The following is a 55095-nucleotide window of genomic DNA, read 5'->3' on the forward strand; positions in this document are numbered from 1 at the left end:
AAACTTGCGCATTGGCTCTGAGTGTCTTCCTCCATATCGAATGAGTTTGTTTGTGGATCACTAGATCAAACTTCCATTTTTGGATGACTATAGGAAATTAATTAGGAGCGTGTGATCTTCCCCATCGGAAGGGGCACAATCTTATTTAATGGACTAAGTGTCAAGTAATGGTATACACTTAGGCACGTCTAATAGTATCTTCCCCATCGGAGTCACTGCTATTATTTGTGTGACCGAAGGAAAACCAACTATTAATTATTTGTCATAGGTTGACAAGATAATTAATGGGTAAAACCCTCCTCTTACAAATGCTTAATTTTGTATACGTCCACACTATCGTGGCATGCAAAATTCACAGTGTTTGAGGTGTTGGTTAATTTAAATAGTATTGTTTGAGGAATCAGTATTATTTTAAATTTAGAGTCTTGACCAAAGTTTATTTTGTGATTCTTAGGATGACTTTCAACCCACTGGACATCATACTGAAAGAGAACAAACTTACTGGTCCCAATTATATAGATTGGAAAAGAAACCTGGACATTGTCCTAACTGCTGAGGGCTATAAGTTTGTACTGTCAGAGGAGTGCCCTAATGCGCCTAATGGTGAGTCTACCCAATAGGAGATTGAGAATCATAAGAAATGGGTAAAGGTAAATGAGATAGCGCGGTGTTACATTTTGGCTTCAATGTCAAATGTGATACAACATCAGCATCAGGATTTACCAACAGCATATGATATAATGAACAATCTCAAGGATCTCTTTGGTCACCAGGATCGAGCCGCTAGGCAAGAAGCTATGAGAAAGTTAATGACAGCCACCATGACAGAGGGGACTCCTGTAAGGGATCATATCCTAAATATGATGACTTATTTAAACGAAATACAAATTCTTGGAGGAGAAATTGATGGGGAAACCTAGATCAATATGATTCTCCAAACGCTACCCAGAAGTTTTGAGCATTTTCGCCTGAACTATAATATTAATAAAAGGATGTATTCATTGGCGGAACTACTGACAGAACTTCAGGCAGTAGAAGAGCTATTTCATCATAATTTTCATATTCACTATGTTGAAAATGGTTCTACTTCTAAGTTGAAAAGCAAGAAGAAGAAGAAATAGGCTGTTTCAGTAAAGAAGGTGAATAAACCACAAGGTACAGGACAAAAATCTGGAATGAAAAAGTCGAAGGGCAAGTGCTTCATCTGCAAGCAGACTGGACATTGGAAGACGGACTGCCCTCGTAGGAAAGTGAACAATAAAGGTATATCTCATGCTCTAGTAGTTGAAACATGTTTAGCAATAGTATCTACCAGCACCTGGTGTGTAGATACGAGAGCCATTGATCATGTCTGCAACTCTTTGCAGGGGTTCCAGGAAACCCGACGACTATTTGAAGGAGAAATAACCGTTTACATGGGTAATGCTACTAAGGTGGTGGTTGTTGCAGTGGCAGACGTCTACTTATCTTTTGATAGAAATATAATTTTGGTTTTAAGAAATTGTCTTTATGTACCCAGTTTTAGAAAGAATTTAATTTTAGTTTTTAAACTGTATTTATATGGATATTCTGTTTCTTTTAATGACAATGTGGTTATAAAGAGAAAAAGGATTATTATCTATTCTGGTGCATTAGTTGACAATTTATATACTTTAAATCCAATTTCTCTCACAATGCAAAATATGAAAATTAATAACACATCTTCTAACTCTAATAAGAGAAAGGAACCTTCGGAAATGAACCAGACATATTTTTGGCATCTAAGGCTTGGACATATTAATTTAAGTAGGATTCAAAGGCTTATAGCTGATGGACTCTTGGGTTCATTAGTGTTGGAAAACTTTTCAACTTGTGAATCTTGCTTAGAAGGTAAAATAACCAAGAGACCTTTTAAGACCAAGGGATATAGAGCAAAAGATGTGTTAAAACTGGTTCATTCTGATTTGTGTGGTCCTATGTCTATCCAGGTAAGAGGTGGTTTCAAATACTTTGTCTCCTTTATAGACGATTATTCGAGATACTGATACATTTATTTAATGCACCGCAAGTCTGAGTGCTTTGATAAGTTCAAAGAGTACAAGGCTAATGTGGAGAACCGTCTTGGTAAAAGTATCAAGACACTACGGTCTGATCGTGGTGGCGAATACCTCTTAGGAGAGTTTAGGAATTACTTATCAGAAGCTGGGATTCAATCCCAGTTGTCCGCACCAGGTACACCTCAACAGAATGGTGTGGCAGAACGAAGGAATAGGACTCTTATGGAGATGGTTAGATCATTGATGAGTTATTCAGAATTACCAAATTCATTTTGGGGATATACTCTGGAAACAGCAGCGCACATTCTAAACTTGGTACCTTCTAAATCAGTATCCTCTACTCCCACAGAATTGTGGAATGGGCGAAAGCCCAGTCTAAGACATATTCAGATTTGGGGGAGTCCAGCACATGTGCTGAAAGCATATGCTGATAAGTTAGAATCTCGTACAGAAATTCGCGTGTTTGTGGGTTATCCTAGAGGAATGAAAGGTGGTTCATTTTATAGTCCTAAAGATCATAAGGTCATTGTTAGCACCAATGCCTAGTTTTTAGAAGAATACTATATAATAGACCACAAACCCAGAAGTAAAATTGTTTTAGAAGAAATTAGAGAGGACACGTCTACTTTATTACCAACAGTACAAGATGAAGTACCACAAGAGACTACAACACGTGTCACACATGATACACAACCACAGACAGTGTCTCGTCGTAGTGGGAGGGTTGTGAGGCAACCTGAGAGATTCATGTTTTTAGGGGAGTCTTTGGACTTGATCTTGGGTAAACATGAACATGATCCCCGGACATATGACGAAGCACTCCAAGATAAAAATGCAGTATCTTGGCAAAAGGCAATGAATTCTGAAATAGAATCAATGTATTCTAATAATGTTTGGGAGCTTGTAGAACCACCAAAAGATGTAAAAGCCGTTGGGTGCAAGTGGATCTACAAAAGGAAAAGAATGATAGACGGGAAGGTAGAAATCTTCAAAGTATGGCTTGTTGCAAAAGGGTATACTCAGAAAGAGAGAATCGATTATAAGGAGACATTTTCGTCGGTAGCTATGTTTAAGTCTATCCGGATACTCTTATCCATTGCTGCTCATATGGATTATGAGATTTGACAAATGGATGTCAAGACAGTTTTCCTTAATGGAAGTTTTGAAGAAAACATCCATATGAAGCAACCAGAGGGGTTCATTGAAAAAGACAAAGAGCATGTAATGTGCAAGCTCAATCGGTCCATTTATGGACTGAAACAAGCTTCAAGATCTTGGAACATTCGGTTTGATGAAGTAATCCAGTCATATGGATTTATTCAGTGTTTGGATGAGTCTTGTGTATACAAGAAGTGTAACGAAAATGTGGTGGTATTTCTTGTACTATACGTAGATGATATTTTGTTAATTGGCAACAATGTCAAAGTGTTATCGGACGTAAGGGTATGGTTGTCCAAACAATTCGATATGAAGGACTTAGGAGAATATGCACACATCCTTGGGATTAAAGTCATAAGGGATCACAAGAAAAGGATGTTGTGTCTATCTCAAGCTTCATATATAGATACAATCCTTGCTCGCTTTAGCATGCAAAACTCCAAGAAAGGTTTCTTACCTTTTCGGCATAGAGTAACTTTATCTAAAGAGATGTCTCCGAAGACATCAAAGGAGATAGAGGACATGAAGGCAGTTCCTTATGCTTCGGCTGTGGGAAGCCTAATGTATGTAATGTTGTGTACGAGACCAGATATTTGCTTTGTCATGGGCATGGTTAACAGATATCAAAGTAACCCAGGACAAGGACATTGGACTGCTGTAATGTTAGCAATTCGAGCCTCAAAAATCACTTTTTACGTTGCGGAACCCCCGAAGCTAGCCACGGATCCGTGCGAAGATAAATAAAAATTCATGTACATGTTTGTCTATACTAGATCTACCTTAGATCTACATGAAAGAAGTGTTACCCTTGTAGCGATGCTCTTCGCTTATCCCGCTCATCCAAATGGTTGCCGGATCTCGTAGAGTGTCGAGTGTACACTCCTATACACGTATCCACACGAACAAAAGGTGGAGAAAAACCACTTAGAGTGTGCTAGCACCCTTGAGAGGTTTCGGCAATGGAGGAGAAGGAGAGAAGAAGAAGAGAGGAGGAAGAAGACTTGAATTCACACCCCATGAATTCACTCAATGTGGTCGGCCACTCTTGAGAGGTTTTAAACCTCCATGTAATACCAAGAATCATGGCTCTTGGTCTCCCTCATGAGGTGACACACAATGATGTAGCCTTGATGATGTGGAACATCATCATTGGTCGGCCCATGCCAAGTCACAATGAAGTAGCATTTGGTCAAGTCAAACTTGACCCTTCATCTTCCCTCTCAAGTCAAGTCAAACTTGACTTCTTATCTCTCATGGTTGATCAAATCTAACATTTGATTCAAGTCAATTTAATTTAATGAATCTCTATTCATTGAATTAAATTGACTCAATGAATCATAGTCTAAATTAGACTTATTCGACACATGAATCAAATTGAGTCCAACTCAATTAGTCTAATTTGGATTACTCTTAATCCAATTTGGTTCATCACATGAACCTAATCCTCTTGGTCCATCATATGAACCTAATCTCCATCTAACTGCCCTTTATGTGTGACCCTATAGGTTCTTGTAACGTTGGCAATGCTCCTAAACCCATTTAGAAACATAAGTAATGAGCAGTTTCTAGCAACACATAATTACTACCCAAGTTACAAGAATGTTGAGATCCAACATCACCATTGTGACTATTAATTATGACTCTCACAATATGTGTAAATGTCCTTCTATTCTTGACATCTAAATTGATCAATTGAGGCATAGACCGTGTCATCCTCTAATCAATTTATGTCTTGAACTCCAAGTAGACTCACTCTAATCAAATAAGCTCAATATCTCATATTGACTTATTTGGGCATGACCATGCACTTAGTGGTCTCACTCTATCAAGAATCATGATGTCACTCTCGTCATATAGGAGGGATAGATCTCATCTACATCACTCACATCCCTCCGCATAATTTGTTACATACCCAGTAATCGTCTTTATAGTCCACTCATTTACGGGTGACGTTTAACGAAACCAAAGTATGTAACTCCTTATGTAGGGAACCATGGTGACTTCAGGTCCAAGGACTGATAGTCATACTAATAGTCACATGAGAAAGTATATGACACTCATATAACGATCCATGATATTTTCTCATGGCGGGTCATTCAGTATACATTCTCCAATGCATACCCATGTGTCAACTTGATATCTAATATCCATGACTTGTGAGATCAAGTCATCGAGTTGACCTACATGCTAGTCTCATCGCATTAACATTGTCCCTGAATATTAATACTTGACTAGGAATGATTAAGAGTAGTGTTCTCTATATCATCTCACTATCAATTCAACCAATCGATTGATATAGATAAGAACCTTCTACTCAATGACGCTATTATACTCAGTTATTTGGCACCAATACAAGTAAGTATAATAACCATAAACAAATGTCTTATAGATATATATAGGAATATGATACATCGAGTCCATACAACAATCATCACATGATCGGCTCTAGGGCTCTCACTAACATGTAAAGCATATATTGAAGTACCTGAGAAAGACTAGAGATTATATGCTAGTTTACCAAGCAGATGATATGCTCCCCTTGGGTTACACGGATTCAGACTTCCAATCATATAGGGACAATAGTAAGTATACATTAGGCTATGTGTTTACTCTAAGAGGAGGAGTCATTGCATCGAGGAGTGTTAAGCAGAAATACATTTCAGACTCAACCATGGAAGTTGAGTATGTGCCAGCCTCTGAGGCAGTCAAAGAAGTTGTATGGCTCAGGAACTTCCTAATGGACTTAGATATGATTTCTGGTTTGCCCAAAATCATCACAATTTATTATGATAATAGCGGTTCAGTTGCAAACTCGAAGGAACCACGAGCTCATAAGGCAAGTAAGCATATAGAGCGTAAGTACCACCTGATACGAGACATCGTCAAGCGAGGAGAAGTTGTCGTCGCCAAGATTGCATCAGTAGATAACCTGACAGATCCTTTCACTAAGGCCCTTCCGGCAAAAGCTTTTTGTACTATCTCCCGATATTTTGTAAAAATCTTCTAAGTGTTAATGCATGATCGCCCGTTCAACGCATCTTTCTTCTGTTAATTTTTACAAACATTCCTTCATGCATCGTCGTTCGGTATTTCTTCGCTTTGATGCATTTGCTATTTCTTCTTTCTGTCAGAATTTACAAGTGTTAACAAATGCATCGCCGTTCGGCTCAAGTGAGGCTTTGTACTACTTAGTGTTTCACAAAATTTTTCTAAGTGTAACTCCCCACATTCCCGATCGTTAGTGTAGCTAGTCTCCAGGACGTCCAAGTGCTCATCCCGACCTAGCCGAACGACCATATTTTAGTTGAAAATTGTTACTTCTAGAAGCATCTCATCTTCTTATCAGCCTTATTCTTGGCTTATATATTCGTTGATCGATTTTATTTATCGTAAATTTAGATTTATGGTCGCTGCTTAGCTGTTGATGAATACTAGGATTTATAGTCGTTGCTCAACTGTCGACGAAGACTAGGGTTTATAGTCGCTGCTCGACTGTTAACGTAGACTAAGATTTATAGTCGAAGCTCGACTGTTGATGAAGACTCGAGTTTATAGTCGCTGCTAAACTGTTGACGAAGATAAAGGTTTATTGTTGCCACTCGATTGTTGACGAAGATTAGGGTTTATAGTCGTTGCTCGACTATTGTCATAGACTAGGGTTTATAGTCGTCACTCAACTGTTGACGAAGAATAGGGTTTATAGTCGCCGCTCGACTGTTGTCGTAGACTAGGATTTATAGTCGCCGCTCGACTGTTATCGTAAACTAGGATTTATAGTCGTCGATCGACTGTTGATGAGGATTAGGGTTTATAGTCACCGCTCGACTGTTGATGAAGACAAGGATTTATAGTCGCCGCTTGACTTTTAACTTGGTCGAACACCACAAAAGTCTGGAACACTTGGGATTATTATTCATTGTCTTCCTGCATTCACAACACATACACTTATACAAGTACATATGGATGTAACCATACACCTCTTACCCCGCCCTATAGGGTTGGAGATGGTTCGCGCTCCAGGGCCGGTCGATCCTTCTGCCGTTTTAGTCCTGTAGGTAGTAGGCTTCCGAATGGAGCTTCTGAATAACTTTAAAAGGTCCTCTCCATGGAAGCTCCAACTTGGCGACGTCGCCGACTAACTTTATGCTTTTTCACACCAGGTCGCTGACCTGTAATCACCTTGGGATCACCCTCCGATTGTAGTTTTGCTTCATTCGCTGCCTATACCCCATGAGTCGGACGCCGGCCTTATCCAGCGGTTTATCCACCAGGTCAAACTCCATGAGTCTCCGGTTTGTGTTCCATCATCGTAGAGCTGCACCCGATCGGACTCTACTCCAACTTCCACTGGAACCACTGCTTCACCTCCGTACACCAAATGAAATAATGTGACGTCGGTCGCCTCTCTTGATGTGGTGTGATGAGCCCACAATACACTAGGGAGTTCATCGACCCAGCTGCCTCCAGCATGGTCGAGCCGAGTTCGCAACCCTCTGAGGATTTCCCAATTGGTGACTTTCGCCTGTCCTTTGCTCTGGGGGTAGGCCACCAAGGTGAAAGTCTGCGCAATGTCATAGCCTTCGCACCACTCCCTGAGCATCCATCCTACAAAATGTCGTCCGTTGTTCGAGACGAGCCGACAAGCGATGTCGAACCAGCACAAGATATTCTGCCATATAAATTTGATGACCCTGTGTTCGATTATCTTGGCTAGCAGCTTGGCCTCCACCACTTTAAGAAATAATCTACTGTGACAAGTAGAAATCTACACTGACTAGTCGCCATTGAAAATGGTCCAACGATATCCATGCCCATTGGTCGAACGGACAAAACACCATGATGCATTCATCTCCTCAGTCGGTCGGTGCAAGATGTTGTGATATTTTTTACATGACAGGCAGGTGGCCACTGTTCAAGTGATATCATCTTGTAGTGTGGGCCAAAAATATCCCGCTAATAGGATCTTTCGGGCCAGCGATCTGCCATCTGGATGACTTCCGCAGGACCCCTGATGCACTTCTTGAAGGATGTATTCCACTTCCTCAGATCCGACACACTTAAGCAGTGGCCTTGAGAAAGCTCTTTTATATAGCTGATCCCTGATCAAGGTGAACCACCCCGCCCTCTTTTTCAACAGGCGAGTTTCTTCCTGATCGGCTGGAGTGCTACCCGATTGGAGGAACTCTATCAATAGGGTCCTCCAGTCACTCGGAAAGGTTATTCCATCCATCCTATCGATGTGTACCACCAATAAGACCTGCTCGATCGGCTGACTTATCACGACCGACGATAATGAACTGGCTAGCTTTGTCAACTCATCCACGGCTTAGTTGTCTGATCGAGGGATCTTCTGTATAATAACTTCTTAGAAGTTTTCCTTCAACTTCTTGAATGCTTCAATATATAGCTTGAGTGGGGAATTGCTTATTTGAACGCCCCCAATAGCTGCTGAGCCACCAGCTAGGAATTCGAGTGGATGAGCACTCTAGTGGCTCCTACATGCCAAGCTGCCTGTAAGCCGATTATTAAGGCTTCATACTCGGCTTCATTATTTGTAGCCCGATAATCTAGCTGCACGGATAACTGCATCATGTCCTCCCGTGGTGAAATCAAGAGAATACTGATCCTGCTGCCTTGCTAAGTAAATGAACCATGTACATATATTTTCTAAGTCGCATCTGGCTCAGCATTTTGGATCTCAATCACAAAATCAACTAAGGTCTGGGCTTTGATCGTCGTTCGGGATTGATATTGAATATCGAATTCGCTCAGCTCGGTTGTCCATTTGATTAGCCATCCGGATGCCTCTGGGTTAAGTAGGACCTAGGGATGGCAATGGGTCGAGTTTGGGTCAGATTTTATATCCTCCGTCCCCATACCCATCGGGTATAGGATCTCCGATGGGTATACCCATACCCATTAAATGATTGGATATCTTCTATAGTTATAATTTTTCTTCTTTCTATTCAACTATTATCATTCAACAAAAATATATTAAAATTAACCACCTATTGAAAAATATATATATATAATTAAAAAACAGATTAAACATCTTTATAGTCTCCTCTTAATATCAACAAAAATAGAAAGTTGATTTTGGAAAAAGAAAATTTTCTTTAATATATGTATATATATTATTTAATTGAGTATTCGGGTCAAGTATCGGGTATTGATAGTCCCTCCGTACCCTCCTCCATTCGGGTCAGATGTCGGATCCTCCATCGAGTTCGGGTGAAATTGTCATCCCTAGTAGGACCCTTCCCAAGGCAATATTCGTCATCACGACGATCGAATAAGAAAGGAAGTACGGACGGAGTCTCCGAGCGACGAGTACTAGTGCGTATGCAAATTTTTCAAGACTGGTGTAACGAGACTCTGCATCTTTTAATATATGACTTGGGAAATATACAAGCTGTTTCTTATGGTCGTTCTGCCTTACCAACGCTGAGCCAACCACATACTCAGTGGACGACAAGTAGATCCAGAGCGGCTCGCCAGCGCTTGGCTTGGCCAATACAGGTAAGAAGTTAAGGTACTTTTTGAGCTCCTCCAGCGCCTTGTTGCACTCTGTGTCCCATTGGAATTTCGTTGCTTTGCATAGCACCTTGAAGAAAAGGTGACTCAAGTCAGATGATTTGGAGATGAACCTTGATAGCGCAGTGATTAGTCCGGTCAGCCGTTGTATCTCCTTCAAGTTGCGAGGCGGGGGCATGTCCTGTAACACCTTCACCTTTCTCGGATTCACCTTGATCCCTCATTTGGTGACGATATATCCAAGGAAGCAACCACTCTTTACTCCGAACAAGCACTTGTTCGAATGCAGCTTGATCTCATATGCCCTTAAAGTTCAACAAGTTTCTTTGATGTTTGCATAAAGGTCAGCAGCTCAGAGGGATTTTATTAATATATCGTTGACAAATATCTTCATGTTGCGGTCGATCTATCGTCAGAACACCTTGTTCATCAGTCTCTGGTAGGTGGCGCCGATATTTTTCAATCCGAATGGCATGACATTATAGCAATAAGTTCCATCGGCAGTGATGAAGCTGACCTTCTCTTGATCCTCTCGAGCGAGCAACACTTGGTGGTAACCTTGATATGCGTCGAGCATGAAGATTAGCTCGCAACCTGCAGTGGAGTCTACCATCTAGTCTATCCTAGGCAGAGGATAGAAGTCCTTCGGGCAACCCTTGTTCAAATCATGAAAGTCAATGCAGACTCGCAGTTGTTACCTGGCTTCGAGACCAGCACGATGTTGCCGAGCCAGCTCGGTAATTGAACCTCGCGGATGTGACCAACCTCCAGTAATTTTCTATCTCTGCTCGAATGATTTGGTTCTCCTCCACACTAAAGTCTCTCTTCTGTTGTTTCACCAGGCGAGTATCCGGTCAGACGTGAAGCTCGTGCCGAGCTACACTTAGCAAGATGCCTAGGAGCTCATGGATCAACTAGGCAAGCACATTGTGATTTTATATGAGGCAGGTGACCAACTCTGCATTCTTCTCCTCTGTCAGGTCGGCGGCGATGAAGGTGGTGGCCTCCGACTGGCAGGGGTGGATCTGGATTTCCTCCTTTTCCTCATAGACCAGCATGGGAGGTTTCTCTATGATGGTGTTCACCTCCAAACGCTAAATCTTCCATGCTGCCCTTGCCTCTGTCTTGACCATTTCGACGTAACATCGTCGAGCGGCCAACTGTCAACTTTGACTTCGCCTACCTCATTATCCACCGGAAACTTTATTTTCTAGCAAAAGGTGAACACCATCGCTTGAAACTCACTGAGGGTCGGTTGGCCCAATAAGACATTGTAGGCGGACTGTGTGTCTACCACAATGAAATTTATGGTCCTTCTCCTCTTGAGAGGCTCCTCATCGAGCGATATAGCCAGCCGAGCCTGGCCGATCGGCAATACTTTGTTGTTTGTGAACCCATAGAGTAGGGTCGTCATTGGCTGCAACTCGCTTCAGTCAATTTACAGCTAGTCAAACGCCTTCTTGAATATAATATTCACCGAGTTTCCTATATCAACAAAGGTTAGGTGAATAATATAATTAGTTATTACCGCTCGAATGATCAAGGTATCGTCGTGAGAGATTTCCACTCCCTCTAGGTCTTGAGGGTAGAAACTGATCTCAGCCCCCTCAGCCTTCTCCTTGCTGCATCCAACAACATGTATTTCTAGTCACCGAGTGTGTGACTTCCTTGCTCGGTTGGAATCATCATCGAGTGGCCCACCGACGATCATTTTAATCTCTCCCTGAGCTGCATTGTTTCGGTTCTCTTCTTCTCGAGCCGAGGGTCTGCTCTATTCAACAGAAGCTCGGGCGGGACTTGTGTTGTTCCTCCGCTGAGGTTGATGATGGCGTGGTTCGACTGTCATTTTTTCTTCATCCCTTCACCCGGCTAATCGGCGCCTATGGCGTCGATATCCTCAAGGAGTCGGTCGTCTTGCAATTGGCATCAGATCATAGCAGTCGTACGTGTTGTGAGTTGCCGACTGATGGAAGGAGCAAAACAGTAACACCCATGACTTACATTTTGAAGCTTTCGGGCGACCTGCTACTACATGCTACACGACATGTGTTCTAGGCTACTGGTGTTGCTGTGCTCCTTCCGATAGGGGCCCCTTGGATGGTTGATGGCTACTCGGTGGTCGCTGCTCAGGCACTACTGTGGGTTTGGCAGACACCTCCTTCCTTCTCACTGCTTGGGCCTCTTCTACGTTTATGTATTATTCTATGGTCCTCCTGAGCAGGTGGTCGAAGTCCTTTGGCGGCCTCCGGATGAGGGAGCGGAAGAATTCCCCTTCAATGAGTTCGAGGAGGATCCTCGTTTCCTATCTGCTAGGCCTAGCTCCTCTGACAAAGTGTGGAACAATGCCAGATGGAAGGGGATCAGTGTATTGGGTGTGTTTCCGTATGTGTCGGTCGACTTCTTACTCTATCCTCGAATGGGTACATGCTCGAGTCGATCTCTATATCCGACTTGATGACCCGCTGTTGAGGCTACGGGCTCTTATACCTAGCGCTCGGTCAGCGCTTATTGCTGTTGTTGCTCCACCATTTTTGTTGCTCGGGCTTGTATCAGCATATCCAACTCCTCCTTTGTTAAAGTCATCGTGGTGAATCGTCCAGCGTCCTCTATCTTCGTGTTTTGGATGCAGACTACGTTCCTACAGACAACGCCAATATGATCCTATCCGAAAATCATGGAGATGGCAAGCTGAGGATGTGGCTTCTGTGTTGACTAGATGTGGACCTCGCTCCGCTCTACAATCACAAGAAACGTCAGTGTTGAGACAAGGAAGGGGTCCCCAGAGTTGGCCCTCCGATGCTCAAGTCAGTCACCGAAAAGAGGGAAGAAAACGGAGCAATAACAAGGTAGGAATGAATAGCAAATAGCGCGTACCTCCGTCGGTTCATGGACCCCTTTATATAGTGCCCTGGTGGGCGACGTGCACACTCCTCGAGATATAGGCATGTTCTCCAATTTATCCTATAAAAGGACTTATCAAAAAAGTACATCTGACACCATACCTTAACAGTGCATGCATATCCTTGACAAGACAGCAGAAGTTTCCATCGTACGATCCTCCTATTGACCCTATGTCAGTGGCACTATCTTCCAAAAGGATATTAAGAGATACGTCAGTGATCTCTTTGCTCGGCTGAGTGGGATAGCCTCTCGGCTAAATACTCCTCTGCTCGGCCGGACTCAGCTGCTCTTGCCTGCAGTGACTCTACTCGATAGCTTGTTTCCGCCCGACCGGACTAACGCTCTGATTGTCCCAACTCTCTTCTGCTCCGTGACAAACATTTGATGATCTTGACTGCAAGGACGTTCTATTTGGATCAACCCTTTGTCGGTTGGGCAATTCATGTCTGATCGACCATTGTAGGAGTGATCCGCCCGACACCCCTTCGGTGAGCTCGTTGGTTTTCCGACGTTGACTTCCTTGACTCTGACCTCCACGTCAGTTGCTATCTCCGTCCTTTGACCCACACTTAGTAGGTTCACTGCATCACCTTGAATGAGAGGAATCTCCAACTACGAACGAGCCTGCCATGTCACAGAGAATGGAAGAAGAGGAAAACGTAAGTAAATGGGCTAGGGAGGGGTCCAGGCTAAGTCACTCCAACACTTAAATTATTAAAGAGGCTGAATAAGGGTAATCGAAGAACAGTGATGAGAAATAATGAAGAGCAATCGAAAAAACTTACTTGCGCATGAGGAATGAACCCTTTATATAGTGTTGTTTCTCTTAGCACACATAACAAGGCGTATTGCTATAATAAGGTCAATCATATTGTCATATTGCCCAAATTGCACCGACTAGTTTCTACGTACAACTGGTGGAAACGTCTACTATACTAGTTGCACAGAGGATATTCCAGTGATTCTCTGACAAAGACCATTATACCCACATTAAAAGATATATCGGACTGATGGGTTGAACGCTCTAACGGTCTGCTTTCCCATAACGGTGGGTCTTTCTGAGCTTTTAGGCCTTAATGGGCTCTAGTGATATTCCTGTAGCGGCCCTAACCTTTCATGATATTCGATCAGAGCACACTCCCAATCAGGTCCAATCAGATAAAAGGGCAGGGTATTAGTACGGTTTAGATTACTTTCGATGACTCAATGTATTCGGCGGTTGCTATTTACTCAGCCAGAAAGTCTTGTTCCGATCGGACATGGAGTCTGATTGGACCTGAGGGGAGAGATCTTGCCCATCGGACCATGAGCCAACCACTAAAAAGCATCTGCTCGGACCTATACTGGGCAACCTTTCCTTAGCTCATTGAAAGACCTCGAGGGTGTGACCACCCATGGTTGTTCGAGTGGTGTTTATCCAACCAGGGCTCAAGGGATTACGTCTTTACCCCTTCTCTCTTCTTGAGGGATTAAATTAATCCTTCTTATCAGTCTTTATCGGCTGGCTCGAGGCTTAAGTTGACTCTTTTTAGACTTTAACTGCTACGTGAGACAATACTTTTGACTTCAATACCCATTTTGGAATCTCACCCTACTCCCTGTATTAAAGACAAAGTACGAGTGAAATTGATTTTAATTCATTAATTAGTTGATTAAAATTGGGTGGAATTAATCATTTAGCTTCTATTAATTAATTAGGAGTTGTATGATTATGATATTATAAAACTACAAATGATTTTAATATTTTAATTTTGAATTAAAAGTAAAAAAAATGTTGTAGAATTGCCCAAGTATAAGGAAAACTTTATAATCCAAGTATCGAAATATTTATATATAACTTTGCAATATAACTTTTATTTAGTAAATATTGAGTATATATATATATATATATGAAAATATGTTTATTTATAAAGTAGAACTTCGTAAATATCAAATAAAGAAAATATAATATTAAGCAATCCAAAGCTAATTTAGAGTTTTGAATTTAAATTGACAAAACAAATTGCCTGAATAGTAGAGGCCATTTAGATTGACTCTGAGAATAAAGAGCTGATAATTCTAACTAAAAGTCATGCACACAAACACTATAACAAGGCATTTGGAATTCATATCAAAAACGGGAGAAAGGATTTATTTATTGACTAGCAAAAAGAAACATAACTTGATAGTAAACGGATTATGGTCGATTACAATTAGACAACTTGTAGAAATAGCGTGGATAAACAAGAACCTGCTGAAATGCCAACCGAAGTAGCTAAAACAAACATCAATCTACCACCGACCATACAAGAATCAAAACACCGGCGGGAAAACTGGTACAACTCCTAACCCCATCCATACGGAGTTGTGTTAAAGAGCAACAAAATAAGCTCCCCAGAAGTGAACTTCTGGTCAAACTCCTACGATATCTAAATGCAAATGATATATATGAAGATTGGGAGACACATCCAAAAGCACAGGCAGTAAGTTACCACCACGAGAGGATAACATAATTTGTGAATCGGTAGAAAGTTGCGTGTTGAGGTGCCACTCGCCATCAACTTAATGGCTGGTCTCAGAAGCAGCACTTTTCTTTCATCATACATTGGATGCAATAGAACACTAATCAGGCACTCATCCAGAAGTTACTGCCCATTACTTCCTCCATTAGAAGGGATTGTTCTCTGAGCAAAATCTAGTAACAGCTTTCGCTGATGCTCATTTGTATGAGGAAGACTCGCCCGCAACAACTCCACAGGCATCTCCCTACTTATAGCTTTGGTGATTTCTGATCCAGCAACCGCTGCAGCTGGAGCCTGCATGTGGAGGGACTGCATCACAGTTTCAAATTTACTGTGACAATACTTTGTGAGAAGACCAAAGAAGGAATTGAAGGATGCCTGCCAGAGATGGCGGCTAGAAATACTATAGTTGCTAGCTGTGTTATCATTTGTTAGAAGCACTGTTGCTTTATCAAGAACAGATTTAATGATCACAGAAGCACCATCACCAGCAAGACTTCCTAGTGGACGAAGAGGTGGCTGTTCTGAGGAACAAACAACAGCAGCTACGCATGCGCTAAGAGAGTTCAAGTCCATGAGATGCATGCATGCAGCAGTGGTTTTTGCTAGTTTGGTGGTGCTTTCCGCTGCACTTGTATCCAATGGCCTTACACCAAACAGAAACCTCAGGTGGCGAAAAATGGCCATGCAGATGACGCGGGTGATCTCACTTCCAGGGGTAAGAAGTTCCAGGTACCGAGAGAGTAGCTTACGGCCTTTTGGAAGAGAAAGTAGGCGAAGAAACACTAGATCACCCTCTAGGTTTGCCCCAGATTGACCGGAATGACTGAGAGGATCAACTAGATGAAAAGATGCCGCAACTTCTTGCAGGAGCATCTCTCTTTTTCTCTTAAGTTGAGAGCCACCATCTTGCAGCTGACTGAATTGCAATATGCGATCAAGATCATCTACATCAAGTAAAAGGCAAAGACCATCCTCAATGGTGATCCTAGCAGCCAGCATAGGCTCCTGGTCTAAGGGCTTTGCAGAAGATTTCTGGTCAGAAATATTATCTGCAGATGCTGATTTTGGTTCAACCTCAAGAAGAGGACGAGGTCTACGGATTGATGAGAAAGCAAGCCTACCAAGTGCATCCACCTGGAGATATGGATGTGGGTCATCCTTGGACTTGGATCTAGACGATAAATCTTTGGTGACATTAGGGCAGAAATAGTGCTTCAAATTTGATCCTGAATATTTCTTTGCTAGACAAGCTTGGTGATAGTAATCATCTGTGTAGGGGTCATTGCAGTGGGTCGCAGCATGTTGCATTCTAGCAATGTTCTCAAGCTCTTCGGTTGTCATGAATTTGGAATGAAACCTCGGCCACCCATTATCTATCCTATGGAAGCCAATATCAGAAGGGTGTTGAGCAAACCCAAAGTACTCTCTTCCCCTGTGCATTGGTCTAAATCTCGGGTCCTTGAACTCAGCCAACCTCATCGTAGTTTCAAACGTATTCATCATCTGTGTTGAGGATTGACTAGGGTGGAACTGTTGTGTTTGCATGCTGGGGAATCGCACCATTGAAGGCAAATTCGGGGGCATTCCATGTTGCTGATGCACCAGTTGAGAAGGAATTTGATTGTTGAAATGACTCTGATTTTGTGTTGGATCAGCCAACACATTCGATGAAAGTATACTAGGCGATTCTGACCAGTGACCCTGTTGCCTGCTATTAATTGGAAGTCCGTGTGGACCAAACTGAGTAAAATATCCATCTTGATTTGATCCAGGTGCTGCTGCTGGACGAAGTTTGGAAAAAAGGTAGGGATTCGGTGGAGAGAAAGGCACCTGGAGGCCAGAACTAGAAGGTGACGCAACGCCTTGGAAGGCATTATGATGGAATTGTGTAGGTTCACCGCATGGAGGTAAGGATGTATGAGAAGATATTGGTAAATGGACCGGTTCACTTGGTTTAAATAGTTGCTTCTGTTGAGGAGAGGATGACGTTCTGTAGAGAGGTCTGGAATCTGGAGCATGACCTGAAAGAGGATGCGGATGTGATGACCATCTTTTACCATCCTGGCCAGCCTCAGCATCCAATATATGATGATCTTGCCAATTTGAAAAGCCTGGGTCCTGTACCCACTCTCCAGTAAACGAAGAACCTGAATGGATAATATTTTCAAGATCACAACAGATCGATTCAGAAACAAAATAAAATACATTTCAAGAAAATATCAAGAACACAAAAGATAGTGAATGAGAGGATTTTGTTGGACATGAATAAAAGAATAACATAAGCAAATGGAAGAACAAGCAACACATTACTGCATGGGAAGATCATAAATTCCTGTCAATTTAAAAATACTTGCTTTTATGAACTTCTTAATGGCTGAGAAGGAAATAATAATCTGAAATGGTCTTAAATTAAATGCCACCCCAGTCCAAAAGACTGAGAACTGCAACATAAATTTACTTGTCTAAACAACATCCCCAAAATGCATTCATAAGTAGGTAATTTAAGTGCTAAAGAGGTATCATCTTAAATGAAGCACGAAGAAATATGTGTGAACATTCTAGAGGAACAGGCATGAAGATCATGTAGAGGCTTGTTTCAGTATTATGCCATTTCGCAAAGAAATCACCAAACCAATTAATTCACGGTGGTGACAGCACATCAAGCATGTTGATGCCACTTGCAACCTAGAAAACCTTGTGAGATTAGGAAGTTTAGGTATTCCCCTGAAATTGTTGATTACGATATACAACCATAAACATGGAAGTGGATTACCAACAATTAAATGCCTTTGTATTTCATAACATGCAGTGTTTTCATAATGTGTCCCCCATTTCTACAATAATTTAAGATCATGAATGGATACTGCATTGAACTCATAGGTCCATGAACATGTAGTTTTGATTACATACTCCTCTCGCCTCGATTTGTACTTGAAGAGCATGAATGAATAAATAATAAGCTCATAAGTCCAACGAAACACAACAAAACTCCATTTTCTCCTTTCCTCTACTTGGGCACAAGGGAAACATAATGACTTTCCTTGAAAGTTAGGTAACTTGCTTTTAGATATCCCATTTAACAAAAAATGCATGGAAGATCTATTGTGCAAAGGGCTTAGAACGGAACACTATTACTCACTTTCCCTAGAAAAAGAATCTCTGCCATCAAGTACTTCTGTGATCCTTGGTTCAACAATACCTCTGTCCAACTGAAACCAAAAAAAAAAGCACAATTGATTGTTGCAAAAAATCATGAATATGTTGTATTTTAATAAGTAAATTGGCAAGGCATTCACAACATGTTAGCATTTCCACAATTTGTTCTACCAATAAGATACTAAAAAACAAAACAATCAGAGATTCAAGGTCAGAACAATAAGAAACAAAACAATCACAAAAGTTGCTTATTAATTACAAAAACTTTAGTAGTAAACTGTAATAATATATCCAACCATGACAAAAGTCACACAGTAAGAAATGCCACACAGCAAGTGCTTCTAGAAGTGCATGTTCTGCTGCTTATTTGATCATTGGGTTGTGTCCAAATGTCATATAATTGTCAGTATATTCCTGTTTTCAATTGAAGATACCAATCCAATAGAGAGTGGATCATCATGTTCATTATCATATTCAGCCAACATTTATATATTTAGACCGATCTGATTGTAATTCCAAATTTCAATTTGTTTATGAAATGTTGTGTTAGCATAATCAGGTTGTCAATTTCAGATATCAGTCCAAGAAAGAGGGGATCATCATACCCAATAGCATAATTAACCTATATTTATGCATAAAGACCAATCTGATTGTAATTCCACATTAAAATTTATTTTATGATTTTCATTTTAAAAATGTTCTTTGCAATTTGTGTAACAAATAACTTAGTATCTATTGTTAGACCCCATGGTTGTTTTGATGTGATCAACCATGTTAGATTAGGTCCTGTTTGGTTTTGATCCCTGTGTCTAAGTGTGCAAAAGCTTAGGAGCATAGGAAGTCGAGCGGAAGACGCAGCTGACGAGAAGAACAACACAAGAAGGGAGTCAATGGACTCGGTGCGTCCGAGGGACGAAAGAGTTGCGGAAGAGTACACCAGTGGACGAAAAGAACGTACGCGACATTCGAGGGACGAGAAGTCGGAGCGGAAGGCTGCTCAAGCAGAAGGCCGGAAATTGGGTTTGGGTGAGCCCTATTTCGATTGGCCGCAATCACCCAAGCGAACGGAGCAACGAAATATCCAAAAGAAAGCTGGAGCTATTTATACGTTGTAGCATTGAGGGCGCCCTCCACATTGAGGGCACCCTCCATAGCGTTGAGGATGCCCTCAAACTAGTCAAAGTGACCGTTTCGCGTTTGGATAAAACTTTATCCAAATGTCACGCTGGAGGCGCCCTCCATGCTTATGGGAGGAGCCCTCAAGCTGAAAATAGAGTTTTCAGACCCTACAAAAAGAGCCCTGAAGCTAGGGAATTAATCATCAACTCTTGTACTAACTTCCTAGCAACTACTTAAGCTTTTATTGTGTAAAAGGCTTCTCCGCCTTTAGAGAAGGAGATTCTGACTGAGCTTTACAACCGCCTTGGATTAACAACCACCTAAGTTGTAACCAAGTCAATCCCTGAGTCTTTTCTTTAATTATGTTCTTTTATTTTAATTTATTATTGTTGCACCTTAAGAGTTGAAAGAACGAGGAGGGTATTTTTTTTTGTTTCAGGCAATTCACCCTTCCCCTCTTGTCGGGCCGCTGCACCAACAATTGGTATCAGAGCTCAACAAGCTCAGAAGGACTAATCGCCATCTGAAGCAACAAAGATCAAGACAATGGCCGGTGCAAGTATTCACCACCCAAAATTCGACGGAGACTTCGCAACATGGAAACGCCGAATGGAGGTATTTTTTAAAACAATTTCGATATTCTATTAACAATGAAATACGATTTTGTAGCACCTACGGATCAGCAAGGAGTCGAGAAAGAAGAACATCAGTGGACGAAGAAAGAGCAAGCCGATTTCATGACGAACGGTAAAGCAGAGTTCTATCTGCTCGGCATCCTTCCGCCCCAGGAGGTCAACCGAATCGGCAGCTACGTCTCCGCCAAAGATCTATGGGAGAAGTTCCTGGAGCTCCACGAAGGTACTTCAGAAGCGAAGTTAGCAAGGCGGGACATCCTCCGAACTCAACTAACAAATCTCCGGATGAACAATGGAGAAAAGGTAGCGCAACTCCAAGCACGAATCAAGGAGCTGATAACTTAGCTAAACAATCTCGGAGAATCGGTAACAAACCGAGATTCGATCCGGTATGCGCTCAACGCCTTCCCGAGAACTTCAGAATGGGCGTCCTTAGTAGATACATACTACATCTCTAAGGATTTTAAGGTAAGTACACTAGAAATTCTATTTTTTCTACTTTCGAACTTCACGAATCTCGAATCACAGATTCAAAAGACATAGAAAAGACAAACCTCAACATTGCCTTAAAGGCAAGAACGGAAGATCAAGAGTTCGAGACATCCATCGATGAAGACGAAATGGCTCTACTGGTAAAAAAGTTCAATAAATTTCGTAAGCCTAATAAGTTTAAATCGCAGTCAAGAAGGCATCAACAAAACAAAAGGACCGTCCATTGCTACAACTGCATCGAAGAAGGGCATATCAAAGACGATTACCCAAAATTAAAGAGCAAAGATAAAGAAAAGAACAAGAAACCAGCTCGGTCCAAACATAACCTCAAAGCCACGTAGGATGATTCATCATCCTCCGAATCTGAAGTCAAAGCATACGCCGGACTAGCCCTAACGGCAATCCATCAAGAAGAAGATGAGACCAGCTCAAAGATGAGCATAGATGAAGGAAGGAAGGAAGGGGGGGGAGGAGGATCATCAGAAGAAAGCAGCAATGAAGAGGGAGCATTAACACTTATGGTAAGTGAGGTACGTACTCTTTCACCTGAGCACTCTTTTAAGTTCATTAAAGTACTTTCAAAAGATTTAGTAAAAATAGAAAAAGAGAATACTGAGTTAAACAGAATGTTAGATAACTTTAAATCAGAAAATGAAAAATTAAAATTGAAAATTGAAAATTTGAAAACAGATACATGTTGTCAAAAACCAAACAATTTTCAAAAGTCAAAACTTAAGATTTATGGAAAATTAAACTGGTACATTAAAAAACATCAAGGACAACTTAGAAGAATACCTAAAGGATATGTACCCCTAGATATCTAACTAACGAACCTCTATTGGGTTCAAAAATCATATCTAGATTAAACCTTCTGTTAATCATGGCTTTCAGAAGAAATTAAATGTTTAAATTTCTTAAAAGGCTTTGTCTAGAAGTGGTTGATGATCCAATAACCAAGAAGGTCTAGTTCCTCGCCACAGCTTGGAAGTTGATTATCGAATTGAATATTTAATTAACAAATTGATTAAGATAATGATTTTAAATCCTTGTCAATTATTTGAAAATTTCATAACTCAGAAATTTTTTTTGAAACTTATTTTATTTATACCCTGTCTTTTTTTTATGTAATCAAAGGGGGAGAAATAAGTACAAGTTCAGGGGAAGTTAAAAAAATATTCTAAAATCAATTTTGTTGCAATTTCTTTTATTGCAAACTTTATACTTAAAATGTTTTTTACTACTTGTATGTTATTACCCTAACTTGAACTTGGGTTGATGCACATCAAAAAGGGGAAAATTGTTGGACCCCGTGGTTGTTTTGATATGATCAACCAAGTTAAATTAGGTCATGTTTGGTTTCGATCCCTGTGTCTAAGTGTGCAGAAGCTTAGGAACACAGGAAGTCGAGCGGAAGACGCAGCTAAAGAGAAGGATGGCACAGGAAGGAAGCCGACGGGCTCGGTGCGTCCGAGGGACGAAAGAGTTGTGGAAGAGTAAACCGGTGGACGAGAAGAACGTACGCGACGTTCGAGTGACGAGAAGTCGGAGCGAAAGCCTGCTCGAGGAGAAGGTCGAAAATTGAGTTCGAGTGAGCCCTATTTCGGTTGGCCGCAATCACCCAAGCGAACGGAGCGACGAAAGATCCAAAAGAAAGCTGGAGCTATTTATACGTTGCAGCATGGAGGGTGCCCTCCACATTGAGGGCGGTATCCATAGCGTTGAGAGCGCCCTCAAACCAGTCAAAGTGACCGTTTCGCATTTGGATAAAACTTTATCCAAATGCCACGCTGGAGGCGCCCTCCATGCTTATGGGAGGCGCCCTCAAGCCGAATAAAGAGTTTCCAGGCCTTATAAAAAGGGCCCTGGAGCTAGGGAATTAATCGTCAACTCTTGTACTAACTTCCTAGCAACTACTTAAGTTTTTATTGTGTTAAAGGCTTCTCCGCCTTCAGAAAAGGAGATTCTGATGAGCTTTTCAACCGCCTTGGATTAACAACCACCTAAGTTGTAACAAAGTCAATCACTGAGTCTCTTCTTTAATTCTGTTCTTTTATTTTTATTTATTATTGTTGCACCTTAAGAGTTGAAAGAATGAGGAGGATATTTTTTTGTTTCACGCAATTCACCCCTCCCCTCTTGCCGCTGCACCAACATCCATGATAGGGGCAATAGATGGAAGAAGAAAGATGGGATGGATAAGAATAAAGATTTTCAGATGTATGGATAATAGTACAGCTATAAGGATACTATATTACAGGCTTACTGAACCTTCTGCTTGCTTTGCTAAACCACTGGATATACCAATCATCTGTCTTACATGAGACTATAAATCCCAGCCACAGATACTGTCCATGCCCATGAGAAAATGACATAAAGGTATGCTACATTTGGTTAGTAACAATTCAAAATTGCAAGGATGCCCATTGAACCCAACCATGACTTCGATTCCATATCAGCTCAAGATGACCTAAGAAACCTTAGACAAAATTATTGATGAACCTTGTGAATTGCGATTATTACTTGCTTCAAGGCTTTCTGGTCTTGTAGTGTTAGGAATACATATCAATTTCTAAACACTAGGGAAGTCAACATTAGCTTGCTGCATAAGTATCTATCAACACAGATGAAAATTTGCAAACAAAGAGATACTAACCTTTGAAAATGTACTTGCAAGGTCATCAATATCAGTTATTGACTCGATTTCTTGTCCCTGGAAATGGAGAAATTGTTCCATTAGTATACAACATCATATGCCACCCCTATTCATTACCAGAGTAAGAGAAGCCCCAGAAGAATCACAGTATAAGTTGGAAACATAATACAAATTAATCCTCCAATGTGTTACAACAGAAATGTGACAATGAAGTATACTTGTACATCTTTAAGCACATAAAAACATGCACAAATTTGTTAGGTACAGTGGAAAAATTGCTCTAAAATGAATAGGAAATAACACCCAACAAGGAAAGGGTAACTGAAATGAAGTTAACCCTAACTATAAGAAAAACTAGCAGAAAGAGCTGAGAATGAATTAATAGAAACCAATAGTGAAGCCGACTTCAAATAAAGATATGTTAACAAATTAAGAGAAACTAGTAAGCATAATTATATCACAAAAACATTTTCAGACAACCATTGCTATAAAATACATATAGAAATTTTCATGGGCACTAACCTCTAATCTTTCTCCTAGGCTAGAAAACTGATAATCATCACCAATCCCAACAAAGTGGGGATCATTAACACTATCTTCATCTTCTAATCCACCTAACTCAACCTCTTCTGTGACACTTCCAAAAAATGCATATTGTGTAGCATCAAATTGAACTGTATCTGCAGCCAAGGAGCAACATAATAAAAAATCAGTCAAAATATAAAAGCACAGTCATAAGCTAAACATAGCAATGTGAATAAAAACCTCAATGTGACAGTAGCTAGTATCACTTGTTTCTAGGAGCTGACTGCATGAACCATTATCGACAAGAATTTACTGTTATTAACGAGTGCAATTAAACACTCTGGATTATACACTACCTCTTTTCTACGCTATCATGATACAGCATACAAGAAGAATATAGAAAGGCATGTGCAAGTATCATCCTAGATCAGATAAAAACCAACATCCGGTTAATATTTGTCTTTATGATTAATGTTTGGTCCTAGACCGATAAGGTTTGCCCGGTGGGCTGGCTGCTGACTACAAAATCGAAGACCATGCAAATTGGTTATGACAGATAACTTAAAAGGCATATGCCAAAAATGAAGGAAAACCACATATGATAATTATGTCCACCAGCGGAAACCAGATGGATTTGCCACTGTATAGACATCCACTTGTCTAACTCGTATTAAGATCACCCATTGGCTCGGGGAAAGGAACGACCAAGAAGCAAGCAAGATAACTAGATGTATGAGATGCCAAGATTCAAATTTCGATTAATTCAACCCACAAAATCACATCTACAGCGCCAACGGAAGACAAAATCCTTAAAAACAAAACGCAGAAAATTCGAGGCAAACTAAAAAAGAAAAATCTCACCTGAAACGCCTTCACCAGCCCCTCCAATCCGTTCACCAGCGCCTGTGTCCACCATACCCCCATTTTTCCGATTTATAGCCGCCATAGAAAAAGGTGCCCTAGCTTCCTTTATCACAGAACACAGAGGCAGGCAGCACAAGAAACCTGGTTTCGAATCTACACCCTAGCGTCGCTACGCTAGAGCTGATCCAAGATTTGCCTCCAAACTCTAAAAAGCGAAATTCTATAAACAAATCCTAAACTATGACAGAAACAACAATAACAAAGAGAAGAGAGGAGATTTTTTTCCTCCGACAGAAAAGGTAGAATCTATCGCTCCTTTTCTTCATCGTCCGGCCTCTCTTTTTATTAGGGTTTCCGATTTATAAGGGCGGAGCAATAAAAAGAGGTTGGATAATATAAGGAAAATATCACTTAGCCTCCTAAATTTGTCATTTTTTACGAAATACTACTCAAGTTTAAGCTTCCTCATGTCGCACCGCATTGGCCAACGTAGCCAAATTTAAGGCGGTAAAATAAAATTTCAGTAAAATATATTGCCGAAATGTTTAATTTGGTATATTTGTTAATGCTGTTGCAGAACTGTTGGCCGCCAATTTGATTTCGACTTACGGCCAGTCGGCCACCCCACCAATGGGCAGCCACCGCGATGTCAAATGGGAGAAGAGGTTGCTGTGGGGCCCACGACGGGACTCGTTGTGATTGAGGTTCTTATTTACTTGCCCATTTATATTTGCAAGCATTCACGTCAAATTTTTTATTACGATATATTTAAAATTTAAGATAAATAAATTATTTTAAAATGAATGTAAAGAGAAAGAATGAAATGATAGAGATTGAAAAGAAAGAAATATTATTTTATGGATATAAATATTAAAATGTATTTTAATTATATTTTAAAATATATATAAATTTATTTTAATTTTTAAAAATTATAAATTAATTATATTTATTTATTATATATATTATCAACTTAATAATTAATATTATTTTAATAATTATTATTAATCATTTAATTGAGAAGGATAATATATTAAATATTAAATTAAATTATAGTAGTATCGAACCAAATAAGATTTGAATTATGATTTATTCTCAGTAACTTATGTGATTATATGTGCATAATAACAACGTGAACCAAAAGTACCTTTAAAATTATTAACGTAGCTAAAATCTTATTAAGTCCAACAAGTAAAGTTATTTACATTGCATTATAATGACGTGGCGATTATAATGATGGGAAACAATAAAGAAAAAAAGTGATAAAGAGGATCACAAAAGGTTGAATGGGCTTTGTTAGTTGTTAACCGGGAAGGCTTTCCGAGGCCGTTAATGTCTCTACTTCAAATTAGGCCTGTCCGGCGACTTAAGTGGCCCAATTAAGCTTGGAGTACACGTAACAAGTCAAAACTAGGGCATGAGAATTAGACCCGGTTCAGCGAAGCAGTTCCTCTCTTAACATAATTACAAAATGGAAACTAGGGCATCGCTGTCATCTCGGGACGATCCAATGGCTAACATATGAGGTGTCTTCATCACGAGATCTGGGATTCAAATTTCGACAAAACTTTGATAAATATCTCCTTTATGTATTAGTCATTATTCTAAACGCTAGTAGTCGACTAATCGTCCCGTGATTTACCTCCTCCGTATTAATTCTGAAATAAAATACTGGAACGAACATATTCATTTTTTTATCGCAATAATAATGACAAAACCTAACCTGGACCGAGCTCAGTGGTCTATGCACGAGGAGTAAGAACTTTTTTTTTCCTATGCACACGAATGGATGTGTGGTCCAATTCAGAGTTAGGTTTTTATTTATAAAAACGTGGATGAATTAATAATAGAGAAAAATTAAGCAATTATGATGAAGGAAAGTTGGAAGTCGAGGCAAGTCGAGTATTCGATTAATTAAATTTTAACCGAATTAAATTGAATTAATTTTTTTATTAAATAAAATAAATGGATAAAATATTAATTAATTTAATTTTATATCAAATTAATTTAAAAAAATTAATTAGAGTCTAAAAATTAATTTAAGTTAACAAAATTTAATTTTAATGTAAAAATTAGGATGTTAAAAAATTAATTCAATTTAAAATTTTAATTTATTCGGTCAATTCAATAATATTCGGTATATTCAATTTAATTAAATAAAAAAATTAAATTTAAATTAACTGAATAAATTAATTTGTTTTAAACACCAAATAAATTAATATGGGGTCGGTTTAATTAGTTTATTCAATTTAATTAAATTTTTAACTGAATTTTTGTTGTAAGATTTAGAGTTGTCAAATGGGACAATCCGTGATGGGGTGGGTCGGTCTGTTGTGAGTCAATTATTTGACGAGGTGAGATGGGTCGACCCATCAACTTGGACGGGTTACGAGTTTGGCGGTCTAACTTGCAGGTCCATCAATTTTTTAAAAAAAATATTTCATATCTTCAACGTTTACTTCGAAAAGATTTCATCAATCAAATATATTCATAAACATATATTTTAAATATAAATAGACACAAACAAGTACTTACGTGGGATGAAAAATATTATTTTTATTTCAAAATTATAATAAAAAATAATAAATTAACATAATATGTGCACATATTTCAATTCATGTAAATTTCTGGATTGCAAAGAGTTTAAATATATTATTCATTGTTTATTTCGACTCATATTAAGCCCAACTTGAAGAATTTTGATGATTCTTTCTTTTTATATTTTAACACATCTAAAAAGTTTAAATCAATAATGGATAATATATTTGAACTCCTTGTAACCCCAGAAATTCACAGGAATTGAAATGGATGCAATCGGAACTCTCCAGATCCATGAGTGAGTTTTAGTCGAAATCTATTGATGGACCTAGAGAACTCCAATTGTATCTATTTTAGTTCATATGGGTTTTTAGGATTGCAAGGAATTTAAATATATTATATATTGTTTATTTCGATTTCTCAAAAATGTTAAAATATTTTTAAGAGAATTGACGTGTAAAAAAAAAGAAAAAAAAGAGAGAAAATAGAAGAAAAGTTGTATGCATAAGATGAAAGAGAAAAGAGAAAGAAATGTTAAAAAAAAATTAGAAAGAAAAGTAATCAAGCGATAAAATAGAAAAAATAATGTAAAAAATATATTTTTGATAAATAATAAAGTAATAGTTACTTTTTATAAATTTAAAAATATGAATACACCTGTTAAGTTGATTGTCGATTAAAATTAGTTTCAGATTTCATTCAGGTATTTATTTGTAAACAAAATAGATATTTAAATAAGTTCTGAATCAACGAAGGAAGAGAAAAAAAAATGGTTGGATTTTAGTAAACAAAGAAAATTATGGGAAATTTTCTTCATCCTTTAACTCGCCAGCTGGCCCCTCCCATGTGAGGTTTTCAATCAGCATCCTGAATTTAATAACATTTTATGTAGTCGGACATTTGTCCTTGTCATCATGTGCTCCCATATCGACCCCGAAATTTATAATATATTTTCCTCTACACTATCACGAACTAAATGGCCTTCTCCAGATCCTGTGAATGACGTCTCAGGCTCAGGGTGCCTGTCTCTTTTCCAACCCACCTGCATAAATGTTTTCATAAATCTGATATGTGAAATCACACCTTTTCTTTGTCATTTCCATTAATTTCACTCTATACATGTTTATATTGTTATATCATGAGCATGTGAAATAAATAAGGAGTCACCTAATCCAAAGATTCGTCTATAAAACACAAACCCGAAGCCCCACGCTGATCGTCTCCAATGAATACCAAGCAAAAATTTTCTCCTTCTTCTTCTTCTTGCAAAGATTTGATTTTGCAGATTTAGTGATGATCAGTAATAAATTGTCATTGAAGGTAAGATTTTTCTCTAGTTCCTTCTGTGGTTTCTGCAGCAACTGGTGGATGATTTGTGTTTCTCTTTCTAGTGATATAGTTTTGCAGAGTCCGAGCATAATAGATGATCATAAATGGTTTCTCTGTTTTCTTACATGATAATCGATCAGATCTTATGTTTTCTGAAAAATTAGTTTTTGACGGTGATCTTGTTTTTAATAGGTAGATCAGTTATGTTTATTTTTAATTGGAGCGATCGATGAAGTTTTAAACAGAGAACAATTTAAGTAACGATGAAATGGTGTGGATTATGACAACAGAGAATATGAGCTCCGATGGGTCGGCGGCTGACGGCGGCGTGGGGCGCCCGACGAGGAGCCGGTACGAGTCGCAGAAGCGGCGGGACTGGAACACGTTCCGACAGTACCTGTGTAACCACAGACCGCCGCTGGCGCGGTGCATGTTGGAAATTAAACTTGATTTTTTGTCGATAAAATTTTATGAAAATAGAATGTGAGGTGGCAAGTCTTGACTAGAGATAAGATAGAGATAGAACTTGATGAATTGATAATCTTGATAAGAGTTCGCGGAGATAGAATTTAAAATATATATATATATATATATATATATATATATATATATATATATATATATATATATATATATATCAAGATTATCTCATATTAGTGCTTATTCAATAAGCCTATAAATATATACTTATTTTACATGAATGAACAAGTTGAGTTTTCTATTTTCTTCTACTCCTCTTCCACATAGAGTTATTTCTCCTTTTTCACATTTTTCCTTCTATAATTTTTTTTTCTTCTCCCATAATGTCTGTTTCCAACAAAGTGGTATCAGAGCTATGGCTAATGGAGGTATGATTCCCTTCCAAGTTCCAGTACGCAAAGCGAGTAATTATGACAATTGGAGTATCAAAATGAAGACGCTTCTTGGAGCTCATGATGTTTGGGAAGTTATAGAAAAAAGGCTACGTTGAGCCTCGTGATGACTCGACGTTATCTCCAACTGAAAAAGACAGTCTAAGAGATTTAAGAAAGAGAGACAAGAAGACTCTCTTCCTCATTTATCAAGCTTTGGATGAGGATGATTTTGAGAAGATTTCAAGTGCTACTTCAGCCAAGCAAACATGGGAAAAGCTCCAAGTCTCATATCAAGGAGAAGAAAAGGTAAAAAATGTACGACTTCAGACATTAAGAAGTCAATTTGATGCTCTTCGTATGAAAGAAGGTGAATTAGTATCTGATTACTTTTCTAGAGTCTCTACTATTTCTAATCAACTAAAGAGAAATGGTGAGAAACTAGAAGAAGTAACTATTATTGAGAAAATTCTTCGATCATTGGATTCAAAATTTGATAGCATTACAACCATCATCGAAGAGACCAAGGATCTACAAGTCATGACGATTGAGCAACTCCTGGGTTCATTACAAGCCCATGAAGAAAAGAAGAAGATAGATGAAGAAATTACTCAACAACTCCTAAAGACGACTCTTCAACCGACAAAGAAAGATGAAAGTTTCAGTAACAATAGAAGTCAACGTGGAAGAGATCGTGGATATGGACGAGGCCGTCCTAATGAGCAAGGATGGGTCTCCAACAACAACAATGAAAGAGGAGAACATTCAACAAGAGGACGTGGAAGAGGGTATACAAATTCGAGGTACGATAAATCTCAAGTTAAGTGCTACAATTGTGACAAATTTGGACATTATGCAAAAGAATGTAGATCGCCCAAGAATAAAGTATATGAAAGAGTAAATTATATGGAAGAAAGGAAAGAAGAAGATGACACCCTACTGCTAGCGTATAAAGATAATGAAAGAGAAGAAGATACATTTGGTATCTCGACACTGGTGCAAGCAATCACATGTGTGGGAAAAGAAACATGTTCGTAGAGCTTGATGAATCAGTTGGTGGTAATGTATCATTCGGAGATGAATCAAAGATTGAGGTAAAAAGCAAAGGTAACATTCTCATCCATTTGAAGAATGGAAAACATGAATTTATCTCAAATGTTTTCTTTGTACCAAATATGAAGAGCAACATCCTAAGCTTAGGACAACTTTTGGCAAAAGGGTATGATATTCATCTAAAAGATGGTATGCTCATCTTGAAAGATCATATTGGTTGCTTAATTGCTAAGGTGCCTATGTCAAAAAATAGAATGTTCTTACTTAATATTCAAAATGATGTCGTCAACTGTCTCAAAGCTTGTTACAAAGACATCACTTAGCTATGACATCTTCGATTTGGACATCTGAATTTCGGAGGACTAGAACTGCTTTCAAAGAAGGAGATGGTGAAAGGACTACCTTACATCAAACATCCTGATCAAGTTTGTGAAGCATGTCTAAGTGGAAAGCAATTTAGAAGAGGTTTTCCAAAGGAGTCAAGGTCAAGAGCTCAAAAACCTCTTGAACTTATACATACAGATGTTTGTGGTCCGATAAAGCCAAGTTCACTTGGTAAGAGTAATTATTTCATTCTTTTCATAGATGATTTTTCTCGAAAAACTTGGGTATACTTCTTGAAGCAAAAAATTGGAGGTCTTCGGCATATTCAAGAAATTTAAAGCTACCATAGAAAAGGAGAGCGGTCTCGAGGTCAAAACTATGCGTTCCAATCGAGAAGGAGAATTTACCTCAAATGAGTTTCAAGAATTTTGTGAAGCCAATGGAATACGACAACCCTTGACAGTTCCAAGATCCCCTCAACAAAATGGAGTAGCGGAAAGAAAGAATCGAACCATCCTTGACATGGCAAGGAGCATTCTCAAAAGCAAGAGGCTACCAAAGGAACTTTGGGCAGAAGCGGTTGCATGTGCAGTGTACTTATCCAACCGATCACCAACTAGGAGTGTGTGGGGCAAGACACCACAAGAAGCGTGAAGCGGAAGGAAACCTGGAATTTCTCATCTAAGAGTTTTTGGGAGTATAGCACACGTTCATGTGCCTGATGAAGCAAGAAGCAAACTGGATGATAAAAGTAAGAAATTTATTTTTATTGGCTATGATACTAACTCAAAAGGGTATAAGTTATACAATCCAGATACTGGGAAGACAATCATCAGCCGAGATGTCATATTTAATGAAGAAGAAGAATGGAATTGGGAATCTCAAAATAAAGATTACAACTTCTTCCCATACTTTGAAGAAGAAAATGTGGAGCAACCAAGAGTAGAGCAAACAAGAGAGGAGCCTACTACTCCACTAGTAACACCAACATCAAGTACTCAAGAGAATTTATCTGCATCAACTTTAAGTGAAAGAGTACCACGCTTTAGAAGCTTACGGGAAATTTATGAGGTAACTGAAAATCAAGATAATCTTACTCTATTTTGTCTCTTTGCGGATTGCGAGCCTATAGATTTCCAAGAAGCTATAAAAAGCAAAAGGTGGAAAGATGCAATGGATGAAGAAATCAAGGCGATAGAGAAGAATGACACATGGGAGTTAACGACACTTCCTAAAGGACATAAGACGATTGGTGTGAAGTGGGTGTACAAAATAAAGAAGAATGTCAAAGGAGAAGTTGAAAGATATAAAGCAAGATTGGTGGCAAAAGGCTACAGTCAAAGATCTGGCATTGATTATGATGAGGTATTCGCTCACGTTGCTCGATTAGAAACTATCAGACTAATCATTGCTTTAGCAGCTCAAAATAAGTGGAAAATACATCAAATGGATGTAAAATCTATTTTTTTAAATGGAGTTCTTGAAGAAGAAGTCTATATTCAGCAACCATTAGGTTATGAAGTTAAAGGACAAATAGACAGAGTTCTAAAATTGAAGAAGGCTCTCTACGGGCTAAAGCAAGCACCAAGGGCATGGAATAGCCGAATGGACAAGCACCTGCAAGAGAAAGGCTTCATCAAATGTCCTTATGAACATGCATTATACATTCAGAGTAAGGATAAAGATGTTTTGATTGTATGCCTATATGTCGATGACTTGATCTTCACAAGAAGCAATCCAAGTTTGTTTGGAAAATTTAAAGAAGTGATGACTAAAGAGTTTGAAATGACTGATATTGGGCTTATGACATACTATCTGGGCATTAAAGTGAACCAAAGGGAAGATGGAAGCTTCATCTCACAAGCAGGTTATGCAAGAGAGATATTAAAGAAGTTCAGGATGGATAACAGTAAGTCTATAAATACCCCAGTAGAATGAGGAGTTAAGCTATCAAAACATGATGAAGAAGAAAAAGTTAATCCAACATTTTTTAAGAGTCTGGTTGGAAGTTTACGATACTTGAGGTGCACAAGGCCTGATATCTTTATGCCGTTGGACTTGTTAGTCGCTACATGGAAGATCCAACTACTACCCACCTTAAGATCGCTAGAGAGAAATTTGCGCTATATCAAAGGTACAATATATTTTGGATTACTTTATTCAACATCTAACCACTTCAAACTTGAAGGATATAGTGACAGTGATTGGGGTGGAGATATAGATGATAGAAAGAGCACTACAGGATTTGTGTTCTTTATGGGAGATACAACTTTCACTTGGATGTCGAAAAAACAGCCTATTGTCACACTTTCTACTTGTGAAGCAGAGTATGTGGCTGCGACTTCATGTGTTTGTCATGCTGTTTGGCTCAGAAATTTATTGAATGAGTTAAGTTTACCACAAGAAGAGGCAACCAAGATACGAGTTGATAACAAGTCTACAATAGCACTAGCAAAAAATCCAATCTTCCATGATAGAAGCAAGCACATCGATACGCGCTTTCACTATATCAGAGAATGTATTACAAGAAAAGAGGTGTAAGTGGAATACATAAAGTCTCAAGATCAAGTTGCTGATATTTTTACCAAGCCACTCAAATTTGAAGACTTCATCAAAATGCGACATTTGCTTGGAGTTACAAAATCAAGTTTAAGAGGGGGTGTTGGAAATTTAACTTGATTTTTTGTTGATAAAATTTTATGGAGATAGAATGGTGAGGTGGCAAGTCTTGACTAGAGATAGGATAGAGATAGAACTTGATGAATTGATAATTTTGATAAGAGTTCGTGGAGATATAATTAAAAAAATATATATATCATGATTATCTCATATTAGTGCTTATCTAATAAGCCTATAAATATGTACTTATTTTTCATGAATGAACAAGTTGAGTTTTCTATTTTCTTCTACTCCTCTTCCACATAGAGTTATTTCTCCTCTTCCACATTTTTCCTTCTATGATTCTTTTTTCTTCTCCCATAATTTCTGTTTCCAACAGTGCAGCGGCGCGCACATGCTGGAGTTCTTGCGCTACCTCGACCAGTTCGGGAAGACGAGGGTGCACGTGGAGGGGTGCGCCTTCTTCAGCCGACCGCAGCCTCCGGCTCCTTGCCCCTGCCCCCTCTGCCAGGCATGGAGCAGCCTCGACGCCCTCGTCGGCCGCCTCCGCGTCGCCTTCGAGGAGGCCAACCCTTTCGCAGCCCGCACCGTCAGGATCGACTTGAGGGAGGTCAGAGAGAGCCAGGCCAGGGCCCGCGACATCGCCTACGACAAGAAGAGGTCGACGAGGAAGAAGCAGCGCCGCCCGCCGGCCCCACCCACCGAGGAGGCGAGCGCGACACTTGAGCTAATTGCCGAAGCAGGGTATTATAACAACCCACAACGCCAGATGTTGATGATGATGATAATGATGCAACAAGCGAGTGTTGGCGGCGGATCATCTGCCGCAGCGGCGGCGTGTTCATGTGGAAATTAGTTCGCAATTCACATAAGCGACTGAGATAGTGTATAATAATTTTATATTATGCAATTAGATCACATGAATAAAGGCTAACCATTAATCTTATATTACGCAATTAGATCACATGAGTAAAGGCTAACCGTCAGGTTACGTTGAGTGAGATAGTCATTGCGAGAATTGACATAATTAGATCGCACAAACGATCCTTATTGCACGATTATGTTGCAATTAATATCACATGTTGCAAGACGAAGAAGATGGTTGAAGAAGTGTGAAAAAATTGTGTGCAATGAAGAGTAATATTGGAGAAGAAATTGTGTGTAAAGAAGAGTTATGCGTCAATATGTGTCTCATAATCGTAAGAATAAATTTAACGATTATTTAAGATTCATGTCTCTTTTTTTTTAATATAATTAAAAAAATGGATCTCTTATAGAATCGACCTATCTCACCTCATAGAAGTTACTGCTTGGACAATGCTAAGTAAGATCAATGTATAATTAATATAATTATTTCTTCCCGATTCCTTTTAACTATGCTGGTCAAAATTTTATTTTTGAAAATATAAATATTTACTTTTCACTATATGTAATGCCGTCGAGTCCGATCGCAGCCAATCTTAGCCCTCTACCCAACTCAATGCACATAGGGAAAGAGGTCGGTCCAACAAGTCTCGTCATTTTAATTTTTATTAAATTAAAGACGAAGTGGGTTTTTTTTTTATTGGAGTGAGTTTATTAATTGTGGAGAGCAAAAATACGACAGAGATATCGAGAATATTTAATTGTCGACGGACGAATCGTCCCATCTTAGACCAGATGGCAATTTAACAATTTTCTTACTATCGAACTTATTTTCTATTTTATAGCCTACATTTAGAATATTATAACAAAATAAAAATTTCAATTTCAATTTTATAGATTTTGTTGGCGATGGACGAGCGTCGTGCTTGCATCAAGAATCGTGCATTGATGAATGATTTGACGTCGATGTGATGCATCGAGACTGCGGAGTAAGCACCCTGATGCGTCCCCACGGGCGTGTGAGTTCGGATTTTCTGTTTTTAAATTTGTCTGTTTATGTATTTCTTTATTGATTGAACGGATTAAATTATATTTCAAAAATATCTTGTATATTATAAGAATATTATATACATCTTAAAAATATCATGATATTTTAAGATGTAATCAGATCCTCTAATCAATAGGGGACACGAAAAAAAAAACAATTTAGGGGCAGAGGATTCAAGAGGATCTGAACTGCGGGCGTGTCGCCTGCGCCGCTAAAGAAATTTCGTTGGATCAGATCCGCTGCGATCGTCAGACACGCGGCGGACTGTGCCAGTCGAATCAAAGCAGAAACTCTTTAAAAAATAAATTACATTCGTAAAATAGAAACACGTAAGCAATGGTTAGCCATCGCGTGTTGGGTTGGTTACTGCTTTTTTATTAATTATTTGTTAGAATAAGTTGTCTTATATAAAATATACTTTGCTATTTAATTAATTAAATATAATAAAAAAGGATTTTGTAAAATAGAAAATATATGTGTCGACTGCATCCATCCATGTTGACGGCGTAACTTCTTCGAGGGTCTATTTAAAAGCCCGATCCGGCCCATAAATCGAGAGGACGAGGCGTCAGTCTTCCCTCCCAGAAACGCTCTTCTCCGTTCGTTTCCCGAGTTACTAACCGCCTAATTATAAACTTACCCACTAAAACATTCACATTGGCCCCTCGTTATTCCGGCATCAAGAAAGCAATCAGCGTTTGGGTACGCTAATATGGCTTCGAAGCAATGTACGCACCTAAATTAGGACTGGCTAATATAGCCGTTAGCGAGAGGAAGGTGAATATTTACCTTTTTTGGTCTTATAAATAATTTCCTCTTCTTTGATTGAGGTAGTTAGTTGCTTTTCCGCCATGAACGCCGAGGTGATGAAGACCGAATCAGGCGCCGCCAAGGCGACCGATCCTGTGGGGGAGCACAATGCAGTCCAGAAGGAAGCGAAGGAGGCGACTACGGTGGGGGCTGAAGGAGAGAAGAAGCTTGACGCCGCGGTGGAAGAGAAAACAGAGGCGGCGACTACGGTACTGGTGCCTTCCGATGAGAAGAAGCTAGAGAAGGAAGACAAGGAACCTGAAATGGGAACAGAAGATGCGATCAAGGTAGTAGTGCCGGCTTCTGAAGAGAAGAAACCCGAGAAGGAAACGGAGGAGGCGCCTAAGGTAGTGGCTGCTTCGGAAGAGAAGAATCCCGACGCAGTTGAGAGGGAAATAGAGAAGGCGAATGAAATAACGGAGAAGAATGCCGAAGCAGCAGAGAAGGAAGCGGAAGTGGAGATGAAGATGGCGGAGGCTTTGGAAGAGAAGAAGTCCGCCGTGGTTGAGAAGGAAACAGAGGAGGATGCGACTGCAGCGGAGGTGAAGAAGGAGGAGGGCGGTCTGGTTATGGAGAAGGCCTCGTCCTTCAAGGAGGAGAGCAACTTCTTGTCGGATCTCAAGGAGTCCGAGAAGAAGGCGCTGGTGGAGCTCAGAGCCGCCGTCGAGGAGGCCATCCTCGAGAACAAGATTTTTAGAGATGAGCCGGAGTCGTCGGAGGGAAAGAAGGACGAGGAGAAGGAGAAGGCCCATGAAGAAGGGCAAAAAGTGGAACTTGACAAATCTGCGGAGGCGAATCACGCCGGCGAAGAAAAGTCGCCGGATTTGGAGGAGAAATCTGCCCAAATTGCGGCATCCGAGGCCGAGGAGTATAAGGAGAAGGCGGGGGCCGTTAAAGTGGAATCAGAAACCGTAGAAGAAAAGGCGATCGACGAGGAAGTTACCTTGTGGGGCGTTCCGCTGCTGCCGAGCAAGGGCGCCGAACGCACTGACGTGATCCTCCTCAAGTTCCTCCGCGCCCGCGACTTCAAGGTCAAGGACGCCTTCCAGATGCTGAAGAACGTGCTTCGCTGGCGGAAGGAATCAAATATCGATTCGGTTCTCGACGAGGAGGTTGAATCCTCCGTCGCCGGAGATCTCGCGGTGTGCTGCTACATGGACGGCGTCGACCGCGAGGACCATCCGATCTGCTATAACGTATCCGGCGTGTTCCAGAACGACGCGCTCTACCTGAAGACGTTCGGCAGCGAGGAGGGCAGGGAGAGGTTCCTGAGGTGGAGGATTCGGCTGATGGAGGAGGGAATCCGACTGCTCGACTTCAAGCCCGGCGGCGTCGCCTCGCTGCTGCAGATCACTGATCTGAAGAACTCGCCGGGGCCGGGGAAGAAGGAGCTTCGGACAACCATGAAGCAGGTGGTGCAGCTGTTTCAGGACAACTATCCGGAATTCGTCGCAAGAAATGTGAGTGTTATCCACTTCATCTTCTTGATTCCCTGAATATGATAAAAAAATTCGATCTTTATCAATCTTCTCAAACATTGATGAAGATAACAGACTGAAGTATTTCCTGATTGCTGACATTCATCAAAAAAAAAAAAAACAATTTTCTCGAACAATGAACAACATAACAGCATGAAAAGTAGATAGAAACTACTAATGGAAGAAGTGTTTCCTGATGGCAGATATTCATCAATGTTCCTTTCTGGTACTATGCGTTCAATGCTTTGATCTCTCCTTTCTTGACGCAAAGGACCAAGAGCAAGTTTGTGTTTGCTCGCCCATCAAAAGTTTCAGATACACTTCTCAAGTAACTTGTTAAGAACATGCATAGCTTGGATTCTTTCTTGATACCCACCTTAAGCCTTTTGAAACGATGGCTTCTCTCTTTCAGGCACATCCCTGCCGAAGCTCTCCCTGTCCGATATGGTGGTTTCAAACGAGAAAATGATACGGAATTCTCTGCAGAAGACAGCGAGGTTTCTGAGCTCATTCTAAAATCCAACTCAACTGAAATTGTTGAGATTCCTATTCCAGAGGTATCATTAACCTTTTGCATTTTCTTCGATTAATCCATGAGACAATAAACTTGATAAATGTACAAAAAGCATTGCCCTGTTCTTACCAATTACCATGCAAACAGGCTGGAAGTATTGCCATATGGGACTTGAGTGTTCTGGGATGGGAGGTCAACTACAAGGAGGAGTTCGTCCCGACTGATGAGGGGTCCTACACCATCGTTGTGAAGAAGGGAAAGAAGTTGGGCCCGCACGAGGAACCGATGCGCAACTCGTTCAGGAACAATGAACCTGGGACGATCGCGCTCACCATCGAGAACACTACATTCTGGAAAAAGAAGGCTTTGTATCGCTACAAGGTGAAGAGCCAGAGGAGTTGAGATGATCGGGGAGGCGATATTGGAGTTCTTCAGCGGACAAGTTTCGTACATTATATAAAGTTGAAATGTTTTTATTTTCTGTTTGTCGAGCCCAAACATACAAGTGAAGAAGTGCGGAGGTTTCAAATGATCCCCTTCTAGGATGGATACTAGTAAACCCTAACTATTATATTAAACTGCAAGCATAAAGGAGTACGCAAGTCGAAGGTTATATGAATTGCAAACCCTAACTATTATATTGTTCTTCCAGTTTCTGTGTTGAATGTACCAAGGCAAAGGATCTGCAAAGTGAAAAATAAACAGGAAACTAAGACTAAGAAATTGTTTATCCTGCTACTGTCGTACCACTGTGAGTTCTGATGCCTGCACCCTTTGCTAATAAAAACCAACATCAATCCTCATATTTAATATAATTTGTACAAAATCTATATTCGAAGAAAAATGCATGAGACCCCAACATTCAAACAAACTCAGAATTATATGACTGACTACTAATAGAGACACACAAACATGTCTTGAGAAATGGAAGCATGACCAATTATATTCTCATTTTCTGCTTCGAGCAGAAATAAGAACACCAACTTGTAATAGAAGAATCGACTAAGCTGTCTCTCCTTCTCCCTCTTCCTCATACACTTCTTCCGCATCAGCCGTTGCATCCTGGTACTGCTGGTACTCGGCTACAAGATCATTCATATTGCTCTCTGCCTCGGTAAACTCCATCTCATCCATGCCCTCACCCGTGTACCAGTGCAAGAAAGCCTTCCTCCTGAACATTGCTGTGAACTGCTCGCTCACCCTCCTGAACATCTCCTGGATGGAAGTTGAGTTACCGATGAAAGTGGATGCCATCTTAAGACCCTTTGGAGGAATATCACACACGCTAGATTTAACATTGTTCGGTATCCACTCAATGAAGTAGGAAGAGTTCTTGTTTTGGACATTCATCATCTGTTCATCGACCTCCTTTGTGCTCATCCTTCCACGAAACATAGCTGAGGCAGTTAGATAGCGCCCATGGCGCGGGTCTGCAGCACACATCATATTCTTTGCATCCCACATCTGTTGGGTCAACTCGGGAACGGTGAGGGCACGGTACTGCTGGGAACCCCTGGATGTCAGCGGGGCAAACCCCACCATGAAGAAGTGAAGGCGTGGGAAAGGGATCAGATTTACAGCCAGCTTCCTGAGATCTGAATTAAGCTGACCAGGGAACCGAAGGCAGCATGTAACACCACTCATTGTAGCAGAGATAAGATGATTAAGATCACCAACTGAAGCAGAAAATAACATATAAAAAAGAATGACAAATTAGGCAATACCGACATAAAAATATTATTTGAATCATCACTTACAGGTAGGCGTTGCAAGCTTCAGTGTGCGGAAACAAATCTCATATAATGCTTCATTGTCCAAGACCATACATTCATCAGCATTCTCAACTAACTGATGCACTGAGAGAGTGGCGTTATATGGCTCAACAACTGTATCAGAGACCTTTGGCGATGGGAAAACAGAGAAGGTTAGCATCATCCGATCCGGGTACTCCTCCCGGATCTTAGATATTAGAAGTGTTCCCATCCCTGAACCAGTACCTCCTCCTAAAGAATGACACACTTGGAACCCTGAAGAAGAATCCAAAATTAAATTTAAATAAAAAAAGAAAGAGGGATGTATTCTATTGAACTGGTGAGTTTTATTTTTTCTCTTTTGAAATGAAAAACAATAAAGTACTAAGACCAGAAGCAATGCAAGATGATATAATTACAGAAAGTCAATTGCTAGATTTAACCAAAGCAACGAGTCAAGAAGAAAAGAAACCCACTAGAAAGGGAAAAAAAGGCGAAGCTCCATAAGGAAATGTCAGTCTTCAATAAAACCAGAACTAGAATCGACAGTCACTCCCAATGAGCGAGGTGAGAGACTAAATCTCCAATTGCTCAAGATAGGCTGATAACTTTGAAGCAATAATGCCTCTCAGCCATCTATGGAATGAGGACCACATGGTACTCCATGCTTGTTCTAAAAAATTACAGAACATCTTAAAGACCAAACTGAGAACAGCAAAGCATACAAAATAATGTTACAATCTGAATTTATCTCTAGTTAGATAATCAACCCAATCCTCTATAGACGAAGAGACATGCCAAGCTAGACTTATAAGCTCCAATAAATAGAGAGCCAATACCAACGGAAGAATTAACAAGTGTGGGTTTCTGAATCTCCAACCAGAAGAGAACACAAGTGAGGTTCACAACTGGAACACTTTTACGCACCAAGATGTTCCTTGTTTTCAGCTTGCTGTGGAAGCGACACCAGACAAATACTTGGTAAGCTTTGTTTAAAATGGTGATCTCTAAGGGCAGGTGTCAAAAGTGCAAGGGAAGTAATTGCGAGTTCAAACAGTGAAGCACTCAGTACCCTAGTCACGGTAATTTATATAAAGACGCGGAACAAGGGTGTTTCCACTCTACCTTTTAGAATGACTAAAAAGTTAATATTGACAATACAAGCATCGTAGTTATACCAACTTTGGAATTCATATAATCTTCGTTACCAAGAAAGCTGGAATCATGGCGAAATTTTAGAATTGTTTGGATAGAAAACCAAGCCTTGCATATCATTGTAATACTTCTGTTGGAGTTGATCACTATACGCTACATACTGTCAAATTTGAGGGAAAACTTCTTTTGAGGCCTATCAAAGAAAAATAATAATCTAAAAAATGAGGCATTTTCCAAACATTAAACACAATATATAAGGTATTCATTGAAAAATATATCGTTGACACAATTGGAGGTGATACGCATACAGATAGTTGAAATTAGCGAACCTTTGGAAATAATCGGTGCTCTAAATTGAACCATGAGAGCATACCTTGCAGGCAATCGCAATTCTCGGCTTCCTTCCTCACCACATCAAGAACTGCATCGATCAGTTCAGCGCCCTCGGTGTAGTGACCTTTAGCCCAGTTGTTCCCGGCGCCGGACTGGCCGAACACGTAGTTATCCGGCCTAAAGACCTGCCCGAACGGCCCGGATCTAACGGAATCCATGGTGCCGGGTTCCAGATCCATGAGCACCGCTCGAGGCACATACCTCCCGCCGCTGGCCTCGTTGTAGTACACATTGATTCTTTCCAGCTGCAGATCAGAGTCGCCGCGGTATCTGCCGGTGCCGTCGATGCCGTGCTCGTCGCATATCACCTCCCAGAACTTGGCCCCGATCTGGTTCCCGCACTGCCCGCCCTGGATGTGTAGAATCTCCCGCATCTTATTCCGACACCTGCGCCTTCTCTCTCCGGAGATCTGGAGGATAGGGTTTCCGGGCGGGAGGAAGAATCGAGAAAAGGAACAGGCAGGAAGTCCAAAGCAGAGTGAGCCAATTTATAGCTGGGTTTGGTCGGATCCCGTCACCTCTCTTTCACTCATCGAGCCGTTTGAATTGGGATTTTTCACATTTTATCATATAACTAAACACTTCTTTAGGTGGCGGTGTTACAATTGGTTGTCTCACTGGTAGTGACGGCACACCATCGCTTAACCGCAATGGTTTCTGCAGTGGAACCCTATGCGGGAAGGCGCACACAGTAGAGGCATGATCCATCGGCGAAGTGAACGGTAGAGATTTATCTGTGAGGGAGATAATGAGATGGGAAATGTATGAGTGAAAAGTTTTCAGTTCGGAAAACGCGGGAAGCCGTTGGGTCGTTTTTAGCGGGCTGTTGGGAAAGGTACGTTATTGTTATCGGTGCATGTTTTTGGTGGGAGGTCGTATTATAGCGGTAGGTGGCAATATGCATTTATATATAGCAGTTTTATGACGGCCAGAAAATAACTCTGGATTTTTTCAAAATAAATCATTATGGAAAATTAATCAAAATCTAATTTTACCCAATTTTTTTATTATTTGAACTGTTTTTCTTTTAAAAAAATACCCATCTTAAACTTTACGAGGAGCTAATTGTCGTCATTGAGTGTGTTATTAATGCAAACTTCAATCTTCTTCTTTGGGCAATCGCTAATTCTGAAATATTAAATGATTTAAGAGCTGAAAGTTATTGTTCATAATTTTGATTCTTTATTTATTCATTTTTTTAAGATTATATTATTTAATTCTATTTAGTCTAATAATTTTTAAATAATGGAGCATGTGGATGATATCAACAAATATCATTCCTGAATTAATAAAAAATATCAAAATACGTATTGTTCCTTTCTAGAAGCTGAGCAGATGAGTGGTTGATAGGAAGGTAATAATATTTATGGAGGAAGGACTTGGAAGCCGAGGACCTGTGCACACCATAAAAAGAACAAATAGAAATATTAGAGTAAGAACTAGGGAGGGGGTCCTTAGCGCAGATACTCTAATGCTCAAGTCAGAGTCATAATCTTGGTAAAAAATGGAGAAGAAGATGAATAGTATAATAGTGATGTGGATGTGTGCACGCGCGCATGTACCTAGTCAACGGAGAGGATCCCTTTTTATATTGTTTCTTATAACTTCCGTAATAATGAGACGTTAAAAAATAATTGGTGTCAGAATATGTCAGATAGTGGAGGATATACAACATCCTTCCCATATATAGAGAAATGTTTTGTTGTGTATATATGTCAAAGTAGTAGAATATTTTATGATAAATAGTTGTTATTCTTTGACATGTGGTTGTGATTCTTTGAAAAATGTTATTTCCTAGAGGGAGTCCGATCGGCTTGAAGTTGACCGGGTTTAAGTTGTGAGTCATGTCCATGTTAGGTGGGGAGCCACGCCCCATTGAAGTCTGATCGGCGTGGACCGGTTAGGTTTATATTGGGAGCCTTGCCCATAAGAAGCGGGGAATAGAGCCCCGGAGATCCAACCGACTTTGAGGCCAATCGAATTTATGCTGGGAGTAATGCTCATAAAAAGTGGAGAATTGAGCTTCGGGGATCCGACCGGCTCTAGAATCGATCGGGTTTATGCTGAAATTCATGCCCATGAGAAGTGTGGAGCGGAGACTCGGAAGTCCGACAGGCTCTGGGACCAATTGAGTTTACACTGGAAGCCATGCTCATGAGAAGTGTAGAGATGAGCCCAAGAGATTCGACCGACTTTGGGGTCGATCGGGTTTATACTGAGAGTCCTACCCATAAGAAGTGGGGAGCTGAGTCCTAAAGATCTGACCTGCTCTAAGGGCCTATCGGATTTACTATAGGAGTCATGCCTATGAAAAGTAGGGAGCTGAGCTCCGGAGATTCAACCGACTCTTGGGTGATCGAGTTTATGCTAGGAGTTATGTCCATGAGAAGTGAGGAGTTAACCCCCAAAAATCTGATCGGCTTTGGAGTTGATCAAGTTTATGTTGGGAGTACTACCCATGAGAAGTGGGGAACAAAGCCCTAGAGGTTCGACCAACCCTGGGGTTGATCGAGTTTATGTTGGGAGTCATACCCACGAGAAGCGTGGAGTTGAGCCCTAGAGATCTGACCGACTCTGAGATCGATTGGGTTTATGCTAGCAACCTTGCCTATGAAAAGTGAGGAGCTGAGCTGAGCTCTGGAGATCCAACCGGCTCTAGGGCCGATCGCGTTTACACTGGAAGTCATCCTATGAGAAGTAGGGAGCTGAACCCCTAAAATCCGACCGACTTTGGGGCTAATCGAGTTTATGTTGGGAGCTCTACCTATGAGAAGTGTGAAGCGGAGCCCCAAAGGTCCAACTGGCCCTAAGACTGATCGGGTTTATATTGGGAGTCATGCCCATGAGAAGTGGAGGAGCTGAGCTCGGAGTTTCGACCGACTCAGGGGCCGATCGAGTGTATGTTAGGAGCTCTGTCGATGAGAAGTGGCGAGCGAAGCCTCAGTGGTCCGACCAGCCTTGGGGCCGATCAAGTTTATACTGAGAGTCATGCCCATGAGAAGTGGGGAGCTAAGTCCCGTTGAAAGTGGTCTGTTCAGATACATATATCTTGACTTTAATTATCACATTGCTTTAACTTTAACTGTGATATTATCTTGACTATCGATCCACATTATTTTTAGGGCCACTCACAACACTCTATATCGAGTATTTTAAAAGTTGAATCAAATAATATTAAATTATTTTTTTATCCTTTGTAATTCATCCATAATCATGATTATATGATTACTAAATAATCATATAAATAAGTTTACGTATGATAATTTAAATTAAACCTACGCTAAGAGCGAAGAGCATGGTCCAGTTAGGTCTAAAAGTGGTGCTAAAATGATTAGATGTTAAAGTGTTAAGAGATTAAGAGGTGTAAGCTTAATGTGCTAAAGTTTTTTAACGAGCACCAGGTGTCCACTCTTTCCTATTGATTAATTCTGGAGATGAACTATTCGGGGAAAAGCGTGTTATAACGACGAATTGAACCTGAATATTTGGTAAACTATACGTACACCCTATCGTTGCACCGTAACACAAGGTGCTATTGTGCTAAAGTTTGAATAGATGTAAATAATGTTTCAATAGAAAAAAATATATACACACACGAGTTAATTGGATAATATGTTATTTTCTCACGTTTTCTGCCCCTTGCTAGTATTTTCATAATTTTCTTTTGGAGAAAATAATATAATAAAATGACACAAATGAATTTTATAAAGATATGAAATTAATTAATTCTTTAATAATAATTTTGTCACTGTTTTAAGTGTTAGTTTAAGCGTAGGATCAGGATATCTTTTTCTACTGCAAGTGATATGTGATGGACTGAAAATCAAGGACCATAATAAGTTCTTTTAAGGTATTTGAGGTGGTCACAAAATATTAGTTGGGACTTACACAACATCTAGCAGTTGGCATGTCATTTTACTAAATTTGAATGGTGGCATCCCGCACTACTTTATCACAAAGATAAAACCTAAAATAAAGATTACAAGCTTAATTATTGATAGGAACTCCTTACTCACCGATCCATAGGGACGATTCAATTATAGGCTTAGCATGCTTTGGTCGATCTTATTTTGTGTTTTTTTTTTTCTCATTTATACTAATTCATTCATCTTCCTTTATTAGTCCACCTCATAAATAAATAAATATATGAACTTTTGATCAAGTGAGAATTTTAAATTAGGTTGACATCAGTTCATAACCAAACCATTCGCTTTCCAAACCTTATCTTCCATTTGTGGTGGTTAAGTTGTCATTTTTTACTATATCAATTGGTTGTATTGTGCACTGCCTTATCATTAGATAAGACCCAAAACAAAGTTTACAAGCTCATTGATAGAAGCTTCTTACTAACCAATGGGGGTGCATTCGAGTTAAACCATTTAAATATATTTAATAATAGCATAATTAAATGAAAATTACATACCAACTTCCTTTATTATTCAAACATATTTAGATATTTTTTTTAAGAAAAATCATTTCACCCAAAAGTTTGCCTTTTATTTTTTTTAATGGCGCGAGAGTTTGTAAATTAGTGGATAAGGTTGAAACGATAATAGTTGAAACTACGGAGGACTTTTTGAAGATTTTGAAATTGCAAGGGCGTTTTTATTAAAAAGGGAAACTTCAGGGGACTGAATGAAATTTCTCCAAATTTAAAAAGCTAGCTATTTGAACTGCGCTTTGAGATCCTCGATGACGCCTTGGTCGACTTGGAAGGCCTTGGCGAGCACACCGTCGTCGATGCCCGGCTTCGATCCGAACACGGCGTTGGCCACCGTGATAACCCCCGGATTCTGGCTGCTGAGGGCGGCGATGGCCACCGCCGGCGTCTTCCCATAGTTGAACTGGAAGTGCACGAGTCCCACTGGAAACACGAACACGTCGCCCCTGTTCAAGCTCTTGAGGAAGAGCCGGTTCTCCGGGTTGGACGTCACGAATCCGACTACGAGGGAACCCTCGACCACGGTGAGGATCTCGGTGGCTCGCGGATGGGTGTGCGGCGGGTTGAGGCCGCCGGCGGCGTAGTCGATGCGCGCCAGGGAGATGCCGAGCGTGTTCAGGCCGGGGATTCTGGCGGCGTTGACTAGGGTGACGTTGGAGCCGACCCTGTTTCCTGTGTCTCCGGCCTTATCTAGTCCGGAGAAGAAGAAGTCCATTGCCGTCGCCAGCTTCGGGTTCTTGCAGGCCAAACCATTCACAAACACTGCGCGCGGTATATATATATGAATATATGATCCATGTTTCATCGTCCTCAAATCGTTCAAATCATTAAAAAACAAAAAACGAAAGTTGTATCTCTTAGACAATACGGCTGGAATTGACGTCGGCGACGCAGAAATCCTGAACAGGGCTCGGATCGCCGGCGAGAGCTCCGGCGATGGACGACGCGAGGAGAATGCCGAGAAGAACAGCTCTGAATTCCATGGATTAATTTGATAAAGAACAGTTGGTTTGAGTTGAGAATGAGCGATTAGATTGTGAAGTGTCACAGCAAATTCGATTCAAATTTATAGAGTGGGAAGGAGTACTACTGGTTGATGCGAGGATTAATTAGTTTTTGATCAAGAACGCTAAGCTGGCTGCTCTGTTTTTGGCAAATTAACTTTACTCTTGTTTTATTGCCATTATTTATTAATTAGTTTATAATACAAATTTTATTTTTCATAATACCAACTTAAACAATTAAATCCTCTCTCTAAATATATGAGTCTTGATTTTCTTTAAAATCTCTGTAAATATAATATTTTTAACTAAAATTATATATACAATTCCTAAAGATAAACTCGAAAGTAGTAGGTGCTTTCAGCTACTCCTTGATTTTATTAATGTTATATTTTATTTTTAATTGGAGCCGTTGAGAGTAGCGGCAAAATTCTTGGATTTATTGCATAAGAAAATAATTAATTAGGTTACCGAAGCCACATGTGAAAAGGAATATTCGCTGGGGGTCAAAAATAATCAATCATTCATCATTTTTATTTAAATGTTCATTATAATACCATTTTGTTTCCGAATAAAAAATACCTTTCTTTTATCAGAGAGTAATGAAGATAAAAATAGTAAAATAAATAAATACTGCCACTGCCATAATTGACTTAATTAATTTACAGTCTAATTAAGGGAGCCTGCCCAAGCCCAAACCCAAACCCAAACCCAAACCCAATTAAGCATTGCATTACATGCTTGATGATCATCATCATATACATAATATCTCAAGCACTTTATTTAACCCATCCATGTATATATTATTATTGGGTATAAATTAATTAATTATAATTAAAGTTTTGGACCCAATTTTGTTGCTGAAGCCACTCGATGGTGGTCGTGTTAAGCTGAAACGCCTTGGCCAGGATGACGGCGGGCACGGGCGGGATCGACCCGAACAGGGCGTTCGTCACAGTCATCAGCCCCGGGCTTTGGCTCCCGAATGCCGCAGTCGCCACAGCCCTGTAATTAATTAATTATATTAGATGAATTATTATGAAAATAATATATATATTTATATGCTTGATTAATGCCTTTTGCCGCCGATATTGAACTGGAAGTGGATGAGTCCCTGGGGGAAGACGAAGACGTCGCCCTTCTGCAGCTTCTTGGCGTATAGAGTGTTGCCCATATCGGAGTTGGTGGTGATGAAGCCGACGAAGAGGTTTCCCTCGACGACGGTGAAGACTTCGGAGGAGCGGGGGTGGTAGTGGGGCGGGTTGAGGCCGCCGGGCGCGTAGTCGATGCGGGAGATGATGAGGCCCATTGTGTTCAGGCCTGGGATGCGCTCCACTCCCACAACCGTAATGTTGGAGCCCAGCTGGTTGTCGGTGCTTCGCGGCTGGTCAATGCCGGAGAAGAAGAAGTCATCGGAGGTGACCAGGAGCGGGTCCTTGCATGGGTACCCATTTACGACCACTGCATATATATTTTGTTTAAAAAAAACATACTTCATGCAATTTTTTCCTCCGTAAAAATATAATTATAAAATCATAATTCATTTACGATCAAGAAAAGATTAAGTGCGACTTGCAGTGCATATATACCAGTACTGTTGAAATTGGCAACACAAAAATCTTGAAGAAGGCCTGGGTCAGAAGACGACACACAAATAGAAGAAATGAGAGCAATTGAAGCAGCAATGATCAGAATAATCTTAGCTGACATTTTTGTTCTCCAAGTTGAGTTCGTGAGATTGAGCATGAACAAACTAGCTAATCGGTTCCACTTAAATAGGGATCGTCGATACACATGATGAGATCACTGTTTTAGCTACCAATTTTAATTTCTTATTTAAAATCAGTGTTTGGTAATACGCTTCACTCTGTGGAGTTTAGGCATGCATTTGAGCTACCAAAATAAAAATAATAATAATAATAATACCTCTCATCGATTAATTTAATCCATTCTGAAATCACACATAGAAATGGATGTTGGATTTGTTTCGATATTTTATGGATTGGCAGGTTAATTATTCTGCAACACACTGATTTATACTATTAAGAAACAAATCTATTAAATGATCGATCTAATTAATTGCAATTACTGATTTGTATTATTGAATGTAGAATTTTATTAATCCGTTTTGTTATTATTGATAGGTTACGTTGATAACAAAATTAGGTTTATTGCTATAAATAAGGTATATATGGTCTCCGTAGGATATATAGTTCCGTTAATTTTTGACCATCGTCTATTTTGTTTTCTTTTAAACTTGTGCTGTGAGTTTTAATTTCTATTTTGTTGAGTTCATAAACTTTAAAATTCATATATGTTTAGAAAACTTGCATCCATTAGTGGAGCAATTTTAAGTGAGATGAATAGATCTGCTATTATGGCTGGGTTTTGTCTTAGGCGAGGAACTAGGGTACTAATTGGCTAATTGCCATTATTGAATACAAACCTGTGGTTGCCTTGTTAAGCTTTGTGTTTCCTCTAAAACGAAGGGAACAAGAGAAATTAATGGACTATATATATACACACAAACCAGTGGTTGCCTTGTTAAGCGTTGTGTTTCCTCTAAAACGAAGAGAACAAGAGAAATTAATGGACTATATATATATAATGAAATTTTATCATGCACACCATACTTTTGACCGACTCTCATAATTTCGGATGTCCGGATGCATCCCTAGGCATCCAGATTCTCAAAAGTAAATCGGGGGTGTCCGAGGATGCATGCATCCGGGCACCTAGAGTTGTGAGGGTCACCCAGGAGAGTACCGAAGGGGTGTGTAAGATAACAATATATATATTTCTGCTAATATTATGAAAGAATTGGATTAATCCGTAGGATATATAATTCCGTTGCATGCTGATCGTATTTGATACAGGGTGCTACGAGCTGACCTAGATATGACGTGACAGTCAAAGCGAAGGTGAGGTGGCAGCCAGCGTGTCACTTTCGACAGGACTTCCCTCCCAACCCAGTGTTAAGGCCTTCAATATAAGGACGATCGACCAATAAGCTGGTCGGACTCGAAGGACCTAGTGATTCACTCGTGCTAGGACACCTAGTATCTATCCGGTCAGTTATGAGCCAATCGGGTCTAATAGATGACAAGCCTATCATAACGCTGGTCATACTTATAATCAGCAAGATCCAGGGGATCTAGTTTCCCATCCTCAAAGAACAGTTCTTAGCCTATGGTCAGTCCGCCCTATAGTTAGTCAAATTGTAAGGACTTGTAGCTCCACTCATAGCCGAGGTACACAGAGTAAATCCAACCGGCCTTAACATGTCGGTCGAACATACGAGATTGTTGGGTTTCAATTCAAAGTCCCACATTGAAAAGATTTGGTAAAAATCATAGGGTTAAAAGGATGCATGATATCCATTGACATGAGACTTTTTGGGAAGAACCTAAGAGCAAAGCCATGAGGGCCTAGGCCTAAAGTGGACAATATCATGCTATTGTGAAGATATGTGGATATCCTTTGAGCATAACAAATGGTATCAGAGCTATGGTCCAAACCAGATGCAATGTGGGGTGACCTTGAACGAAGTTAAGGGTAGGCCTGGGGTAAGTCAGGTTGACCGGATGCTCGTAGGGAGGTTTGGAACAGGTCAGGATGACCAGATGCTTGTGGGAAAGGTCCACAAGCAGGTCAGGGTGACCGGATACTTGTGGGGAGGCCCGGAGCAGGTCAGGATGATCGGATGTTTGTGGGAAAGACCCCGAAGTAGGTCAGAGTGACCGGATACTCGCGGGAGGCCTAGAGTAGGTCAGGGTGACCAGATGCTCGCGGGGAGGTGAATATGTCAAGGTGATCGGATGCTAGCTCGCAGGGAGGTCCGAAGCAGGTTAAGGTGACCGAATGCTCGCGGGAGACCCAGAGTAGGTCAAGGTGACCGGGTGCGGATGCTAGTGGGGAGGCGCAGAGCAGGTCAGGGTGACCAGATGCTCGCAGGGAGGCCCGGACCATAAGAGTAATTGTGGTCCTTCGTTTGAGGGAAGGATTGTTGGGGTTCAATCAAAGTCCCACATTGGAAAGATTTGGTAAAGATCATGGGATGAATGATATCTCCATTGACATGAGGCCTTTTGGGAAGAATCCAAGAGCAAAGCTATGAGGGTCTAGACTCAAAGTGGACAATATCATGTCATTATGGAGATATGTAAACATCTTTTGGGCACAACAGAGATACAATTCTTCAATGCTACAGTATGATTCTTGGTATATAGCTGGTTGAACCTATGGGTCTTTCATTTCACAACCGACATTCCTTTATATAGTTGGTCGGTCACAATGTTGGTCAAGTTTATACAACGCAGTGCTCCTATTTCCTGCATATACACAAAACTGACGCTAGGTCATTCTCATTACAAATCTGATTAGACAATAGTACCGATTGGATCACTTGGGACTCAATTCCTCATTGTTCAAAGGCAAGTATCCCAACAAATGGATGATCCGGAATATACTTGGCCGAGCCTATGAGACTTGGATCCCTGTTGTTTCAATATCAGATTCCCAACATCACAATATATCGTCGAGCGGCTAAGGGGCCAGACTTAGGGGACTCGGTGCCCTACTGCTTATGTATCAATCTGCCAATATAATATATAGCTAGTCGGCTAAAGATTCGACTGAGATATATTCAGGAGACAACATTTTAGAGAATTACAACAACAGGTCAGAAAGTAATAACCATCCGTCAAATAATATTCTTCTACTAATATGCACCCAATGAAACCTTCTTTAAAGGTGACTATACATCTTCCATCAGCCGACACATTATGACAATATTCCTTTAACTGTCTCATTAATGACACAAGTTACAAAAGCATTGCATAGTGAGTAACGGAAGATTCCTTGGACGGTGACTATATATCTCCCAAACTGTATGTCTTCCCTTGCTCGACAACTTATAACACCCGACATTCTCTTCCACCTAATGATTACGAAGGTTATGAGAGATGATATATAAAGGAAGATTCTATCTATTGGATAGATACGTTGAACAGTGGTATCACTTATGCTTTACAACAATCCCACTTACGCGCACGCATCTACTACATTCTGTTTGATCGAAAAGAATTTAGATATCTCCACAATGTCATGATATTGTCTACTTTGAACCTAAGCCTTCATGGTTTTGCTCTATAGCTCTACCTAAAAGGCCTCATGCCAATGGAGATATCTTTTCTCTTATAAACCCATGATATTTTCCATGTGTTTTCAATGTGAGACTATATTTGCAACCTTGCAACCCCAACAATCCCCCTCTCAAACAAAGGGGCACAGACTTCCCACGCCGATCCTCGATCCACCAGGTCTTCCTGCCCCTCGGTCCATCTTACCTACTAGGACTTCCTTGCCTAACCGCAACTAGGACTTCCTGCCTGGTGTCTGGTCCTCTTGATCAGAACATAGGAACTCCCCTTTCTTTGTTCGAAGTCAATATTGTATCCACATGGCTCAATCAGATCATAGCTCTTGTGCATAGTCGACGGTTAAACCTTCTGGCAGTCCAGGTTCTTATACCAATTGTTGGATCGAAAAGAATTTAGATATCTTCATAATGACATGATATTGTCCACTTTGGGCCTAAGCCCTAATAGTTTTGCTCTTGGGCTCTACCCAAAAGGCCTCATGCCTCCGATCCTCGATCCACCAGGTCTTCCTGCCCCTCGGTCCACCCGACCTACTAGGACTTCCTTGCCTAGCTACAATTAGGACTTCCTGCCTGGTGTTTGGTCCTCTTGATAAGAACATAGGAACCTCCCTTTCTTTGTTCAAGGTCAATATTATATCCACATGGCTCAATTAGATCATAGCTCTTGTGCACAGTCGATGGTTAAACCTTTAGATATCTCCACAATAACATGATATTGTCTACTTTGGGTTTAAGCTCTCATGGTTTTGCTTTTGGGCTCTACCCAAAAGGCCTCATGTCAATGAAGATATCTTTTCTTTTATAAACCCATGATCTTTTCCATGTGTTTTCAATGTGGGATTATGTTTGCAACCTTTCAACCCCAACACATTCTTCTCCATTTTTACGCTCGGCCAATATACTGACTTGATCGTCAGAGGGCCTGCGTCAGAGACCCCTTCCTTGATTCTTGCTCTAATGTTCTATTGGCTTGTTTTGCCATGTGTGGAAAGAGGAGGAAGGCATTCGGAACCCCTTCTTCACCCTAGCTCATCAACTTTTTCTCCGTTCAAAATCCCCTTCTGGTCAACAACACAACTACCTATCAAAACACCATCTTTTCAACTTTCAGACCGAATCGATATTTATTTTTGACCATCGTCTATTTTGTTTCTTTTAAAGTTATGCTGTAATTTAGATGAGTTTTAATTTCTATTTTATTGAGTTCATAAAGTTTAAAATTCATATATGTTTAAAACTTCCATCCATAAGTGGAATTAACCAAATCATGGAGCAATTTTAAGTGAATAGATATGCTATTATGGCTGAGTTTTGTCTTAGGCGAGCAACTAGAAAATATATATATATATATATATATATATATATATATATATATATATATATATATATATATATATATATATATATATATATATATATATATATAATTAATGGAATTAAGATGATATATGATATCTCTATTAACATGAGATCTTTTGGGGAGTGCCTAAGAGTAAAGTCATGAGAGCCTATGCCGAAGGTAGACAATATCATGTTATTGTGGATATATATATATATATATATATATATATATATATATATATATATTATGGAATTAAGAGGATATATGATATCTCTATTAATATGAGGTCTTTTAGGGAGAGCCTAAGAGTAAAGTCATGAGAGCCTATGCCGAAAGTGGACAATATCATGTTATTGTGGAGATATGTGAACATCCTTTTGCACAACAAATGATATCAGAGCCATGGTCCGGACCAGATGCCATGTGGGGTGACCTTAAATGAAATTGAGGGTGGGCCCGGAGCAGGTCTGGAAGACTGGATGCTTGCGGGGAGACTTGAAGTAGGTCAAGGTGATCGGATACTTGCAGGGAGGCAAGTAGGTCAGGGTGACCGGATGTTTACGGATAGGACCGAAGCAGGTCAAGATTGACCGGATCAAATTACTTACGGGGAGGCCCGGAACAGGTCAGGATGACCGGATGCTTGTGGGAAAGACCCCGAAGTAGGTCAAGATAACCGGATGCTCGTAGGGAGGCTTGAAGCAGGTCAAGATGATCGGGTGCGGATGCTTGCGGGGAAGTCCGGAGCAGGTCAGAGTGACCAGATGCTCGCAGGGGAGACCCGGCCCATAAGAGTAATTGTGATCCTTCGTTTGAGGGGAGGATTGTTGGGGTTCAATCAAAATCTCATATTGAAAAGATTTGGTAAAGATCATGCGGTTAAAAGGATGCATGATATTTTCATTGGCATGAGGTCTTTTGGGAAGAATCCAAGAGTAAATCTATGGGGGCTTAGGCGCTCAAAGTAGCCAATATTATGCTAATATAAAGATATGTGGACATCCTTTTGTACTATATATATATATATATATAAATAAAGAAGTGCGGGTATCTGATTTTGTATTAGAGATACGAACATCGACAGAAGAGAGATTTGATTTATGGAATTTGAAGAGCTTTTCATTCGTAATTACTCTACTGACAACAAGCACGAAGAACACAAGATCATTGGCAAACTCTCCTCTCTGATTTCTTCGGCGGATTACTTATGAGTTCTAAGAGCATGAAACTTACCCCTGAGTATGCCTTCTTGGCCCGGCCCCTGCTCGTTGTCAAAATTATCACGGATGGAGTTTGTCTTTGTCGCGTTCTATTTTTGCCAAGCGAAATCATGACAGTGTCATGATATGCTACCATCACCGGGTGCTAGGAAATACCAGTCGCCTGGAGGAAAAGAACGGCGGCCCCCTTGCAAATCCTTATCGGCCGCGCGTCAAGTATGGTTGCCGGGAAATAACGACGGCATGTGCATGGTTGTTTTCCCCATAGCCGACAGCATTGCGAAGTCGCGATTTCTGTCCGGCTGCGAGAAGCTCGCGGTACTCCTTGACGGCACAGAGTCATCATGGAGGAGGCCTATCGATCACGTTCGTTGTGGTGCAGAAATCATGCAGTGGGTGGATAAATGGCGGCGGTCACTGCATTCGTCGTAACGTACACAGAAGAGAGAGTTTTTTTTTTTAAATTGATTAAATTTGTTTAATCTATTGATTTAATAGATTAAAATATTTTTTTTTTCATAAATTTGTATGTTGAGGAAAAGTTTGATTTAAATAAATCAAACAGAAAAAAGTGAGATTTGATTTTCGCGATGGTAAAAAACAAAGGAATTTTTTTTCATACATGT

General features: G+C 40.2%; 6 protein-coding genes across 6 annotated transcripts; 2 read left to right on the plus strand and 4 right to left on the minus strand.

Moving 5' to 3' along the window:
- Window positions 1–14733: 14733 nt before the first annotated feature.
- On the minus strand, window positions 14734–24940 carry LOC121991949 (protein PAT1 homolog). Its single transcript, XM_042546038.1, has 5 exons — window positions 24575–24940; window positions 23711–23868; window positions 23189–23245; window positions 18273–18342; window positions 14734–17280 (listed from the first exon to the last, which is right to left on the minus strand). The coding sequence occupies exons 1-5, from the start codon at window positions 24657–24659 to the stop codon at window positions 15254–15256; spliced, it is 2397 nt and encodes a 798-aa protein (XP_042401972.1). The 5' UTR covers window positions 24660–24940; the 3' UTR covers window positions 14734–15253.
- Window positions 24941–28709: 3769 nt separating this feature from the next.
- LOC122045166 (protein LIGHT-DEPENDENT SHORT HYPOCOTYLS 4-like) lies at window positions 28710–34144 on the plus strand. The gene is made up of 2 exons (XM_042605270.1): window positions 28710–28873; window positions 33673–34144. Exons 1-2 carry the CDS (start codon window positions 28710–28712, stop codon window positions 34142–34144), a joined length of 636 nt encoding a protein of 211 aa, XP_042461204.1.
- Window positions 34145–36018: 1874 nt separating this feature from the next.
- On the plus strand, window positions 36019–38713 carry LOC121991975 (patellin-4-like). The gene is made up of 4 exons (XM_042546066.1): window positions 36019–37470; window positions 37692–37816; window positions 37901–38045; window positions 38150–38713. Exons 1-4 carry the CDS (start codon window positions 36052–36054, stop codon window positions 38402–38404), a joined length of 1944 nt encoding a protein of 647 aa, XP_042402000.1. The 5' UTR covers window positions 36019–36051; the 3' UTR covers window positions 38405–38713.
- A 67-nt stretch (window positions 38714–38780) lies between these two features.
- Window positions 38781–41778, minus strand: LOC121992003 (tubulin beta chain-like). Its single transcript, XM_042546106.1, has 3 exons — window positions 41282–41778; window positions 39760–40029; window positions 38781–39678 (listed from the first exon to the last, which is right to left on the minus strand). The coding sequence occupies exons 1-3, from the start codon at window positions 41673–41675 to the stop codon at window positions 39005–39007; spliced, it is 1338 nt and encodes a 445-aa protein (XP_042402040.1). The 5' UTR covers window positions 41676–41778; the 3' UTR covers window positions 38781–39004.
- A 4096-nt stretch (window positions 41779–45874) lies between these two features.
- Window positions 45875–46794, minus strand: LOC121992109 (putative germin-like protein 2-1). The gene is made up of 2 exons (XM_042546267.1): window positions 46611–46794; window positions 45875–46504 (listed from the first exon to the last, which is right to left on the minus strand). The coding sequence occupies exons 1-2, from the start codon at window positions 46723–46725 to the stop codon at window positions 45966–45968; spliced, it is 654 nt and encodes a 217-aa protein (XP_042402201.1). The 5' UTR covers window positions 46726–46794; the 3' UTR covers window positions 45875–45965.
- Window positions 46795–47370: 576 nt separating this feature from the next.
- LOC121992084 (putative germin-like protein 2-1) lies at window positions 47371–48484 on the minus strand. The gene is made up of 3 exons (XM_042546226.1): window positions 48333–48484; window positions 47820–48204; window positions 47371–47748 (listed from the first exon to the last, which is right to left on the minus strand). The coding sequence occupies exons 1-3, from the start codon at window positions 48451–48453 to the stop codon at window positions 47568–47570; spliced, it is 687 nt and encodes a 228-aa protein (XP_042402160.1). The 5' UTR covers window positions 48454–48484; the 3' UTR covers window positions 47371–47567.
- Window positions 48485–55095: the final 6611 nt, after the last annotated feature.

This window comes from Zingiber officinale, chromosome 1B, assembly GCF_018446385.1.
Source record: "Zingiber officinale cultivar Zhangliang chromosome 1B, Zo_v1.1, whole genome shotgun sequence".
Taxonomy (NCBI): domain Eukaryota; kingdom Viridiplantae; phylum Streptophyta; class Magnoliopsida; order Zingiberales; family Zingiberaceae; genus Zingiber; species Zingiber officinale.

Excerpts from the sequence above, each read along its gene's own strand:
- LOC121991949 (XM_042546038.1), bottom strand. The coding sequence starts at position 24,659 with ATGGCGGCTATAAATCGGAAAAATGGGGGTATGGTGGACACAGGCGCT. Across the intron at positions 18,343-23,188 it reads TTGCAAGTACATTTTCAAAG|TTGGACAGAGGTATTGTTGA; the intron begins GTTAGTATCTCT and ends TTTTGGTTTCAG. Across the intron at positions 17,281-18,272 it reads AGATTCTTTTTCTAGGGAAA|GTTCTTCGTTTACTGGAGAG; the intron begins GTGAGTAATAGT and ends TTATCCATTCAG.
- LOC122045166 (XM_042605270.1), top strand. The coding sequence starts at position 28,710 with ATGGTGTGGATTATGACAACAGAGAATATGAGCTCCGATGGGTCGGCG. Across the intron at positions 28,874-33,672 it reads CCGCCGCTGGCGCGGTGCAT|CGGCGCGCACATGCTGGAGT; the intron begins GTTGGAAATTAA and ends CCAACAGTGCAG.
- LOC121991975 (XM_042546066.1), top strand. The coding sequence starts at position 36,052 with ATGAACGCCGAGGTGATGAAGACCGAATCAGGCGCCGCCAAGGCGACC. Across the intron at positions 37,471-37,691 it reads CGGAATTCGTCGCAAGAAAT|ATATTCATCAATGTTCCTTT; the intron begins GTGAGTGTTATC and ends TCCTGATGGCAG. Across the intron at positions 38,046-38,149 it reads TTGAGATTCCTATTCCAGAG|GCTGGAAGTATTGCCATATG; the intron begins GTATCATTAACC and ends CCATGCAAACAG.
- LOC121992003 (XM_042546106.1), bottom strand. The coding sequence starts at position 41,675 with ATGCGGGAGATTCTACACATCCAGGGCGGGCAGTGCGGGAACCAGATC. Across the intron at positions 40,030-41,281 it reads GAATTGCGATTGCCTGCAAG|GGTTCCAAGTGTGTCATTCT; the intron begins GTATGCTCTCAT and ends ATTCTTCTTCAG. Across the intron at positions 39,679-39,759 it reads GAAGCTTGCAACGCCTACCT|TTGGTGATCTTAATCATCTT; the intron begins GTAAGTGATGAT and ends TTTCTGCTTCAG.
- LOC121992109 (XM_042546267.1), bottom strand. The coding sequence starts at position 46,725 with ATGGAATTCAGAGCTGTTCTTCTCGGCATTCTCCTCGCGTCGTCCATC. Across the intron at positions 46,505-46,610 it reads CGCCGACGTCAATTCCAGCC|TGTTTGTGAATGGTTTGGCC; the intron begins GTATTGTCTAAG and ends TACCGCGCGCAG.
- LOC121992084 (XM_042546226.1), bottom strand. The coding sequence starts at position 48,453 with ATGTCAGCTAAGATTATTCTGATCATTGCTGCTTCAATTGCTCTCATT. Across the intron at positions 48,205-48,332 it reads TGCCAATTTCAACAGTACTG|TGGTCGTAAATGGGTACCCA; the intron begins GTATATATGCAC and ends ATATATATGCAG. Across the intron at positions 47,749-47,819 it reads TTCAATATCGGCGGCAAAAG|GGCTGTGGCGACTGCGGCAT; the intron begins GCATTAATCAAG and ends AATTAATTACAG.